The following is a 72089-nucleotide window of genomic DNA, read 5'->3' as shown; positions in this document are numbered from 1 at the left end:
TATCATATTTATGTATTAGAATAGACAATCTTAGTAATAAACAATTATTAATACTAAATCATTAATAATAGTACTCTTATTTTAAACGCTTCAGAAGAAATTTAGTTTATTGTCGTTTAGTAAAAGATTTTGCTTAAGTTTAGTTTTAAATTGATTAAGCGAAGAAAGTGGTTTAAGATCATTATTTAAAAGTGTATTACAGAGTTTAGGTCCTCGGTTTGTGATTGAGTATTTAGTGGCAGAATAGTAGGTTTTGGATTGAGTATAGTTATTATTTGAAAATCTTGTGCTGTATATGTGATTTATTTTTTTAAATAAAGAGTTGAATAAATATGGTGCCATTTTTTTTATCAAGTTTAAACATAAATATGAGAACATGATAGAGATTTAAATTATAAACATTTAGAATATTAAGTTTACTAAAAAGTATTTTTGAATGAGAGAAGCGATTTTCATTTGTAATAATCCTAATGGCGTGTTTTTGTTTACATAGAAGTTTACTTAGCTTTGTAACATTGGTGCTGCACCAAGCAATGTTAGCATAGTTTAGGTAACAGTGTATAAATGAAAAGTATATGTATTTAAGACAAGATTGGTTTAAGACCTGTTTAGCTTTATACAGTATACCAATATTTTTAGAAACCTTATTCTCAACAACACTTATATGTTCTCTCCATGTAACATTTTCATCGAGTATTACGTCCAAAAACTTTGACGATATTTCCCTTTTTATTATATTTTTATCAATAAAAAGATTTGGAAGTTTAAGTGGAATATTTTCTTTTTTATGAACACGATGGAATATTGTGTATTTAGTTTTAGTAATGTTTAAAGATAATTTATTGGCTTTAAACCATTGGGTTAGGTTATCAAGTTCTTTGTTAACTGTTAAAAATAAAATATTAATGTCTTCATGAGAATAAAACAAATTCGTATCATCGGCGAATAAAGTTGTGTTTAAAATATTAGAAAATTTATATAAGTCATTGACATAAATTAGAAACAAAAGGGGCCCTAGAACTGATCCCTGGGGAACACCGCATGTAATAATAATATTATCCGTTTTACCACCATCGTAAGAAATATATTGCTTCCTATTAGACAAGTAACTTTCAAACCAAGCCAAGTTAGAATTTTTGATGCCATAGAACTCGAGTTTGGACAAAAGAGTTAAATGATCGACAGTATCAAAGGCTTTACTTAGATCTATGAAAACACCTAAAGTATATTTTTTTTCATTGAAACCTTTAAATATATCGTGGACAAGATGTAAGATTGCGTGATCAGTAGAATGACCAGATTTAAAACCAAATTGTTTATTGTACAAAATTTTGGATTAAGAAAGAATAGAGTCTATTATACATAATTCGTTCAAGAACTTTTGAAATACATGTAAGAACAGAGATCGGCCTATAATTAGTAACGTCACTAGGATCGCCTGATTTGAAAATAGGGACCACCCTAGCAATTTTTATTTTTTCTGGAAAAACTCCTTCTTTTGAAGATAAGTTGAAGATACACAAAAGCGGGATTGTAATCAGTTTTATTGAATTTATAATGATGTTACCACTTATATTGTCGACGCCTATACTATTTTTTTGGCAGTCACTTTTATTATATTTTTGAACAACGATGAATATGGGAAAATGATCAGAAATATTTGTTTTAAATATTCCTGTTTTTATCTTTATATTTATGAAGTCATTGGTGATAATTTGATCTATCGAAGTTTCACTTTTGTTCGTTATGCGAGTAGGTTTGTTGATGACAGGAATGTAGCTATTTTCAAAAATGACGTTAAAAAATTGTTTAATGTTTTTATTTGAGTCATAATCCAAAATATTGAGGTCACCAACCATGTAAACAGTTTTTTTTTTAATATAATTATTTCTAATGACGTTTCTAATGTGGTCTTCAAACACTTTAATAGAACCTGAAGGTGGTCTGTATAAAGCATGGATTATTATATTTTTGGAGGTTTTATTAACGAGTTCAATGCACAATGACTCTTAATCATTAGTGGTTGAACTTAAATCTGACTTAACTTTGTACAATAGTGAGTTTTTAATAAAAATACACAAACCCCCGCCTACATTGCCCGAGGTCCTAATTTGGTGAATCACTTTATAATTTGGTAAATGGAAATTATAATTGTTCTCGATATTTTTATCATCACACCATGTCTCGCTGAGACAAATAATTTGAAAATTCATATTAACTTTATACAAAAATTGTTTTAATGAATCAAAATTTTTTTGTAGACTTCTAATATTAACATGAAGAATAGAGAACGAGTCGTTCTCCATTCCTTCAATTATATTTTTTGAATTTACGTTATAATATAATGGGTTAATATTTTTTATTAAATCGTTGTTAAAAAAATTAATATCCGGATCAGAATGTTTTTTTAAAAGTATTGATTTTTTAGTTAGTAATGAATTAAGTTCAAAGTTTTTTAAAGGAGGATCGTCAGCCATTTTAAATAAGAGTAATATTAAAATAAAGAATATAGTTTTTAATAGCTGGGTTGCTTATTTTTAAATTCTTTAACAATAAGTTTGTCATAAATAATAATTGAATATTTACCATTCTTTCGGTGTAACTTCATTTCATCCACTAATTTTTTTCTTATTTCATTTGTTTCAAAGGAGAAATCTTCATTGATGTACATTCCGGAACCTTTAAGCTTATTAGCAGCATGCAACGCTTTAACTTTGTCCTTATAATGAAGTAATTTAACGACTATTGTCCTTGATTTGTTACCATCCTTTCTACCAGTTCTATGAGCTCTTTCTATATTTATATTACTTAGAGAAAGATTGTTTTCAAATAAACTTATTACTTTTTTTTCAGTGTCGTCCCAATTTTCATTTTCGTTTTCGGTAATTCCATCAATTCGCAGATTGTTTCTCCTAAGCCTGTTCTCCAATTGCCTTAACTTTATATTTTCACCTCCACTAAGGCTATTTTTATTATTAATTTTTTTTTCCAGCTCCGTTACTTTTTTTTCTTGAATGTCCTGTGTGACCGTTAAACTTTCTTCTATATCTTTATTTACATTTTCCAAGATTTTCATTCGTTCACATAATATTTTAAATTCGGCTTTTAACTTTCCATTTTCCTTTTCTAACAAATCGCATTTTTCTTTTGAATTATTTGCTTCTTTTAATAATATGTCAATTCTGTCATTTGTTAACTTTAGGTTTCCAGATATAATTTTTAAAATGTCATTTTGTTGTTTTATAAACATTTCTAGAAAGATTTTACGAACCATATTTATTGATATAACTAATTCATCTGTTTCGATATTAGAGTCGTTATTTTTCTTAAAATCACTATTATTTTTCTTATCCATTGTAATAGATTATTATTAATAGATAAATATATATTATAATATATATATTGATAACTTACTTTTTGAATGAAAACTTTTGATGCGGATAATGAGAAATGTTAAAATTTAATACTAAAAACTTAAAAATACTAAGTAGTTTTTTCGTTTAAATTTTACGCTGATTTTTGAATTTAGATTTTTGAATTTAGTTTTACCAATAATTTCGTTCATAATATCCCATGTTTTTTTAATACTACCACTATATTCTTGTAATTGTTTGGAAAAATACAACTTTTTAGATTTTTTTAAAAGTTTTTCAAAAAGATTTTTATATTTTTTTATAGATCGTGAGATTTTTTTGATTCCTATTTTTTAAATACCTGTAGTATAATTCTTGTTTTCTTAGAGGATTTTTTTATTCCTTTTGTAATCCATGGACATTCAAATACCTAATTTTTATTTCTTTTTCTGTAAGTGGAAAATGCTTACTGTATTGTTCGAGGAAAATGCTGTATTTTTTTTTTTGCTGGATTTAAAAACAAATTGCTATATTCTAAATCAGGCATGTCAAAGTGGCGGCCCGCGGGCCACATGCGGCCCGCAAGACCTTTTATGGCGGCCCCCAACATTTTAATCATCTTATTACATATGGCGGCCCGCAGATATGCATTTCAAAAATGTTTTATTAAAAACAACAATAAATAGTTTTCTGAACTCCTTTATTAAAAAAGGACATGAATACTAAATTAATTTTCTAATTTTTTATTAAAATTGAAACTCTGAAATTAAAACCATAAAAAATTATTAAAAAATTATGACGATATATTTTAATTTTAACAATCGATATGAGAAAATAAGGCGGGTGAATATAAAAAACCAATTGCTTTTACTCAGCGTTTTTGGAGTAGTTGTTCAGCTTTACGTGAATAAAGATTTAATATAAATCTTTTTTTTTTATAAATTTCAAACTTTTGCTTACGTAAAGCTGAACAATTACTCGAAAAACGCTAAGGAAAAGCGATTGCTATTTTTTATTCACCCGGCCTAATAGATTAGTTGTTATCTTGTTGTTGTTGTTGTTGTTGTTGTTGTTGTTTACCATTGAGCTATTTTTGTTTTTTGGTTATTGTCACTAAAAATAAAATGTCTCATTCAAAACCAAGTGCAAGCAGAAAACGTAAAATTGAAGATGAAAAAAGAATTTTTCAATCAAAATGGGAAGTGCTATACTTTTTTACAAACATTAATGAAAGTATTATTTGTCTGATTTGTCAACAAAAAGTTAGTGTGCCGAAAGAATTCAATATCAAAAGGCACTATAAAACCCATCAGTAAAAATTTGAAATTTATCAAAAAGATAAAAGGATAGACAAATTAAATGAACTAAAAGTCAAACTAAAAAAGCAACAAAATATCTTTTTCATTTTGTGAACAAATCAAATGAACTCGTAGTCAAAGCAAGTTATAGTCTGGCACATTTAATTGCATTTCATTCCAGACCTTTCACTGACGGTGAATTTATCAAAAACTGCCTAATTAAAACTGCAAAGATTCTTTGCCCTGAAAAAATAAAAGATTTTAACAACATAAGCCTTTCAAGAAATACAGTTGCTGAGCGTGTTAATGACATAGCAACAGATTTGAGAAGTCAGTTAACAAAAATCTGCAAGGATATTGAGGCCTTTTCAATTGCTGTTGATGAAAGTACAGATGTCAAAGATGTTGCTCAGTTGTCTGTTTTTATCAGAGGTTGCAATTTCAAATATGAAATTACAGAGGAACTTCTTGAGTTGATTCCAATGCATGGTACAACAACAGGTGCAGACATTTTTTTGGAGATTGAAAAAACACTGGACAAGTATGAACTTCCAATTACTAAACTTGTGTCTATAGTTACTGATGGAGCACCCGCTATGATTGGTTTAAAGAAAGGTCTTGTTGGTAAATTAAATGAGAAAATTAGCAAAAAGAATAATACAATTTTCATTGTATCATTCACCAAGAAGTATTATGCGGAAAAACAATTGATCTGGGTTATGTGATTAAAAGAATAGCATCTGTTATCAACTTTATAAGAGCAAAAGGACTAAATCATCGTCAGTTTGCTTCATTGTTGAATGAAAATGACAGCGAATATGAGGATTTACCATATTACACTGAAGTTCGATGGTTATCATGTCACAAAGTACTCAAAGCATTCAATCATCTGAAAACTGAAATACTTTTGGAAACAAAAGGGCAAGATATTTCAGATATAAAAAATACCAAGTTTCTTCAAGATTTAGCTTTTCTAGTTGATATCACAAAACACCTGAATGATCTGAACATTATTTTGCAAGGAAAGAACAAATTGGTCACCACAATGTTTGATAATGTCAGAGCTTTTCAAACTAAACTTTTACTCTGGGAACGCCAAATTGAACAAGAAAATTTGGTACATTTTGAGACGTGCAAGTCTATAAAGCTGCAAGACCCAAATTTTATGTTCAGCAGCTACTCAAAAAATATAAACAATATAAAACAAGATTTTGAAGTAAGGTTTCAAGATTTCAAAAAATGTGAACCAAAGTTTGCTTTGTTCACCTCACCATTCAACTTTGATATTGAAAAAGTGGAAGAAGATCTGCAAATGGAATTAATTGAACTTCAGTGTGATTCTGTTCTCAAACAACAATTTACTGATGTTGGTGTACCCAAATTTTATTCATTTTTACCGCCACATCAATTTCCAAAGATGATTCAATTTGCTTGTCAAATATGTGTAATGTTTGGCAGTACTTATCTTTGTGAACAACTTTTTTCGCACATGAAACAAAATAAAACCCCTGAGAGGTCCAGGCTTACTGATGAACATTTGTCTTCCATAATGAAAGTGGTAGCTAGCCAAAACATAAAACCAGACCTTATTAAGCTTTCAGCGAATAAAAGATGTCAAATTTCTGGAAAATCTAAAATTTTATGTTTGTTATTATTATTACAAAATACTCCTTGTTTATTTTTATTGAGTTCTTATTGTGTGAAATAAATAATGCAAAATTAAACTTCTGTACTTTTTTTAATAATATTGCAGTGATTTGGTAGATTTTAAATATAATTATAGTCTTGTTTACTTCAAACCTTAGCAAAAGGACAGTTTGGGTTGAAGAGTTACACTTCATTCATAAGAAAAATAAGTATTAGCTTGAGCGGCCATTATAATATTTCCTTAGGCTAAAGAGGCCCCCATACCAAATTGAGTTTGACATGCCTGTTCTAAATATAGCGGAAAAAAAATACCATTATATAAATCCGGAAAAAATACTAACAATTCTTATCTAGATATCTTTTAATTCAATTCTAATCTAGAAGTTTACTAACAGTCGCTTAAAAAGCGTGACTTAAAAAAATAACAATAAACTAGCTCTAAATATTGTTAACGAATTTTTTAAACTTCCATCTTAAAATTTGATTTAATAATGAAACTACTAAGATATAAAGATAAAATTAAAATTTAAAAGAAACTCATCGTCTAATGGGACTATCTACATCATTGAAGATTATTCTTAAGAGACCAAAATTTTAAGAAAGAAAAGGGAGAAAACGTTGGAACGACAGACTTATTTAACTAAAAACGTATCTACTAAGAAAGATATAATTAAGTAAAGAGATAGAGAAATTTAATAACAAAAATGACTGACAAAATAATCAAAATAAAAACTTTTGAGATTTTTGATAAGAAAAATGCACTACTTTTGAATAAAAATAATGATCCTTATATAAATCTTTTTGAGGATATTGATTTTGAGTCTTGTTACTGTAATGATGAGGAAGTATCTTGTTATATCGGCTCTACGCAAACATCATTTACGTCATTAACTTTAAACATTAGAAGTCTGAAAAAATTTTTGAATATTTTAAACCTATGTTGCAAAACATAAACTATAAGTTTATGGTAATATGCTTTTATAGAAACTTGGTGTCAAAATGAAGATTCCAATAATTCGAATCTTCAATTAACAGGGTACAAATCAATTTATCAAACCAGAGGTAAAGGAATGGGCGGCGGTTTTTATCTACAATACACTGCAATTTAAAAAGCAGAAAATCTTATCCATTGTAGTGAAGAGTGTGAGTCATTAACCTTAGAACTGATTAATAATAAGAAAAACATACACAACGTATTTTTAACAGAAAAATATAGACCACCTAGTGGTAGGGTAGAGCGGGGCATATAGAGACACTTTTAGTTTTCTAAAATTCATTGATAAAAGATAACTAAAAAACAAAACAAAAAAATTATAAAAATGAGTTATGACAACCAAGATAACGAAACTTTAGACTAGCAAAATTTACACATTTTGCAAGTGGGTGGGCCAGAGCGGGACAGTTAAAAAGCAGCAGTTATTTGTTAATTGTAAACCTTTAAAAGGGATAAAAAATAAAGAGATTTTATCATTAAAATCTCAAAAAAGTAACACACCTTTACAAATTACACGCCCATATACCCACACCACAAAAAAGAAATAACAACTTAAATAATTAAAACCTTTTTGTTTCATTATAAAATACTCTAAACAAACTAACTTAAGAAATTGTTTTAAAATTTAAGCAGGGCAAAACTAGTATGTATTGTTAAATTGGTAGCTACTACTAAATTTAAAATTAAACAAAAAATATTATGGATCAAATTAATCATACAAAAAGTATCCTGAAACTATTTGGTAACATTTTTGATGAGCTGGGTTATTAGCAATATGCCAATGTAAAGCAAATTTAAATATGCCATTTGTATCAGCAGCTTTTCAAAAATGTATAAACCGTGAATAAAAAGTTCCTTTTTATTCACAGCTAAAACTACATTTCATCACGTTTTGGTTAGTTAATCTTTCTTATATAACTTTTTGCCATCCTTGTTAACATTAAACACTTACCATCGTTATTATTTTTTTTTTCTTCTCTGTTTTAATATAATATAAGGTTTTACAACTTCGTAATATAAAATTTCAATAAATAAAATAAGTAAAACAGATAGGGGCTCAAAGAAGATGAGGATGACAGTACGTTATCGCAATCTTTTCATAGAGCCCCTATAACAAGATTTCAAAAAAATATCGTAATATGTTACAATATGCGTAATAAAATTTCAATAAAATATCGTAATAAAACGCGTAATTCGCTAATAAAATTGATAAGTAACCAACAAAAGTAGAAATAAAACAAAAACAGATTTATGAGAAATTATTCAAAGTATCATTAACCAAAAACGTTTCTTATATTTTAAAAATTTCCTTTTTTGTTAAAAACTTGAATGAACTTAACGAATTTACCGTACCTTTGAATCCTTTTTGAAAAGTATTCCATACTTTTGGACCTCGATATAGAATGCTGTACTCTGAATATTTGTTTATTATCCGAGGCAGTTTATATGTGTTGGACATATTCGCTCTAAGATTATAGCTATTATTTTTATTTATTTTAAACTTGTTATTAAAGCTTATAGGAGAGATATTGTGATTATAACGATACATGAAAATTAAATGCTGGTAGATATTTATTTCAAACACATTCATCATTTTCATATCTTTCATTAAGGGCTTAGCGTGTTCACGCCTTTTTTTTGAGTAAATGATTCTGCAGGCATGTTTTTGTAGAAATTTTTTTTTAAAAATTAAATTTTTTTAATCTTTGCCGCTTGAGTACTTGCCCATGAAATGTTTGCATAGCTGATGAAGCTATGAATTAGCCCAAAGTAGATTAATTTAAGACTATTTTTATTGACGTAGGAGCGAACTCGATACATCAAACCTATTATTTTGGTGATTTTTGACTGGGTATATATTATATGTGGAAGCCAGGATAATTTTTCATCAACAATGATTCCTAAGAATCTTATATTGGATTGCTTATTTACTAGTATATCATTTAGAGATAGGTTAGGCAACTTGAGAGGAAGATTTTCTTCTTGTGTTTTTTTGTGAAATAGTATATACTTTGTTTTTTCAGCGTTAAGTGAGAGTTTGTTTGCCTTAAACCAGTTGTTTACTTTACACAGTTCAATATTCATGTCTGCATATAATTTCTTGATATCATTGTAGGTGAGAAATAAGCTTATGTCATCTGCAAACATGACCGAGTTCATTTTTAAAGATGCATTACAAAAGTCATTTATATATATTAGAAATAGAAGTGGACCAAGATTCGATCCTTGCGGGACTCCACATATGACATTTAATACTCCAGATTGGACATTATTTACATATTGTTTTCTGTTTGTAAGATAGCTTTTAATCCAATAATAAGTTTTATTTATTATTCCGTAATGCCTTAATTTATCTAAGAGAATGCAATGTATTTAAGAGAATCCACTGTATCGAATGCTTTTGATAAATCAAGAAACACTCCTAAAGTAAATTTATTATTTTCAAAACCATTAGTTATTTGATTTACTATTTCAATGATTGCATGCTCTGTAGAGAGATTTTTTTGAAAGCCAAACTGATTTGGGTAAAAAAAATTGTTTTTAATGAAGTAATCATAGATTCTATTAAAAACTACACGTTCGAAGAGTTTTAAAAATACAGAAAGTATTGATATAGGCCTGTAGTTTGTAATGTCAGAATGATCATTACATTTGTATAATGGAATTACTTTTGCCAATGTAAGTACATCCGGAAATATCCCAGAACTTAATGAGAGCTTAAGTATATGAAACAGGGGTCTATTAGAGACTGTGTTTGATTGCAACAGCTATATCACTAGATATCTCATCAAATCCTTGGGGGCTTATTTTTTTTTAGAGGAGGCAAAGGCCGCCTCTAAGTTCTTCATAGCCTAATTCAAAATCATGCATGGTAGCGTTATTTACGAGGTTTTAGGTAGGTTTTAAATGATACAGATGTTGGTACAATTTTATTGACAAGATTCGGACCAATATTTGTAAAGTATTTGTAGAATTCTTCCGACAATTAGTTTTTGCCAAAATATTTCATTGTTTTCAATAACAATTCGTTTACGTAGAGAAGATGAGTTCAATTTTTCTCTTCCCATTATGTCATTAATAATGGATCAATTTTTTTGCTGTCAAAGTTGCATTTGTTGATTTGATTATTGTAATGCATTTTAATGAGATCGTGGTAAAAATATTTGTAATTTTTGTAATTGGTTTCATTATCATTGATTCATTTTTCAGAAATTTATTATAAAGATTTTGCTTCTTTTTTGAGCACTACACATATCGATTTATCCATCCATGGATGAGCAATTGCTTTTGACTTAGTTGTTATTATCTCTTTTGGACAGGTTTCATTAAAGTACTCCAAAAATGTACTTAAAAAGGCATTGTAAGCTTCATTAGTATCTTTACATTTATATACGTTGTTCCATGTTTCTTGTTTTAGTCTACTTGTTAATTTATTAGTGTTACTCAATTTTAAATTTCGTTTTTTTAAATGTATAATTTTTGAATGACAATCAGACATAGATTTAAAGTTTTTTATTTTTATGAATATCGGGAAATGATCGCTAATATCTGTCAAAAATATACCGGTTTCAAATGTCGTTTCTAAATAATTATTGATAAAAATATTGTCTATTGCTGTTACAGAGGTTTTTGTTACTCGCGTTGGTTTATTAATAGTTGACAAGACATTAAATTTAAAAAGCATATCAAAAAAAGATTTTGTTTTTGGAAATTTTGTGTTAGAAAGAGCATCAAGATATATGTCACCAGTTATATATAATGTCTTATTTTCTTTATTTATTTTCATAATCATATTTTTGATAAAAGTTTCGAAATTTTTTTGTTTTTCCACTCGGTGGACGATAAACACATCCAACTAAAATGTTTCGGTATTTTTTATTAATAATTTCAATGAAAAGGCTTTCATAATTATCATTTGAAAAGCATAGTATATTTTTTATCTTGAAAGCATAATTTTCTAAGACATAAATTCTTAATCCTCCTCCTTTTTTCCCATTTCCTCTTGATTGACTTATTAGTTTATAAAATGGTAATATATAATAAGAATTTAATTCAAGAGAACTTTCTGTATCATGCCAAGTCTCTGAAATAGATATGATGTCGAACCTGTAGTTTAAAATATTTAAAAATTCTTTAAGTTTATCAAAATTTTGCTGCATGCTTCTAATGTTTATGTGTAATACAGAAAATGAGCCATCATCTGCTATTACTTTAAATTCAAAAGGATCAATATACGGTGTGTTAATTAAGTTCATTTGAGTTTCTTGAAAAATATTTATATTTTCTTCGTATAAGTTATTTATAAAGTTGTCCTCAAAAAAGTCTAAATTTAAATTGTAAAAATCTAATTTCTGTGGAAAAAGCGCTGCCATTTTTTAAAAATGTAAAATTTAAAAATATTTAATATAATTAAAAACTAAAATACTCAAAACGCTTACTCGTTTACCCATGTCGGAATAACATCTGTGTTGCGGGTGTTTTCTCGAAATTCGTGAACAATAAGTTTGTTGTAAACAACTTTTGCAAAATAGCCATTTTGACGATGTATCTTCGCCTGATCAAAAAGTTCCTTTCGAATTTTTCGCGTGGTAAAACTAAAATCTTCGTTTAGAAAGATATTAGTTCCTTTTAATTTTGTTGCTCTTTCCAAAATTGTTTTTTTGTCCTCGTAATCCCGGAGCTTCAAGACAATTGTTCGCTCTCGTTTATCATTAGCTACTCCCACTCGATGAGCCCGATCAATTATAATATCTTTTTCAATACCAAGATTATCTTTAAATAGTTGCTTTACCTTTTTTTTTGTGATTTCCCAATTCTTTTCTTCGTTATTTTCAACGACCCCGTCAATTCTTAAAATATTTCTTCTGTTACGGTCTTCAATAACAACGCTTTTTAATTTTAACTCAATATTGTCAGAAGATATTTTACCCTGCATTTTTCGTACATTTGATAAATCGTCGTGAACTTTATTAATTTTTTCCTCAACTGCTCCAGCTTTATCGTTGAATACATCGCCAACAAAATTTAATTCAGATTTCATTTCGTCGAGTTCTCGCCGAACTTCTTTAAAACTAGATTGTTGAAGTTATCAAACCTCTCATTTATGTTCGATAATGCTTCATGAAAAAAAGACAAAATTGTTTCTTTTTGAATATTTAGTAGCTCTCTCATCATAGCAATCGAAACTAACTCTTCTGATTTAGACATATCAATTTTTATTTAACGAATTAAAAAATTCCAAAAAATATTTAACTGTAAGAAAACGCGTCTGTTCACCACGATGTTCGCCACGCAAAAAAATTAACGCTATTAATAATTAAAGTTAATAAAATAACAGTTTCTTTGAATTTATTACTAATTTTAATTTTTAATAATTTCAAAACTTTGATATGGCAGAGGTGTATTTGATTCAAGGTTTTTTGGTAAATTTTTAAATGATAACTTTTTTCAAACAAGAATTAAATTTAAAAAAAAACTTTATGAAAAAAAAATTTTATGTAAAAATTTTAAGACTATATTAAAAGCAAACAAAATTTGTTCGTATGTAAGATAGCCTTATGTAAGACTATCTTTTCATCAAACAATTTTGATTTATTTTATATAGAATCTGTTATAACAACAATGACAATTAATGTTGTGTGTATTAATATATTTGCCAAACAATATTTCATATATAGGTTTGTAATTAATTCATTAACAGCTAAAAAGGTTCACTCTCTTATAGCCTGGCTACGAGGAGATTATAGTATATAATAAACAGAAATCAATTAGCTTTGAAAACAAAAAAACAAAAAAAACAAAAAAAACAAAAAAAAAAAAAAATATTCAAACACAACCCATATATATATATATATATATATATATATATATATATATATATATATATATATATATATATATATATCGAAAGAAGCAAGAGTCTTTGTTTCTTTAATAAACAGGTTCATATAGAAATATATATCCATACAACAGATTTCATATACTAATATAATAAACAGAAATCAAAAACTTAAAAATTAGAATTACAGAAACTGCAAACATGCGCATGCAAGAACTTTTTTTTTATCGCAAATACGGCTTAATATTAGCTCTAGATTGACACAGTTGGCCGATGGTAAAACAACCAAACATTGGTACGCGAGCGGCATCACCGGTGCGGTGGTGCCGGTCATATGCCAATGAATCCCATGCATGGACCAAGCATGGAGACATTGCAGGGCTGTTATTAATGATCAAAAAAAGATTGCTGAAAGCTTCAACAATTATTTTATAAACATTAGAGAGACACAAGCTAATAAAATAAATCAAAGCAAAAAAATTTTAAATCATGTTTAAAAGAAGTAGGGCCGACAACACCGGGGAGGGGGGCCGGTGTTACCCTCTTCCCCTTCCCAATATTTTTGGCACCAAATTAAAAAATAATTTGGTGCCAAAAATATTGCATAATTACTTATTGATCCAACTTATTGATCATAATTACTTATTGATCCAACTTATTGATCATAAATACAAAACAAAACTGTCCTAAAGAAGTTTAATGAATAATAGCAAAAACTAAAAAATAATAGTAACTATAAATGTTTCTAAACTTTATCTAAACTTTAGATAACATGTCTGAAGTCATACTGAAATAGCTGCCGGAGGCTTCAGCACAAACACCAACTCAACGAATTCATTTGCAACACTATTCTTTTTTTTGTTTTATACACTATTCATTATTTTTTTGTTTTATACACTAATCATTGTGGAACATAATATTAAATAATGAAATGAAAACTAATTATTCTCTAAACCAATTCAAAACAAAACTTAAGCAATTACTTTTGTTAACTGAAAATGAATTAAATTTTTTCTAATAAAACTTCTTTATATTATAAATCAATAATTAATAGTTAATTAATTAATTACTTTAGATTATTAATACATAATTAATCAATAATTGTACAAATATTTTTATCATTTTAAATGATAATCTTCTTTTTGAGAAATTTATTTTTTATTTTTGCGTTATTTATTAATCTTTTACTTTTATTTTATACTGTTTATTTGCTTTTACTTAATTGGCAATGAAAAGTATTATAAATATAATTAAATAAGTTAAACTATAAAATGCTCTACCAATAAAATGTTTTTATATAAAATCATATCTTCTTATTTTTCAAACCAATTCTTAAATGTTATTTTTGTCATTTAATATTTTAATAAATTTTGTTTCTTTTTATTTTACAAAGCAATTGTTATATCTTATTTTTTGAAAAACTATAAATTTCTTTTATAATATATATCAGAGATATATACATTGAAACTATATTTTATTGTCAAACTATATTTTGTCTAGTAATGACGCATTTTTTGGGGCTTAATGATAAGACAAAATTTGTCTTCTTCTAGCCCCGGTCATGTAATTATTTTTTTATAAGTTACGACTGTAAATTTTTTTTTTATCGGCAAAGTGTAAATAAATGTTATTAAATTCATTTGCAACATAATTCCTTATCCTGTTATTCGACAATCAATAATGCGATAATTTGCGACATTATTCCTTTTTTACATTTTCCACAATAAAATTTGCGACTGTAAAAATTTGTGACAATCAAAATTTTGCGACAGTATTCCGCCTCACCATTATAGTCAAGTAAATGTATATTTATAAATATAAGTTCAAGTAAAAATGCATTTACTTGTATTTATATTTATAAAAATACATTTTCTTGGCTATAATGGTGAGGCGGAATAGTGTCACAAAATTTTGATTGTCGCAAATTTTTACTGTCGCAAATTAATTATACGAATTTTTAAATTCGCATCTATATTTATATTTATGTGCTACAAATATCTAAAAATTTCTGTTTACTTTATATATTTTATTGATGTTGATTGTAAAATATAACTGTAATTAACGAGGCAAGATGATAAGACCATCGTCTTTTTTTTGAAGAAAAAGATCATTTTTATGTAAAAAGTTGTTTTAATATTCACATAACAGAAGTTATCAGCGCTATTTTTATAATGATTTTAATCTGTATAAATGACTTTTGTAAAATATTTGCTTGTGGGTTACTTTGAAGGTAGAAAATATTGCGAAACTTGGTGGTACCACAAAGATACACACTTGCTTAATTTTGTAAATATTAGGAATAAAACTTGTATTAAGGTATTTTATAAAGAAACTTATGAAACAGAATTTATGAAATATAAAGCATACCCTTTAAAGAAAGGAAAATTCATTCATTTTTTTACTTGACAGCCATGTATCAATAATCTTGAGAGTCATATATCAATAGCAAAAATCGGCTAACAAAATATAATGAGGTTACAACGGCAACATTTCATCCACCCAGGAGTAAAAAAAAACGGTCCGAAGGCAAAACCGAATTCGGCCCATTTAAATAATAAATGAATGATTGGATCTTGAAAACCGGCAATGTTGGGAAACTAGCAACAATTCACGATGTGTCTTAAATTGTTGACAAGCTTTTTTCTTAGTATTTACACCAACTAAGAAGACACACAGTTTTCAAGTGACTTTCATCAACCAAAAGAAACATTTTCAAAGATTACAAGTTTTATATATATATATATATATATATATACATATATATATATATATATATATATATATATATATATATATATATATATATATATATATATATATATATATATATATATATATATATATATATATATATATATATATATATATATAAAGAAGCATCTAGAATCTTCCAGAACAGGTTCACACAGGTTCATTTTACTATATAAGAGACATGTAAATCGACATGTAATTCAGTCAGTATATGGAAGTCAATCAGTCAGTATTATCAAGACAGTTTATCGAAGTGAGTTTTATCAAAGTGTTTTATCGAAGAACATCAATACAAGAAGTGAAATACAACAAGTGTTTTATTACATCAATACAGTCCACATCCAACCAAGACGTTATGTTCCACAGAGCATTATTGTATCATCGCAAGGTAAATGTAACACGGTAAGCCTTGAGAAGCGTGATTATTTATCTTTATTATTTTTATGACTTCAAGTGCAAAAATGGCTCCTGACAGTCTTGGATTGGAACTAAGAAAGAAAATTATTGGCGATTACGTAAGTGGAATGTCACAAAAAAGTATTTGTGATAAATATCGCGTGAAAAAATGGACTGTATCTAGACTATGTTCCAAATATCGTTCTACGGGGAAGTTGGCAGCAGATAACAAAGGTGGAAGACCGCGTTCCACCACTTCTAGAGAGGATTCTATGATCGTCAGATCCGTCAAGAAGGATCTCTGGATATCATCAGTCGAGATACAAAAGCAATTAGAGCTGCCAGTATAGGACCGAACTATCAGACGACGTGCTGTTGAAGCTGGATTGTTTTCTCGACGCCCTGCAAAGAAACTGCTGATTTCACTAAAAAACCAGAAGAAAAGACTCCTGTTTTGCTACATCTCATATTGACTGGAATGTGCAGAAATGGCGAACTGTCCTGTTTAGTGATGAATCGAAGTTCAACATCATTGGGAGCGATGGCATTTGCCGTGTACGTCGACCGGCCGGAAAACGCCTCGATTTACGTTACTGCCATAAGACCGTGAAGCATGGTGGAGGCAGTGTAATGGTCTGGGGTGTTTTTCTGCTAACGGTCTAGGTCCAATACATCGAAACGATGGAATAATGGACCGTTTCATGTGTAAAAATATCCTGAAAGATGTTATGTTACCTCATGCTGAATGGAATATGCCAATAAAATGGGTTTTTCAGCAAGACAACGATCCGAAACACACTGCAAAAGTAGTCATGCAGTGGTTTCAAGACAACCACCTATCGGTGATGGATTGGTCGCCTCAATCTCCGGATCTCAACCCTATCGAGAACCTGTGGGAGAACGTCAACCGCAGAATTAATCGTGAAAGTGTTCGTAATAAGGATCAACTGTTTGAACAAATCCAAAAGGCCTGGGCAGCGATTCCACAAAGTTTTATTGATCACCTGATCGAATCTATGCCTCGATGATGCATATATATATATATATATATATATATATATATATATATATATATATATATATATATATATATATATATATATATATATATATATATATATATATATATATATATATACAATATCGGACAATACGAGTGCAACCAAATAATGCTAATTTAGTTTCTTTATATAAAAGTGCTGCATTTTTTCAATTTAGAGAAATAACTATGTAACCGTTTAGAGACAAAGTTCTTCAAGTTTTATTCATCACAAAGTTCATTATTTGTACACGAAAATTAATAAATTAATCAAAAGTATTAAAAAAAGTTAATTTCCTTCTGGACAAAACAAGTGCAACTCGACAAAATGTTGACCAAACTGTATTTCGTTATCAATATTTCGTGGCGAATCTTTTGTTGTCGACCACAGCCTTGCATCTTCGAGGCATAGATTCGATCAGGTGATCAATAAAACTTTGTGGAATCGCTGCCCAGGCCTTTTGGATTTGTTCAAACAGTTGATACTTATTACGAACACTTTCACGATTAATTCTGCGGTTGACGTTCTCCCACAGGTTCTCGATAGGGTTGAGATCCGGAGATTGAGGCGACCAATCCATCACCGATAGGTGGTTGTCTTGAAACCACTGCATGACTACTTTTGCAGTGTGTTTCGGATCGTTGTCTTGCTGAAAAACCCATTTTATTGGCATATTCCATTCAGCATGAGGTAACATAACATCTTTCAGGATATTTTTACACATGAAACGGTCCATTATTCCATCGTTTCGATGTATTGGACCTAGACCGTTAGCAGAAAAACACCCCAGACCATTACACTGCCTCCACCATGCTTCACGGTCTTATGGCAGTAACGTAAATCGAGGCGTTTTCCGGCCGGTCGACGTACACGGCAAATGCCATCGCTCCCAATGATGTTGAACTTCGATTCATCACTAAACAGGACAGTTCGCCATTTCTGCACATTCCAGTCAATATGAGATGTAGCAAAACAGGAGTCTTTTCTTCTGGTTTTTTGGTGAAATCAGCAGTTTCTTTGCAGGGCGTCGAGAAAACAATCCAGCTTCAACAGCACGTCGTCTGATAGTTCGGTCCTATACTGGCAGCTCTAATTGCTTTTGTATCTCGACTGATGATATCCAGAGATCCTTCTTGACGGATCTGACGATCATAGAATCCTCTCTAGAAGTGGTGGAACGCGGTCTTCCACCTTTGTTATCTGCTGCCAACTTCCCCGTAGAACGATATTTGGAACATAGTCTAGATACAGTCCATTTTTTCACGCGATATTTATCACAAATACTTTTTTGTGACATTCCACTTACGTAATCGCCAATAATTTTCTTTCTTAGTTCCAATCCAAGACTGTCAGGAGCCATTTTTGCACTTGAAGTCATAAAAATAATAAAGATAAATAATCACGCTTCTCAAGGCTTACCGTGTTACATTTACCTTGCGATGATACAATAATGCTCTGTGGAACATAACGTCTTGGTTGGATGTGGACTGTATTGATGTAATAAAACACTTGTTGTATTTCACTTCTTGTATTGATGTTCTTCGATAAAACACTTTGATAAAACTCACTTCGATAAACTGTCTTGATAATACTGACTGATTGACTTCCATATACTGACTGAATTACATGTCGATTTACATGTCTCTTATATAGTAAAATGAACCTGTGTGAACCTGTTCTGGAAGATTCTAGATGATTCTTTTCGATGCTTCTGGAAGCTTCTGGATGCGTCTGGATGCTTCTGAATGTTTCTAGATATTTCTGGATGCTACTGGATGCTTCAGATGCTTCTTCTGGAAACTTCTGGAAGCTTCTGCATACTTCTTGAAACTTCTGGAAACTTCTGGATACTTTCTTTAATTATTAAAAATCTTCTGTGACGTTGACACGACCAGACTTAAGAAAATGAAACAAACCAAAAATTTGCACTTGTTTTGTCCGGTGCAAAATGGCACTTGTCAACGAAATTCTGCCTGTGTGCTGTCACCTGTCAGCTGATTGCTCATGTCATGGCATGCTATGACTCCAGACTCCTGAACTGTTTGCTGTGGTAGTATAACGGGTGATGCAAAAGTTATCGGACAAATCCTAATTTCATTATTTGAGCATAATAATTAGTTTTTGTGGCTTTATGCGTAGGCATAAACGTTCTATAAAATATAAACTTTATTAATTGAAACACAAGTATTTAAAATGAGGTTAAATGCAGCTGAACGAGAATCTTTTCGAAAGCGACTAAAAATGGTTTTTGTAAATAAACCTAATATATAAAAAAAAAAAAATCGTAAATCATTTTGAAAAGGAAGGTTTTGCTCGAAGTACAATATATGATAACCTAAAAAGACTTGAAACTGTTCAATTGTTTTCTGATAAAAGCACCCTGGTCGTCCGACATCTTGGACGAGAAAAGAAAGCCGAATCAACGAGACTTGTCAACAATCGAAAAGGGGTCAGTCAGAGAAAAATTAGTATTAAATTCGGTGTAAATCAATCAAAAATTGGTCGTCAGTTAAAAAAAATGAATATTAAATATAGAAAACGTGAAAAGACTCCAGAATACACTATAGAACAACAAATAAAGGCAAAGAAAAGAAGCAGGAAACTAGTTAACTAACTCTATAACACAAAATCGCTTCTAGTCATCGATGACGAAAAATACTTTTGTTTTGCAGGGGACAACATGCCTGGAAATTCTGGATACTACACAAACAACAAAACGACATGCTCAGAAAGTGTTCGTTTTATAGGAAAAGAGAAATTTCCAAAAAAAAAAATTAATGTGGATAGCCATATCTGACCGTGGTATGTCCGAGCCATTGCTTCGCACTTCCAAGGCTGTAGCGATCAATTTTTTTTTTTTTTTTTTTTTTAAGATTGTTCACCTCCCCAAGGCCCGAAGGAGGCCACTACAGTCGAGGAGGCTACTTATTTTTTTGTGTTTTTTTTTTTTTTAGTTATTATTCGTGGTACAACCCTCTCTCAATTCTTTAACTCCGAAACACGAACCTTGCCGAGCAAGGCCGCTGCGCGGAGAAACTAAGTTGAGCGCGGTACTTCCAGGGACGTGGTGGGAGTCGAACTCTGAACCTCTCGCTTAAAAAGCGAGCGCTCTTACCACTACACCACTACCGCATATTCATCAATCTATATTAATGAATGTTTAGAAAAACGACTTCTTCCATTTATTTACAAGTATCATGGAGACTTTAACTATTTCTTTTGGCCAGATTTAGTAAGTTCTCATTATTCTAAAGATTCTTTAAATTGGATGGACCAATATGTCTATTACGTTGATAAAGAATCCAATCCCCCAAATGTGCCTCAAGCACGACCAATTGAAAATTTTTGGGGACACTTGGCACAGAAGGTTTACGAGGGAGACTGGCAAGCTTCAACACAGCAAATTTTGATTGATCGCATTAAACTAAAACTACAAAAAATTGATTTAAACTTTTTACAGTCGCATATGAAAGGCGTCAGAGCAAAATTGAGATTAATTGCAGATAGTGGTGTTTTTTCATATAAAAAGTAATATATTTTTATTAAAAGATAGATGCTTTATTTAAAAAAAATATAATAGTAGTTTGTTTTTTTTATTTATAAATAAGTTATTGACGTTTTTATTTTGTCCGATAACTTCCGCATCACCCGTTAGTTCGTTTCGTTTTTAAGACATGTAAAATTAGGAACACTTTTTAGCATTGTTCGATGTTGGTTGCAAATGTTTTGTCCAATACTGTATATATATATATATATATATATATATATATATATATATATATATATATATATATATATATATATATATATATATATATATATATATATATATATATATATATATATATATATATATATATATATATATATATATATATAATATATATATATATATTTTATATATATATATTTTATATATAAATACTTTGTATATATATGCATTATATATATACTTTATATATATATTATATATATATATGTATATATATATATGTATATATATATATATATATAAATATATATATATATATATATATATATATATATATATATATATATATATATATATATATATATATATATATATTATATATTATATATATATACCACAAACAACGAACTTTTTGATAAGTAAGCTACATATCTTAATAATATTCATGTTTGACTGCTGTCAAAAAATTTTCTTTAAGTGCTTTCTTTTATTAATTTAAAATCTGTTTTAGAGTGCCAGGGAAAACTATTTTTATCGAATATCCATAAACTTTTACAGCATATTTTTATCTACTAACTTTTACAGCATATTTTACAGTATATTTTTATCATATAATTATCTATGGATAATTTAATAAAATTTTTATAAAAACTTAATAGAAATTGTTCCTAATAAATTTCTTTTTATATACTCGATTTTTTTTGTATACATATTTATATAGAAAAAAACATTTTCTGTAGCAATTAATAAAGTTTCTTAGAAATTAAAGGAAAACTTTTATGCCCCATATATTTCATAAGCTTATAAAAATTCTATAAACTTTTTTTTCCTGGACTATGTAAAATTGGGAAAGCATTTAAGTTTTATTTACTTGTGTGCGGAGTATTTGGTTTGGCTAGAGACCGAACAGCAGTTCAAAAACAAACTCTAGAAATGGCATAGTGAAAGCACGAGACCAGTGGCGTAGCATAATGTGAAGGTGTTTTATTGGCCAATTTTTATGATAAAATTCTAAAACCTATTTTGTTTCTTTTTTGTATTCTTATACAAGTACCATAACACAGTACTTAAAGTTTTGTTTCACATTTCACAACCAACTGCAGTACTCTTGAAGAACCGCAAAAAAAAAAACACTTAACTTGATCCTAACCAAGAAACCAGATTGGTTAATCGACAAAAAAGAAGCTAGTTCGCTTGGCTACAAAGCTAAAGATCAGGCACACTGCTTAATTGAGGGAATTATAGCTCTCTCTGACCTAAAAACTAGAGAAACTGAAATAACCGCTTCCTCTAATCTCTATAAAAAAATTTTGATTTGAAGCTAAGCAGACTATAATTCAATCTCTACGCATGTCAAAACGTTTGACTGGCATTTGGCTCTTGACGACTTAACCATTTACAAAAAATATCAAACATTTATTGATAAATATAACAAAGCAGCTTAATTACACGTCCCGTCAACGACTACTTCTTACGCTAATAAGCACAAAACATGGGTGACCAAAGATATGGCAAACGCTGTCAAATAGAAAAGCGAATTCTAGAGCAAATTTATCGCAACTAGGTGAACAAACAAGCCAGTTCCACGCCAACAGCATAAACATGCAAAACAGTATCATCAACTCGTTCTTAAAAGCGAACAAGAAACACACGATCGTATCCGGCAACTTGAAACAAGTAACAATTAACATCGATAATAAAGTAATCTGCATCACACTAAATGAGTATTTTCAATCAGTTTTCAAAATTTAGACACTAGGATCTCTTCTAACATTCAATTGTCGTTCCACAAGCATGCACTAACCGACCACACTCGCATCATACGAATCCGTTAAAGAAAAACTTTTAAACTTGTACAAAACCAAATTAATGGGCTTTGATGGCACTCACCCATGCATCTTGAAATATTGTATTATTTGCCAGACAAAATACTACATCATTTTAAAATGTATGCAGATGGCTTTGAAATAATTAGAGTTATTAAATTGAACCATGACATCATAAAATTCCAAGCCGACATCAGCGAAGCAGTGAAGAGTTAGTATCAATAAGTGTAAATTTATGCACACTGGGTGCAGCAACATCAAAAAATTGACTGTAATTTACACTAAGAAAAATTTGGCCGGCACAAATCCATCAGCTGTCATGCATAACATCTGAACAAGACCTTTGTGTTGTTATGACTAACAATCTGAAGGTTAAAAAACAAGTCTTCTTGGCTGCACTAGCAGGCAACCGAATGCTTGGTAGGTTCAAGAAGGCTTTTTGAGGTCAAAATTCAGTATTATGGCGCACAATTTGCATTACAAGCAAGTGGTCAACATTCTAGCTCAACACATAGCCAAACTTGAGCAAGTTCAACACTGAGCTGCAAAATATATTGTTAATTTGAAACACTTGTCCTATATTCAGAGACTACTAAAACTTTATAAATTGACAACGCTAACCAAACAACGAGAAAGAGAAGACCTTATTAAGCAATACACAATCATCAGCAAAATCAACAAAGTTATCTTCTTAGTGCCTCAGCTTCAATCAAACACCGAGTCTTTAAAGTACAGTATTCGACCGCGTGGACACACAAAACAACTGAAAGTACAACTTGTACGAAACTGCGCAGAAAGAAATAACTTCCTCACCGACCGGGTAGTCAAACCATGAAATACTTTAACCCAAAATGCGATGGACTCAACAAACCCGAAAAATTTCAAATACGAACTTTTTTTGCTTCAACGTCTTAACTTAGGCTGAAATCTAAAAACTGTATTTTTATCGTAGAGTGGCTTGGTGTGCTGCTCTTTGTTAATAACTAGTAAGTTTTGTTAACCATGAATAAACCAAACAAACAAAAATACATAACCTTAAATCAATACCGACATTGGAAAATTATATTTTCAACTTATGCAACTTTGTAATTACTTCAAAAATGAAGATCGATTTTCACTTGAACAACAATAAAAAACTTGAAAAAAAAAATTTTCCGTTTAAGATTTATGATCATGTGAAGTTAAAAATTCCCCTCATTTACCCCCTGAAATAACTTTAAGTTGTCGTAACTTTTACACGAGAAGTTTTTTTGAAGTCAATTAGCTTTGATCTAGTTTAACATATAAAATAGAATATAATAATATTCTTATATATCATCCAAAAAACTGAACATTATTTAAGCTCAAAATTATTTTAAAGGTTACTTTATTGTTTAAAAATATATCCAAAATGTATTTTTAAGGTTAAAAAATAATTGGTGAGGTTAAATGAGAGTTTTATAGTAGCTTGAGCAAAATTTAAATTAATCAAGCCAGGTGAAAAAAAGCATAAAAAAATAATCTAGTTATGTATAAGAAGGATTAAAAATTATTTAGTTATGTTTAAGACAAAATGTTTATGTAAAATGTATCTGCTATGGTAAAGAATAAAGTATTTATCATTTTATAGTAGTTAATATGACGTCAACAATATGATGTCAACAATATGATGTCAACAATATGATGTCAACAATATGACGTCAACGATAATCTAGTTAAGAGTAAAAAAGGTAAAAATTAAACTTAATTTCTAAAAAAGAAGTGTTTTTTACTTTACATAAGTGTGGTATTAATAAATCCCTATATTTAAACTTGCATTTATTTAATACATATTCAAAAGAGTGTTCACACTAGCTAGGGGCAATTTTAGGAATAAAATTAGGGAAAAAAATCTTAAAAAGTGGCGACTGCTTTCTTAATAAAAAAGGTTCTCATAACCTAAAATCTGCCGACTGCAATGTGTCAAATGCAGACTAGCCGACTATATTCCTGAAAAAACGGAATATAAGTTCAAAATCATTTTATTTGGAAGTGGGTGGGGAGCTTCTTTTTCCATAGAATATCGTTTTTAACTTATAGTTGGGAGGGTGTTGACCCCTGCACTCTTAAAACCGCCCTCACTCTAAATGTATATCGGCGTAATTTACCCTAAATATCCTTTTATATTTTCTATAGAAAATTAATATGGAGTTTTCTATCGAAGTAGCTCAAGCGAATATTTCCGCACCATTATGTGCATAAACAACATAATGTGAGATACACAACTGGGAATAATATTCCAGTATTCACTATCGTGCATACATATGGTGTATATATATGTATATATATATATATATATATATATATATATATATATATATATATATATATATATATATATATATATATATATATATATATATATATATATATATATATATATATATATATATATATATATATATATATATATGTGCAAACATATATATACCATATAGTTAATTCCCGGTCAGTCGAACATTGATATACTTGAACTTTTGTTATCTTGAACTGTTTCATTAGGTCTCTTGAAATCGTCTGATTGATTACTATTAAATTCTCCGGTTAAGTCAAACAGAGACTTACAACAAATTACTTCGCTTAACTTAAACTTTTTGAATGGAAAATCAAGAAATCAAAATATCTTGATTAAATATTTTTTATTCCATAGTTATTTCATATGAAACATAAATAACAGTACCGTAAACCGGGGTGACTTTGAATTGCGGGATAACTTTGAATATAAATCTTTTTTTTTCTGGCTGTAATTATGACAATTATTTATATAAAACTGTTCGATCCTGAAGCATAAAAATATCAAAAATAGTTTATATTTTCACTTTGTTTAGTGATTGAAATTGTTCCTTTAAAATCATTTAAATATTTCGGAAATTTTTTCGTAAAAAAGTGAACCAAAATACTTTGTACACTGCCTCAGCTTGTGTTGCAGCTTGTTGTATAAGTTTAATATTTTTTGTTTATAAAATTATTATTATTAAGTCTTCAATCTTATAAAATAAGTTAAATAAAAAATATGTCTTATCATTTGTGTAACATTCTGAAATTGTGCTGCGTTTAATCATTTTTAAATTTTTTATTTAGCATTACATAATAGTATAATGCCACGCTTACACCAAAATAAAATTTATGCCAGGCAGTATATAAATTATACTGAACGACAAATTTCAAATCCTATGCCATTGATAATGGTTTATCATACAAAAAAAGCATCATGTGCTCACGGAATACCCGTTGGTACTTTGTATAATAAGATTAAAAAAATTAATCTAAAAAAACCTGGAAAGTACACAGTTTTTTCAAATATACAAGAATTAGCAATTGTACAACATGCTATTGCTGTTGCTGCTTGGGGTTTTCCTTTTGAAATAACAGATCTTTGTGTATTAGGAAAGTTGATTTTGGATATTAAAGGCAGAATTATTCCTTAGTTTTAAAACAACAACTTTCCTGAAAGAGAGTGGGCCCATAGTTTTTTTAAACGTCACAATTCTGCTCTTACTCGGCTAATTAGTTAGAATATCAAAAAGTGTCGTGCATCAGTATCATCTTCTGAAATAATAAAGTTCTTTGGTAATTTAAAAATTACATTAAAGTATGGTGAAGAAATACAAGTTCCTTCTTTTATGATGAACTATGATGAAACAAATTCATCAGATAATCTTGGAACTAAGCGGTGTATCTTCAAAAGAGGGGTGAAATATCCAGAACGTATTAAAAACAGTAGTAAGATTGCGACGTCAATAATGTTTTTTGGTTCAGCCACAGGTCAAATAATGCCTGCTTATGCTGTTTATAAAGCTGAATATATATGGACAACATGGACTGAAGGTGGACCACCTAATGTACGACATAATCAAAGTAAATCAGTATGGTTTGATTCTGTTTGCTTTTCTGATTGGTTTGAGATCGTTTTTGTTCAATTTGTAAAAAATCTTCCAGGAACTAAAGTTCTTATTGGTGATAATCTAAGCAATCACTTCAGTGAAAAGGTACTTAAGTTAGCCTTAGAAAATAATGTCTTTTTTGTTTGTTTAATAGCAAACTCTACCCATTTATTGCAACCACTTGATGTTGCATTGTATGGACCTCGTAAAAGACATTGGAGGAAAATACTGGATCAATGGAAAATCTCAGGTTCCAAAAAAGCACAGACCATCACAAAGGATCAATATTCTTATTTATAAAAAACTTTTTATACTTGTATATGTTCATCAGGTCAAGAGGTAAGCAGCAATTTAGTAGCTGGTTTCAGAAAATGTGGTATTTACCCATTAAATTTGAATATTGTCCTCAATCGTTTGCCAGATGCTGATAAGATAATTGAAACTGTTAAAACTAACGTTAGCGAAGCATTAGTTAATGTACTTAAGAGACTGCGTTGTGTTGATGGTGTGGAAAAATAAAAGCCTAAGCGAAAAAAACAAATTACTGTTGACCCTGGGAAAAGTATTTCTTTAGAGGATTTTCAGGCAACATTTAAAGATGTTCCACATGCATCATCTTCTGTAAATGAAACTGCTATTGTTTCATCTGAGTTGTCTTATACTCATATACATAAAAGACAAAGCAATGAAGACTCTTTTTATGCAGCTCCAGTTAAAACATACCCATTAAGAAAAAAAAACCAAGTCTTCATTATAAAATGATATTATATTATTTTAATAACAATAAATATATTTTAAGCCAGGCTGTTGTTTTTATTGAATTTTAAAACAAAACAATATGTTTTTGAGTAAGTTTTACTGTAAAAGCAAAACATACTCAAAGTTACCCCGTTTGCGGGGTAACTTTAAATGACTAGTTAAATCAATTTATATCGAATCCTTTCATTTTATTATTTTTGTGAAATTGTATTATGATGAGCCAAACACAACACCTATTAACATTTTATTAAATTTCGATTATTGTCAATAATGAAGGAAGGGCATATAAAAATATCTCAAAAACGTTCAAAGTAACCCCAGTTTACGGTAGCCAAATTATTTTTATACTTTTTTGTTGTATTTGAATAGAATAGATCGTTATCAGACGTAAAATAATGCTACAAATATTATTTAATGTTACAAAATAAATCATAATAAAAATACCGTTAAAATAAGCAATTATGTTTTGGTTTTAATAAATTTTTAAATAAAAGATTGCTAGCTTTTAGATGCTATTTTATTACCAAATTATATTGAAGTCATTATGCTATTAAACTTTTTTAAATGTTTTGAGTATACAGCGTGAATTTAATACGTAACATCTTTTACTGAAATACTTTTTACACTTTTATTAGTATACTAATAAAAGTGTAAAAATATTTCATTACATATATATATATATGTAATGGCTTATCTTTAATGTTTATACTTTGAATAAAGTTAGGTTGAATTTGAAAAAAAAGCATTGAATAAAAATAAATCTTAACTCGAACTAATATCTCATATCAGTCAAAGTTTGACTTAACTTGCTTTAGTCGAACATTCATTTTTTTAACATTTGTTGACGGGGGGAGGGGGAGGTTAAGATACGTTGACGTCAACATTTTACTTTTTTTAATAAATTTAGTTACTTAAAAAAAGGAAAACTAGGCAGTGTTTGCAGTCCTGTGTTACATACTCACTAAACCTTTAGTATTTTAATAAAGCTATTTGTATTCCTACTTTTTCAAAACCGTGTTGTGCTTTAAAAAGACCCGACACATACCGAACTAAATAAGCACATACGAGATGTTTACTCATAACACTATTATTTTTTCAAAGTTGTTCTTGGTTAGTCTGCTATGCAAACAAAAAAGATTTATGTAAGCACTTGGTCTACATATAATATTTAAACGTTTATACCAGGGAGTCCGCAACCAGCGGTTTACAAGCCTAGTGTGGTTCTTTCGATGTCAAGATGCGCCTGATTAGCTTTATGCACAAATATTAATATAACATTGAAATAAAGATTTGGTAGATAATTTAAAATGGTAATGTTGATAGCTCTTTAGAAATTCTGTTGTAAAGTGCTACCAAGAGAAGAGTCAAAAAGTGAAATTTACAAAGTTTTTGTCTGCTGTGCAAACAAAATAGATTTATGTAAGTACTTGGTCAATATTATATTATTTAAACGTTTATACCAGGGGTCAGCAACCTGCGGTTAATGGGGCTCATTAGCTCTATGCACAAATATTGATATAATATTGAAATAAAGATTTGGTAGATGATTTAAAAGGAAGATGTTGGTAGCTCTTTAAAAATTCCGTTTTAAAGTACCAACATCTTTATTTTAATATTGTATTAATATTTATGCACGGAATTAAAGAGGTGCATCTTGACATCGAAAGAACCACACGAGGCTTGCAAACCGCAGGTTGCCAACCCCTCGTATAAACGTTTAATAATGTAGATCATGAGCTTACATAAATTTTTTTTGTTTGAACTACAGACAAAAACTTTGTAAATTGCAACTTTTGGCTCTTCTGTCTCGATAGGCTACCGACTCCTGGTTTATATATTTTGTCAAATGCCTTATTTCGTTAAACTCAATTCTGTTAGAAATAATTAGCTTTTACTGTGAGATTAAATTAGTTCTAACCTTAAATTAAGGAGGATTGGCACATAATGAAGTGTTGCATTAATTTGAAAATATTCATAATTTAAATTTGCAAGGTGTATACATTTTTTTGAACCCTCTAATCTTTATTTTTTTGTTCGGAGTAAGTATTTGTAGTTTTAACAAGAAATATGTTCCTAAGTTAAAAGTTTAATAACTTTTTTTATATACCTTTTACTTTTATTCACTTTTTGTTCAGAGTAAGCATTTGTCTTTTTAAATGGTTTTGTGAATAATTTTTTTTGGGGGGGAAGAAGGGGGGGAGGGTAATTTAATATTGACGTATTTTTTTAGGGGGGTCTCAGGAAGTTTGACAAGTTGTTGACTAAAGGGCAAGGGGGGTGGTGGTAGGTGAAAATTGCCAGAAAATTGTTGACGTAAATAATGGGCAGCCCCTATTCTACGAAACGAATTCGGTAAAAGCAGAATTCTATTATTGACATACAAATGCATTATAGCGTTTGTATGTCAATAATATGAAAATATACTCGATTGGTTTTGGATGAACTCCCGTTAGGTATTATAAAAAATGTAATTATTGCAAAAATAAATTTAGCAATAATTTATTATCAAGGTTAAAAATTTTGTCTCAAAAAGATTGTAATGTTCTATTGTATTGCAGTATATATTAAAAAAAAATTACAGACTCTACCTGGGAGGGGACCCGTTACATACGTAAAGGCTAAAATACTTTCAATTCATAAGACCTGCTCTACCCTACTGCTTTTTTTCTTATTTCTGAATATAGGTCTTCCTAAATTAGTTTAGGAGATTTTGAGTATAACTAAATTTGAAATTGTTGATAGAGAATTTATTACATTTGTTTAGAATATTAAAACATTCAAAAAAAAGCATGCCTTCTTGGTTCAAAAAACAACAATTGAAAAATCATTAAATAATTTATTATTGCAAACTTTTTCCGATTTACACAATGATTCTTATATATTTCGTTTGATAATAACAGTTTGTTTTTATAAAAAAAACTTTTTTCTTAATTTAACAACTCCACTTGAGCAATTCAAACAAAACAATAAAATCTGATAAAATGAATCAAAATTTAAATTGTAAATAATAAACATATCATAATGTGTTTCCGCAAAATACATTATACGTATTAAAAAAAATAACAAGATAAAAATGGATAAAAGATAAATTCAGAAACGATAACCTTCTAAAGCAAACGTTAAGAAAAATGTTCTGTTAATTATTTAACTGCTTTCTTAAGTTAACATAGTTAACATTCAATATCCTAAATTATAAAATGAAAAAAAGCATATATTTTTATTTACGTGGAGCAAAAATAATCAGCATTGTTCTAATTGTTTTTGTAACTGCGTCCATCTTCTTCATTTTCATCGAAATTCAAAAACTAAAAATAAAAAGTGAAGCTCATTTAAAAATCAACAGAAATTTGGCATTAGTGACGACCGTTACAAGTTTAATCTCTACCGTAAATAAAATAGGAAAAGATAAGTCTGAAGAGAAAGATACGCTTTTACACATTATAATTGATTCTGTTGAAAAAGATAATTCAACACTGTATACAACACTGATATTAATTTCTTCGTTTGTTAACCACAAAAGCAGAAGGAACACGATTCGGAAATCATGGGGTAATTCTTCGAATTGGAATACAGAAGAAAAGTATTTAATAGTATTTGTTGTAGGAAGGGTAATGAACACAAACTCAATGATCGAAATAGCAGAAGAAGCAAAACTACAAAAAGATATACTATACTTAGATGTCTTTGAAGATTTCTACTTACTAACTAAAAAAGTTATCATTGGACTCATCTGGGCTAAACATAACATAAACTTTAAAGCTCTTCTAAAAGGCGACGATGATACCTTTATGAACTTGGACAACATCATGAAATTTGTTAAACATAATGAGGTAACAGACGGTTACTTTGGAAACAAAATAGATCGTGCATACGTAAAGCGAAGTGGTCGATACCAAGTAACAAAAGATGAACGAAACGAAAGCAACTACAATCCATACTGTTCCGGAGGAGGTTTTATATTAACAAATTCTAGCGTTTACAAAATGATTCCAATATTCGATTTAAAAAAAATATTTCGAATAGATGACGTTTTTATAGGAGAAGTTGCCTATAAAGTTGGTAATATTATCATAGGATGAATTTTTTAATTTTCTTTTTTTTTATTAATAATATTATTTTTATTGATTTTTATTTTGATTTTTCTAAATAAAAAATATACAATAAACCTTAAAAAAAAAATTCCTATTGTCTATAAATAATTTTAAATTATTTAGGAATAAAAGTACGGGGTGCGAAAGGTTTTTACATGTACAATTCTTGGTGTGAGTATAAAAAAGATATCATGGTCTCACATCCTTCAATAGATTCCGAATGTAATAGTTTCCTACTGAAAAGATCTATGATTGACAATAAAAAACTGCCAAGGAATATAGAATTGGAAAGCACGAGATGTTACAAAAATATTAAAGAATGTATAAACTCGTAAACTTAAGTCAAAAAAATACACTTCAAGATACAGATCAAAATAGACTTTGTAACTTTTCTTACTATTTAAATATATACATAACTCAGAGTTTCATAATTTGCGCGAAACTCTTAGTTATGTTGAAAATAAATTAAATTTTATAATTATTTCATTTTTACTATATTTATTCTCCTTTTGTATTGAGCACTTTTTACGAAGAAATATTTACACTATTACTATATTGTGTAATATATTTATATATATATATATATATATATATATATATATATATATATATATATATATATATATATATATATATACCCACAAAACATTTAAACTTACTTTATTGTTCTTGCGCACGTTTTATTGCCAGCAGGCATTTTTTGATTTTCTTATTACATTTGGCACTGGTCCAATATATGTCAAACTTTCAGAAATAATTTTACGTTACATACTGTATAGGCCAAGTACATAGTTTACTTCTAGCAAATCATGTCAATTTAGTGATGGCATTTAGTATTGGCCCGACATATGAAAAGCTTAAAGTTGAGAATTTATTTGACTACAAAACAGTTGAGAATATATTAGACCAATACCAATGCCATCAGTAAAACAGAATTTATAAACCGAAAGCATTATTCTCAAACGGTTTCTGTGAACTTTTCACAAAAAACACAATAAAATATAAAAAATGTAAAATGTGAAATAATGATGGCTAAAAGCTTTGCTTTAACAACTTTAAAAAGTTTTTTTTTTAATTAAGTCAGAAATCTTTCATGCTGCAAATACCAAAGAAACACAATTTCCGATGAGTCTTTATTAATGAAAAATTGTGTAAAATGAAACAAATTTGATAAGTGATTTTCTACTGATTTACACACTTGAATATGTCACGCCAAATTCTGAAATGTCCTATTAAAATGTTTAAATCTCACACCAGTTTTAAACATCTACAAAAAAATGCTAAAAGTTGCGTGACTAATAAAGGTTTAGCAGCACTTATAAATGTGACGGAGGGTATACTGCTAAAATTTCACGCCATAACATAGTGGGCTAAAATTCACTTTTACTGAAAAACAATAATAACTCGTCATATAAATAAGATTTAATTTTTGCTGTGTTTAATAATTTAAGGATTGCAGTTTCAATAGTGACATTAGTTTTAACTTTAGGTTGCTATGGATACCTAAATACAAACTATTTAAGTTTGGCGAGTCAAAACCAGGGATGCGGAGTCTCAAAAAGAACTCCTGATTTGAAAGTCACAAAAATATTACTTCTTTCTAGTTTTTGGTATCCAGGAGCTTTAAAAATATATAAAAACTTATGGGCTACTAATGGGGAAAAAATTAAGACTTCTTGGTCAGAAGAACAATCATTTTTTGAACTCGGAATCCTTCGAGACTCCAGGACTCCGGGCTTAAAAACAATAAGTTCCAAGTCATTAAATATCATAATTTTTTTTCTTATTGCATATCATTAATCAACAAACATTTTTAGAGCGTCTGGACACCAGAGATCATTAAAAAAAATAAAGCTATAAAGCCGGAGTCCTTTTGGGACTCCGTATCCCTGGTCAAAACTACATAGTGTTGACTATAACAGCCTTTAAATGAAAGGTTTTGTTAAAATACGTTGGTAAACCTAATATTTCTTCTACTTTTTTCATAACAGAAGCCTTTCAGTGTTTCAACCTTATGTGGTACATTTTCCAGTCTGTTAATATCTTTAATACGATATGGGGTACATACTGATGCTGCATATTCAAGCTGCGGCCTAATAGTTGACTTGTATAACAAATTTAGTATGACAACATCAAGATATTATATAACAGTATCAAGATATAAATGCATGCTTTGTAAAACCTTGTATTCGATTAGCTTTATTTACAACACTGATAACATGATTTTCCCATTACGGTCATTTGATACTATCACACCTAAATCTCATTCAATTTCTGTCTTTTGTAAAACATTATCTTCAAATTTGTAGTTAAATTGAAGATTCAATTTACAAATACGCATAACTTTGCACTTATCTCCATTGAACTTAATAAACCACTTATTTGGCCAGTCTAACAACTTATTTAAGTCTTCTTGAAAAGCATTGCTGTTACTTTCATTGGTAATTGTGGACATAACTTTAGCACCATCTGCAAATAGTTCTGATTTATTTAGTATATTAATATTTAAGCCATTTATATAAACTACAATTAGTAGTGAGTCAAAAAATGAACCCTGAGGTACTCCACTTGTAACTTCCGCCCAGCTTGAAACAAACTCACCCAGAACAACTCTTTGTTTTCTGTTACAATGAAATGTTTTACACCGTTGTAAAATATATGGGTGAAAACCATAGCCATAAAGCTTGCAACATAATTTAAATAAAGAAACCAAATCAAAAGCTTTTGCAAAAAATTATTATATTGATGTTATGACCAGCTTCAATTTCTCTTGTAATAAAATCAAAAGTCTCTGACAAATTTAAACAACAACTTTTACTATTATTACTATTTATATTATTTTTTAATTATTATTATTTTTTGCTATTAATTTATTAAAAACTTGCTATTGATTTATTAAAAGTCAAATGGTTCATCATCACATTGCAAATAATTTTTTCCATTATTTTGCAAACTATTGATATAATGATATTGGCTGATAATTTAAAGGATCTAATTTGTTTCTTTTTTTGAACAGTGGAGTTATGTTTGCAATTAACCATCCATTTGGTATAACACCACTATAATATGATATGAATTATAAATGAATAAATATCAACATATTTCAAATTTTAATTATACTATCTGAAAATATAAATTACATGTACATATTTAAACAACCTTATAAATAAGTATTTTAAGATGTATCAATATTTAAAAAGTTTGTAACACTCGTCTAGTCTCACTGAGACCCAATTATTACATAACCATTTAGAATAAAATACATTTAATGTTTTTGCTACATAACATATGATGCATCATTTAACTTGTTAAAAATTATTATTAGAGACCGTGCGGACAACTGTGAATAATAAATCAAATTTAAATTGATAATGTACAAATTACTGGGCCAACTTGGACTGCAAAGTTATTTAAATATTACAAATGATATTTTAACTAAAAAAGTACTTCAAAGTCGTTATCATTTGAAATCAATTTACGTGACATAACTTAGTTGCAGTAGTTGCAATAAAATAGTGTTGCAATAGTTTCTCATTTGAAAGATAATACTTGATTTTATTTAATTGCGCAATAAAAGAAGAAAAAGTTTTAAAATTAACAGTTATTTAAAACCGTAATTTTGGGTAACTTTGCACAACCGTGGGTAACATTGCACAACTAAAGTCAAAGATATTTTATTCTTTAGCAGTTAAAAATTTTAACCATAACTGCAAAGCACTTTTGAAGTCAGCTGTTTATTCTAATTTTAATACAAAAATAGTGTAAAAAAGTCATTTTAACGAGTTTTCTTTCTACGCAAGTAATTTTACTTAAACATAGAAAAAAGTCACGCAAATAATTTCTTGCAACTTTTATCTGTTAAGCAGATCAGAATTAGACCCTAAGGTAAGTAAACAGCATAACATGCTCATCATACCATTAATTTGAATTATTTTATGTTTTAATGCGATTGTCAGTATAGGTGAAAAAAAATTACTAAATTTTGTAAATAAATTACTATTTCGGACTAAATTGGGGTAACTTTGCACAATGTGCAAAATTACCACAACTGTTTTTAATCATCTAAAAACAATACTTTTTAAAACTTGAAGTAAATTTTATATATAAGCATAATTATTACATATATTTTTATTGTTTTTATTAACATTTTTAGCTTATTCCTAAATAACACTCATGTTTTTTCCAGATATCAAGTTGTTACAAAGTCAGAAAATATAAAGACTATACAAATAATAACCTATCCAAATGTCTTGAAGAGGTAAAATGTAAAAAACTGACACAAAAGCAAGCTGCTGCTATATATGGCATCAGTTGAAGAACAATTTGTTATAAATTAAAAGGAAAACACAACTTAAAACCTGGTAAGCCATACTTCTTTTCCAAATTCGAGGAGGCTGCTTTTTTGAAGTGTACTGTTCAATTGAGTGATTTTGGATTTCCAATTGGTAAAAAAGATTTACGTCATATTATGAATAATTATCTAATTAGTCCAGGGAAAAAAGTAAAAGAGTTTATAATCTTTCCCGGGCCTGATTTACAAAGACATCCACAACTTACAAGTAAGTTTGTACCAAACTTAAAAAAATCTTGAGCAATGGTTAATGAAGAAATTTTAAAGGATTATATTCAGCAATTATCAAAAATTGTACAAAATGTACCTCCAAGCAACATATATAATTACGATGAAACAAATTTGAGTGATGATCCAGGTTTAAAAAATGCTTGGTAAAGAGAGGTAATAAATACCCAGCAAATATAAGAAACACTTCTAAGACAAGTATTTCTATTATGATATCAGGTAATTCTGCAGGTGAAGTTCTACCACCGTTTGTAGTTTATAAAGCTGTAAATCTGTGGTCAACTTGGTGTGAAGGAGGTCCTAAAGGAGTCAGATACTTTAACACTAAAAGTGGTTGGTTTGACGGAGCAGCTTTTGAAGAGTGGTTTTTTTCTATAGTTTTACCTTCTTTAAAAAAAAATCAGGAGTTAAAGTTTTGTTAGGCGATAACTTATCCTCTCATATCTCTCCAAAAGTAATTAATGCCTGTGAAAAAAATGAAATACTATTTTGCCTGCCACCTAATAGCACGCATATAACTCAACCTCCAGATGTGGCTTTCTTTAAACCTTTAAAAACAGCTTGGCGTAGAATTATTACAGAATACAAAGATTCTCCTGCTGGTTGCACAAAAACAGCTCTTGAAAAACAAAAGTGTTGGCACAGAAGATTTAGAAAAGTTTAGTAACAGTTTTGATATTGGCTCAAAGCATGCAAAGAAAAAAAAACTGAATAAAAACACGAAGAGCATAAAGTCAAAAGTTCAATCTGAAGAAGATCCGAAAGAGTGCCATGATCACAGTTCTAGCTCAAAATCATTGAGTAGCATTGAAAATAAACTTGTAAACAGATATAATAAGAATGAGAAATCAAGTTCAGAAATTTTGAAACATGTGAACTTTTTCCTTGACAAATTACAAATGCCAAGGAAACAGTGCTTATGTGAAGCCAATGGTAATAATATTAAATGCATGTTTGACACACAAGAAAATTTTTATGAATAGGACAATACTTGTTTCACATTAAGAAGCCTCAAAAGATAACCTAAACCAGAGAACTTTACAAAGTACCTCTATAAGACTTTCATTTCTGTTGAAGTTTGTTTATTTAGCTTTTATTTTTTATGTTAAAGATATATAATTGTCTACATTAAAAGAAATTTTATGTATTTAGTTTTTAATGTGGCTATCTTTCTTTTATCATGTTAAACTTTTTATTAAGCAAAACAATGGTAAATCTGATTTTTTTTATTTTTTATTTTTATTTGTCATTAAACTCTTGATAAAATTTCCTTTACACAGTATAATAAAAAGACTTTAAATAGCAAAATTCATATAAACGGTAAAGTTTTTTTCAAATTTTATAAGGCTGTGCAAAGTTATCCAAAACCCCGGTTAACTTAAAACATAATTTAGACACCCATAAAAAATCCTTCTTAAATGGTTAAAAAAATAAATTCTAATAATAACAGTTTTTGAATAGTCCAAAGAAAATTTTTGGCAAGTTTTTATAAATATTAGAGATGTTTTAACCCAATTTTTAGAAACACAAAGCAAAAAATTTCAACTTTTTGCGCAAAGTTACCCAAAGTTACGGTACTTGTTAGTAACACAAGAATTTTTTTTTTTTACTTTTGTCCACCAACTTTTAAAACTTTTAAAACTTTTTTTTTTTTTAAAACTTCCACCAACTTTTTTTCAGTTTTTTCTGTTACTAATAAGCATCAAATAGTTGCTGACAATTTAAATGATTTAAACTAAATATAAATTAATTAAATACCACACCCTAACCCTGACAACTGTGCGTTTCGGCTATTCCTCACTCACTTATTCGGTTTAACTTCTATGATAATATTGTTAACTCGCATTTTTGGCATTATTCCTTTTTTTCCATCTTTGTAATTGTTTCAAACTTGTCTCGTTAATTCCTTTTCAAAGTTTTTCTCAAAAAAAGTTTTGATCAGTTTTCGAAATAATTATACTTTTGGATCGCTCTTTTTTTTTAAATACAAGTATGCTTTCTCGCTCGACAACAAAATTCACTTTTTGTTTAATAATATTGATGGTTTAAATTTTCTTTTTTTTTTGTTGCAAATGTGTTCCAAAAAAATTGGAACGTTTTTGGTAAAAAAAAGTTTTAAATACCTTTTTTAAATGTAGTTCATTATTTTTAAAATTTGAGCGATTCAAATTTTTTTTATTTTTTATTAACTTGTTTTACACGACAACATTGCCTTTAATTTGAGCACATACAAATATCACCTTTAATCAATTTAATAAAATGTAATTTATGAGTGATTATTTTTCAGCGATGTCCGTTTAAGCAAAAAAATATTTTTTCAACTTCGATGTTTATTTATACTATTTAGAAAGTATAAAAATAACAATATTTAAAATGGGTAAAAATTTTATTATATGATCAATAGTAAAGAGTTTAAAATAATTTTTCTTTTTTAGGTAAAACATTACAAATTGTGGAGAATTTATGTAAATAGCTTTATTTAAAGCTATTTAAATAAAAGCTTTAAAAAGCTTTATTTAAATACACTTATTAAAAATAAAAATAAATTATTTGCGAAGAAACTTGATAAAAAAAAAAAGAATAAAATCAATAAAAAAGTAAATAAAAAACTAAAAAATATATATATATATATCAAAAATAGATAAAATTTGGTATTTCTGAGGGGGATTACACCTTTAGAAACGTAATTTGTTAGAAATAAGAACTATTACGTTTGGGGAAAAAATTGAAGTCAATTAGTAAATAGAAGAATGCATGACAAACAACATTAAGCTTTATTAATACCTGATTGGTTGAATTCGCTTTGAGTGTGTTGAGACATTTTACTATTTTTTCTTGCATGTAAGTAGCAGCTCTAAATGATAAAGTATTGAAGTTAATCTTATTCGACAATAGCTGAATAAAATGAAAATAATTTGCTAATTGAATTAAGATAAATATTTAAAATTCAAACAAAGGATTGAAAAAGATATTTATAAATTGAAACGCAATAATAAATAAAAGCCCCACTTACCAAGTTAGAAAGTTTGCTTAGTCAGCGTAAAGTTAGCGTATTTCATTCGATCCCATGGTTAACCGTTTCTGTTTTTGATATAATTTTTAACCGGAAAAAGCAAACTTTATTTCAAAAATTCGTTAACTGTTTCTGTTTTTGACATAACTTTTAACCGGAAAAAGCAAACTTTATTTCAAAAAAAAAAGATTCGTGACCGGGGTAAAAAATGAATAATGATTTTCATTCTATACTCTTTTACTCTAATGTATTTATTAAACATTATCTTAGTAATATCAGCCTAAATTTATAAAAAATCTAGCAAATAGTTTTTTTTTATTTCTCATGCATTATTTAACTAAAGCTAGACGGAAAAGTGACTCTTTGACCTAAGGATATCACCCTACGGACGCTACTTAGGGTAAAAAATAAAGATTGTAAAATGCTTTTAGATCCAAAAGAGGATCCATAAGGTGATGCAATTGTGACAATCCCCCCCCCTCCCTCCTTAGATATTTTGAACAGAATTTGTTTTATAAATTTATATATTTAACTGAACAATTGTCTGAAAACTGTAGTAAATTAGGGAGGCTGTTAAAATAGGATAAAAACTTTAATAAGTTTGTGTGGCGCAAAAAAAAAAAAATCGGACTGACGGGATATTGATATATAACGTAGTTTCATAGTTACATAGATTAAGACAGTGACATTACTTGGTAAATGGGCTTTTTAATTAAGACTAAAGCTCTAAAAAAAAAACTATAAACCTGAAAATCTCTCTACCTCCCCCTACTTTACAAAATAATTTGGATCAATCAAACCTACCCCTTCGCCCCCCTTTCCCCACCATTTTTTCCTAAATGATCTGGATGCACCGAATCAAAAAAATTTAAAAGTCGTCCTCCCTTACTAGATAGTCTGGAAATGCCCCTGTTTAGGTTCTAACTTTTTTTTTCCATCTCAAAAAATAACCTCAAAAAACAACACATATACAGACTAGTTGGTTAAGATAAAAATCACCTCTAACTGATTGAAAATTAAACTATCTAATATGGGTCGAATTTCTAAATGTCTTAAATCAGTTAGAAAAAGTCGGTCGTAAATGAAAACATCATAAAATCGGTCAAAAATTAAAATTTAAAGCCTATAATCAGTTGAAAACGCTTTAGTCCTCGGTAATTGCACTACATGGTATTTTTATTTTTTTATTTTTTTATTATTGTAAATCGAATTTCTAGGTTCAAGTTTTTATTAAACTCGCTATGAGACACGAATCAAAAATGCGCTTTAAAGTATTTCCAAAACTATATTATTTTTTTCAGTTTTTTTTTTGTCAGCAATTTACGCAAGTTTCTAGTATACGTCACTGTGCAATAAAGCGTTTGCTGTCGGACAGGTTACCATCAACTGCTTTATTATAACCCCTTCATCAATAAACATAATTACTGTTAGATATCTTTGTTAAAGCTTTTTTTTATAGGGCTGTCGACCTTATAAGGTTTAGTGATAAAATGTTTATTAAACTAATTTCTAAACTTAATGGTATAAAAAACCGAATATGTTCACAATATAATCAGAATATTCGAATAACGGTTGAGGATAAGGAATCCTAAGATTGTTAATCTAAATGGCTTTGATTTTGTGGAGTGGAATTATATATTTTTTACTGTTTATGATAGTTTTTTTTATGACTGTCTAGGTTCTAGTTTTTAGTCAAAAAAATAAATAAATAAAAACACAAAAAAGTTTGAGAAACACTACTGAGCTAATAATTATAAAATTAGTTATTAAACAGGTTAATTATCAAACAAGCGTTTTATTTGTCGTTTTTATTATTATTATATCTAATGTTATGTCATTATTTATAAATTAGTAATAAAAAATAATATTATTCATTTTGTTGTCATTATTGTCATCTATCTATGCATCTGCTATCATCGTTGTCATTAATTTTATGCTTCCACTAACTGTAAAATAGACCAAATTTTAACTTCTCGACATAATTGTAGCTTTCAGTGTAATTTGTTTTATCTTTTGTGATTATTTTTCTATAGTGTATAATACTGGTTTTAGTTTAATTTAGGCATTTTTTTAAATTTTTATTCAAAAAAAAAAAATTTGTAAATATTTTTAAATGATTATTATAGATTTCAAAATAAATTTTTTTTGGTTAAAATTTTTTTGTTACTTTTTTTTCCAGGTCTAAATAATGGGTAACTACTTTCTGAAAGGTTTCCAGCGTTTGTTTGGTGGTCCAGAAGTTCGAATTTTAATGGTTGGGTTGGACAATGCTGGAAAAACAACAATTCTGTATAAGTTTCGTTTAAATGAGACTGTATCTACAGTTCCTACTATAGGTTTTAATGTAGAAACTGTGAAGTATAAAAACATTGCGTTTACTGTTTGGGATATTGGTGGTCAGGTATACATATTTTTTTAAATATTTAACAACTGTTGTGTATAAATATTATATTAATCATATGTTAATAATATTTAAAATAATTAAGTTATTTTCTTATTATGGTGAGGGTTTTAATTAATATGTCCAAACAGTAATGTGGCAACAAGTAATTCCCCCCCCCCCCCTTTTTTTTTTTTTTTTTTTCTGCAAATTTTTTATACAAAATTTATCCTTCACTGCTCTACTAGAATATATTATATATAAAAATAAAAACTTTATTCTAAATTTTTTTTTGAATTTAATAATATAAAAACCAGCTTAAAATACTGTTTGTTGGAAATCTAAAAAATTTTGTCGTCATTTGCTACAAATTAGTCTACTGAATCTTTTAAATTTTATTGTTTCTTCTGCTTCAACACCTTATGAACAATGTATATTATTTATTTACAATGGTGTCAAATATATTATGCCATGCTAATTGGCAATGTCAAATATAGCATAAATATTTTACTTCAGCAAAGATACTTCATTTAAACATTACTTCAGCAAAATAGCATCATATATTACAATATGTTATTGTTAACAATTTGAGCACATCAAAAATATTCTCCACATCTTCAATCTCTATTTTGTTGGTTTTTGAAACAAAATTATTTGGTTAAGGAAAACATAGGATATATCTCTATCTTTTTTGTAAGTTTTTGGCATGTTTAGACATTTTTTTGGAATCTAATGTGATAGAATTTTTAGTATTGAAAAATAAAAAATAGCTATTTACTGTTTGAATGTATTTAAAGCAAGTGTTGATTAGTAACAAGATAACTGTGTTAAATACATAAATTTTAAATAGTTGTTCATCTGTTTCAAAATGATAATCTAAGCACAGGTCGCGAAACAGTTTTTTGTTCTTTTCATTTGTTTTTGTTTAAATGTTAGAACTATATTCTATTTTATATTAAGAGATATTGATTCCAACCGAATATTATTTTGATATTGATTTCATTTTTTTAGCTGACTTATTACAATGAACTTTATCAAAATCAATGTTTTTATATAATAGTAATAATTTTAAAACAGTATTTAATATGGCTTAAGTTTAAACAACAAACAAGACAAAAAATGAAAATAAAATTGAATACAAATATATTATTATATATTTATAATTGCTGATCAGACCCCTAAAAATACGGGTCTTTGTAAGTCTATTCCAAACCGAACTTTTCTATACTTTTTTTTCTATTAATTTTTTAATATTAGTTTAATGAAGTAGTTAATGTTTTAAAAACTGCACACAGTTGTTACATAAGTTTAAATAATAAATATAAAAAATATATTCATTATTTACAAATATAATAAATTCAGATTAAAAAAAAAAAGTTGATTTTTTATAAAACTAACTTTTTTATTGAAATATTGAAATAATCAAATTATTCAGCAACAAAAGAAAATCTTGTCTAAAAAATATCATTGCCATTCATAAATATAGAAAGATCTAGACTGTTGCGATAACAATTAGCTGAAAAAAATTGAGTTTTATCTAAGTTTAAATATACCAGTCACTAAGAGCACCATGCTGTAGCAGAAATGAGATCTTTTTAAGCTCAAATACCCCCTCCAAGCAATCAGAGAATGTTGACTTCTTATCAAGACAAGAATAAATGGTAGTATCATCAGCGAACGATGCCACTTTAGATGTGAGAATTTCTGGAAGATCGTTAATGTAAATTAAAAAAAGTATAGGGCAAAGGATAAAGAACTCCCGAAGTTAGAGGAAATGAAGAAGAGTGCTGTCCATTGAGGACAACCTTAATATATGATTGGTAGGGAAGGATCCAATAATCTTAAAGATGTTACCTGATACTCTAAAAGAAGTGAGCTTATGGAGAAGACCAGCATGCCAAATTTTATCAAAGACTTTAGAAATGTTGAGAGCAATAGCCTTAATCCCTATCCACATCTATCTAATGCATGATAAAACCTATCAGCTATTACTGTTATCAAATTAGCAGTAGATTTGATAATAGTAGTAGAACCAGAAGATTGAAAATTTATCTAACTTTTCCCACCACCCCAAGCTTATTAAGACCCCCTCAATTATTAATTTTTACTTTTTATCAACAAAAAAAAACAGTATCTCAAAACTTAAAAAACTGATAAGAATTGTCACTGATAGAAATAAAAACTTTCAGTGTAATCAATGCGGTAGTAGTGTAGTGGTAGAGCCCTCGCCTCATAAGCGTGACGTTTCAAGTTTGATCCCCACCATGTCCCTGATAGTACTGCGCTCAACTTGTTTCTCCGCGCAGCGGTCTTGTTTGTTGAGGTTCATGTTTCAGAGTTATAGAGTTGAGAGAGGGTTGTAACCACAAAAAGTAGCCTCCTCGACTGTAGTGGCCCTCTCAGCCTTGGGGAGGTGAATAATTAAAATAAAAAAAAATCAGCCTTTAAAAATCGTCAACCTTTAAAAAATCTCGTAAATTTTGATTGATGAGGTTTTTGCTTATTTCTTACCATAGCATAAAACTTATATAAGCAGTTACATAGGAAGATCAAGAAAGTTGTGGAGGAGGGGGAGGGCTGAAATTGAAACTAAGGGGGCATAGGCAGCCAAAATCAGAATTTGAATGAAAAAAGCAGAAATTTTTAAAAGTTGGGGATTATAGCTCCTTTCCAAAATCTTTAAGAATTATAGAATTAATAAAAAATAAATATATTTTGTAAAAATCCTGATTTTTAAAGTATTTTTTTTATAAATTGATTGTCTTCTTTATATTAAGTATTCAGTTTAAATAGTACCTGAACACAAGAATTATTAACATAAATAACATTAGCAGTTTTTAAATAGGTTTTAGTGTGCAGATAAGAGAGATATGAAATGTACAATCATTTTTCTTCTTTAAAGTCGTTAACTTTAAAGTTTGATGTGCTTATTTTATTATTTTTTGAAATTGTTTTATGTAACTGAGAACATTTTTCTTCCAACTGTACTTTGTTTTTTATTTTTTATTCAATCAATATTTTTCTTATAAATGCAAAGCATTTTAGTGAAGCTGCACCAAGCAGTGAATGCCTTAGGGATGAATAATAAGTTAAAAAGAGTTTAGCAGAGTGAGATAAAAGTACAAAAGGACAGATGTCCAGTGGAAAATGTAGATCCTCAAAGTAGAAAAATACTAAAAAACTGATAAGTAAAATGTTGTAAAAATAAACAATAATAATTAACAATAGTTGAGATACATAAGAGTCATTTACTGTTGTTCTACTAAATTGTCGTTAGTGTCCAGAGTAAGTATGATGTAAAGACAATATCAGTGATGGAGCAGAATTATTCATTTTATAATTAGTTATCACGTGGTCTGTATTATTATGGTGGTAAACATATTTTATCGACATAGGTGTGTCATAAGCGTCTCGAGTACAGTATGGATTCGCGTCTTGTGGTACAGTATGAACACAAAAAGACCTCCAACTTTCGCCTGAGACTGGCATCCCAAAAGAAGTTCCACTCTGGGTCTACACCAGGGTATCTTGTCAAGGTATCCCATTGTGTTATTCCAAAAGGACTATTCTCAGAGTATCCTGTCAGGACAATTGCCGCAGACTTCTGAATTGACACTGGGACCAGAGGACACTTAGTGGGGCTCAGTCCAACTTACATACAATTGTAAGTCACTTTTTTGACATGAGTGTCGATAATTGCCGTGCTCTGTTGCTGTATAACGAGGGTCAGTTAGAGTTGTGAACTGTTTTGAGTCTTATAAATGTGTATGTAATGTAGGCAATCAATGCAGTGTACTTGTGTGTGTCTACTGTAATAAAATATCTTGATGGTATGAGTTGTTAGTATAAAATTGGTTGAAAATAATTAAAACTGGTGTAACGTAAGCTAGATGTGAATACTAGATGTCCAATAACATGTATTTTAAAAATAACAGACTATTGGAACTAGATAATCTGGAAAATTTAAACAGAATTGCACCAATATAGTAACATGAACTTGTATATATATTTTACGACTAATAATCTGTATATATATTTTACAACTAATAATCTAAGATTATATGGAATTTTGTATAAGTTATAAGAGTAACTGTGAATATGTCATGTGACTGTAATGATTATTTGTTTTATAAAACAGGTAGCAGGTAGCCTCTTGTCAATTAAACAAACTGTATGTATAGTATGGTTGAGATAATGTTTACTTATATTCATGGTGACTTGTGTCTTTAGTATGAGTTTTTAGTATCAAAACAATATTAGTGGTTATCAGCTGGTTATCAAAATTAAGTTATGTGGTAACTAGTAATAATGTGAATTTGTGTTTTTTTATTCCTCATTAGCTTAATAACTCTTTATTAGCTTTATTATATTTTAACAGTGTGAGAATGATACATTAACAATAACATATGTGTATATTTAAATATAATTTAAGTTATAGTTTAAGTGTTATTACTTATCTTTTATAAAGGGATGTGTATGGGTGTATGTCACAGAGTTGGAGTAAAATTATTCGTTTTTTAAGTAGTTATCAGATGGTGTATGTAACAGAGCTGGAGTAGAATATTTGGAGTGGAATGATTTGTTTTATATATAGTTAGTGTAGTGTGGCTTGAATTATAGGTATGATAAATATATATATAGTAAAAAGATGTGACTATAAAAAGAATATTAGATGTAGTACCTTTAGTGTATTTGACAATAATTATGTATTAAATATGATGTATATCTATAGTAATATTAGACATATTATTTTTAGCCTGATATGCACAAGCACATTATGTAGTACTGGACACCTAATGTGAAACTAGGTAGTACTGGGCAGTGTTTATACATTCTGGCTATACACATACACCCACTAAATGTATATATATACATACCCTTATACATATATATACACCCATAAACATACATACATATACATAAAAATAGGTATGTATCTGTCTACAAATATATACATAAATACATATATATGCACATACACCCACTGATAAAACATAGTTACGTATATATTCATACAAACACATATGAGTATATATGTGCTCACACATATGTATGCACACACATATACCCCATGGACATACATATATATTCCAAGACATCCATAAATTATTTATATGTATTATATACATTACACTGGCTATTTCACACATTTATTGTTTAAATAGGTGTTAGAGTAATGTTTTAATGACCTAATTTGGGTTAAGTATAACTCTATAGGCATAAATCAGCAAATATAAATTCTAGAAATATTAGTATAAATCTTAGAATGACAAGCATCAGTCTATTGAGTGATATATGATTAAAATATAGGTGTTTTATTATCCAATTTCCCATGTAGTGTCAAGATGACATTCTCATCAGGATCATTAGTTGTCATCAGGGAGTTTCGAAGGTCTGGTGCCTGACCAATGTTATTTGCTTCTGAAATGTTATTTATGTTAATAATTTTTGTGTTCAGGTACTATTTAAACTGAATACTTAATATAAAGAAGACAATCAATTTATAAAAAAAATACTTTAAAAATCAGGATTTTTACAAAATATATTTATTTTTTATTAATTCTATAATTCTTAAAGATTTTGGAAAGGAGCTATAATCCCCAACTTTTAAAAATTTCTGCTTTTTTCATTCAAATTCTGATTCTGGTTGCCTATGCCCCCTTAGTTTCAATTTCAGTCCCCCCTCCCCCACAGCTTTCTTGATCTTCCTATGTAACTGCTTATATAAGTTTTATGCTATGGTAAGAAATAAGCGAAAACCTCATCAATCAAAATTTACTAGATTTTTTAAAGGTTGACGATTTTTAAAGGCTGATTTTTTTTAATTTTAATTATTCACCTCCCCAAGGCTGAGAGGGCCACTACAGTCGAGGAGGCTACTTTTTGTGGTTACAACCCTCTCTCAACTCTATAACTCTGAAACATGAACCTCAACAAACAAGACCGCTGCGCGGAGAAATGAGTTGAGCGCGGTACTACCAGGGACATGGTGGGGATCAAACTCAGAACATCTCGCTTACAAGGCAAAGGCTCTACCACTACACCACTACCGCATTGATTACACTGAAAGTTTTTATTTCTATCAGTGACAATTCTTATCAGTTTTTTAAGTTTTGAGATACTGTTTTTTTTTGTTGATAAAAAGTAAAAATTAGTAATTGAGGGGGTCTTAATAAGCTTGGGGTGGTGGGAAATTGTTTTATGTAACTGAGAACATTTTTCTTCCAACTGTACTTTGTTTTTTATTTTTCTTAAAGCTTTTATTGCCATTTAAAAAAAAAACTTTATCGCCAAATTAATTTTAAAATAATAATTTGTACATTTTTTGTTTTATTTACATTGTTTATAGAATGCAAACAGGCATTTTCAAAAAAATTTCAGTCGCCCTTGGAGAAAATGGGTTGTCCCATACCACCGGACTACCAAAAGGGTACACCCCTGCTTTAGCAGTAAGCAATTTTGGTTAAATGATATTTTATCCTTTTTTAACTTTTAAATTATTCTATAAGCGGTAAGATAAGAGAAGTAATTAATTTTTAAAAAAACCACATTAACTTTTGAACGACAATTATGTAAAAATATTTGTTGCAAAAGTTTGAATGACAATTATGTTAAATTATGTTTTGAATGACAGTTGTTAGATAGAAGCGCAATTTATTAATGAAAAAAACTCAAATAAAATTAAAAATTTATTTTTAATTTGGATTTTATTTTGGATTTTTTTTTTATTTTGCTTGAAAAACGCTAACATTTTAAGCTTGAAGCAAAGTTCACAATAATATAATTTAATTCTGATAAAAAATAATATAATTTAAATTTTTAAAATATATAATTTAATTTTTGTTTAAAAAACATATTTAAGTTTATTAAAATTAATGTTAATGCTTGGGTTTAACTTAACTGTCAAGTTTATTTAAAAATATTACTAAATTTTGTTCAATATTTAAATTTTAATTATTCTTTAAAAAATTTGCTCATTTTTATCGTGATCCTATTTTCGGTTTTCCTTCCTAAACATTTTTTTTTTTCATAATTAAATTTAAAATAAATGGCTACATCAAAAAGTTGCATGAAATGTAAGTTAAACTTTTTTTTTTTAAATGCAAATTAAGTTGCAATGATTATTTTTTAATAAATGATACAGTGATTTAATTTTATTAAATGATGTTTGGAAAAAAAAATCTTTGCTTTTGCAACAAAATCTTTAATAAAATAATAAACTTTTTATAAATAAAGTAAATAAATTAACGTAGTTTTTTTTTTATTTGTTACTCGCTCATTTTTTTTTAATTAAAAAATCATTTGTAGTTCCAAAGCCGCAATTAGAAATTTAAGAAATAATCATTTAAAAATTCAAAAATGTAACATATTTTAATTATTATGCAAATATTGAGAAAAGATAGAAGTTTGTTAATATCAAACATTTAAAAAAGTTTAATATAAAAAGATAAAGGAAATTTCTTTTTTATTATTACATTCCTAATTTCAAACATCAAAAAACTTTTTTGTTTCTAATTACTTAATTTTAAAATTTTTTGCATTTAAAAGTCTTTTTAGAACAAAATTAATTTTTTTTAACAAATTAGCAATAAAATAAAATAAAAAAGCGCTTAAATATATAGAAAATTTTTTAATATTTTATTTAACAAATCAATTTTTTAAAATAAAACAAGAAAAATAAAATAATCTTTTGTTAGTTGATCACAATTTATTAATTTTCTTATTTTTGTAATAATAAGATATTTGTAAACATAATTTATGTTCATGAACGTATTACGTCAAAAGAACTTTACACGATATTGAATTAATAAGAAACAAAAAATTTTAAATACATTTGTGAAAAGAGTTCTCTGAAACCAAAGCACTTCTCCTTTTTTATCAGAAAAAAAGTTTATTTGCTTTTGCATATTATATATCTATGATGGAAAGACATGTTTTACCTAATGAATTAATTAGTAGATGATAAGAAAAAAATTTCTTTAATAAAAATTGCAAAACTGTTTTACATTCCTTTGAAACAAAATTTTGCATTCAAAAATTTACTTCTTCAAAAAATTCACAGTTGCGGTTAAATGCTTTTTTTACAACCCAATATTTCCTGAATAAACATCACATGAACGATATTAAAAGATAATTTAATTATTTCAAAATAAAAATATTTTCACTTAAGGTAAATTTTAGTATGTAATGTAATACATATTTAATACCTAATATAGTATGTATGCTTTAGTACATAAAACACGAGCTACATAACGCTTCTTAACAAGGCCTGGCCAAAATACAAAGGCCAAAGTTTTTTTTTTTTTGACAAATTAGTTCTATTACTTCATCTCTAAATATTTAAATAAAATTTGTTAAAAAAATAAATAAAATAGTATTTCTTTTTAAACAATAAAACTTTTTAGTTTTTTTTTAATAATAGAGAATGCAGAAAACAAATTTTGTGAGTTTTAAAAGTTTTATTATCACTTTAGTTACTTTTCTTTTTATAGTATTCTTGAATTTAAAAAACGAAAAAAAAAAACTAGAACTGCCAATAAAAATCAAAAGTAACTCTTTTGGGCAACTTTATTGCATCAAAGCAATTTTTTTAGTTGCCCTTTACAAAATTTGGTTTCTTGGTACCGTCATGCAACCATAATTCTATATATGTATATATATATATATATATATATATATATATATATATATATATATATATATATATATATATATATATATGTATATATATATATATATGTATATATATATATATATATATATATATATATATATATATATATATATATATATATATATATATACATATATATATACATATATATATATATATATATATATATATATATATATATATATATAATATATATATACATATATATATACATATATATATACATATATATATATATATATATATATATATATATATATATATATATTATATACAGCACTGAAAATAATTATTTAAAGGTTGCCAATCAACACTGATTTTAAAAAAATCATTTATGAATAATCTTTTAACAAAATAAAATTTTTATGTTTTGCTTTTAATTCTCAATAAATCTTTTCTCTTCTTCGTCTTTTTTAGTCTTTTTAGCATATTAGTTTGAATTGGTCAAAACTTTATTTTCCAAACAAAAAATTCACAATGGCGGAAAATTTTTTAGTTATGACTTTTAAAAATAATGTTTTTAAAGCATAGCTTAATAAAACAAAAGCAAATTTGAAAATTATTTTGCACATATGAGTTACATTATATTATACTCCAGATGACCGATGAGAGTAATTTTACTCTAAGTGTTATTGAATTTTTTGTGAAATACTGCCTGAACTAAATATATAAATATATTAGGGCTGGGCAAATTAATGCGTTTTTATCACGGTGAAGCATTAATTAACTTCGAAAATTAGTTTATTGCACATTAACACTTTTTATTTCTAAAGTCAGAAAGTAAAAAATAAACTTTTATTTTAATTCAATAATTCATTAAACTAAAGATTGCACAACAATTATTTCAAAATAAACCTGTCAATCTTAAGTTTACAGAACTATTAAATTTAGATTGAAAAGTTAATCTCCTCTTTTTAGTATAGTGAAAAATTATGTTTTTTACCATAATAAAATTCTTCAATAAGGAGTTGATAGATCTAAAGCTATTTGTAAACACTGTATAAAAAACATTTGTAAAGCTGATTTTTCTTATCATCAGAGTTCTTCAGTATTGTATTGCTTAAATGCAATGCACACCGTTGATGCTAGTAAATGATCCAAACTAAAATTAAACTAAGGAAGGCTTGAGCAGACTACATTAGATGCAACACATAGGAGAACTATAGAGAATTAAGAGAAAGACAAGGTAACAATTGGCATTGCAAAATAAATAGCTACAAATTGCAGGCCATTTAATTTTGTGGAAGATGTTGGTCTGAAGAATGTTATTTGGATTGCAATGAATGACTGCATGTATGAGCCTCTGCAAAGGCGCACCATTTCAAGAGAAATACATGAATTCTATGAAAAGGAGAAAACTATAATAGCGACAACGTTACAATGTGCACAAAATAAGTTAACTGTGGAGTTATGGTGCATTACATTAATGAATAATGGGAACTGCATTCACATGCTCTGACAGTAATGAAGACATAAGAATGGAATTTTGCTGAACCATCCACAGAATATTTTATTCATGTTGCATAGTAATGCGATGTTTCAAATAAAGTCAGCATACTTAGCACAATATATATATATATATATATATATATATATATATATATATATATATATATATATATATATAATTTTTTTTTTTTTTTTTTTTAAGTTTAACGTTAATAAAAAATATTTAAAAAAAATGTTCAGTAAATTTTTGTTTATTGCTGCTAATTGCTATTTTAAGGTTAAATGAGAAAGGTTGAGGAGACATTTTATTAGAAACTGAACAAAGATTTTTCTATAACTTCTAACTTTAAACCCTTTAAACACAGTTAAAGTTTTAAAAATCTCTCTTTATATGCAATTAAGCCTAAGCTAAAAAAAATGAAGTAAAGGTCAGCAATGAAAACTTTGCGGGCGCATGCCATGCTTGACCATGCATACACCATTTTATTTTGACAACTTGACTGCAGCTATTTGCATGTTTTGGCAATATAAGTGTTTTAAATTACATTGAAAAACAAAATTGAAGAGGAAATTTAAAATAAAATAGCCATAGAATAAAAACATAAAATAAATCTTAACTAATGAGAAAATTAAATAAAAGGTAAACTTGAAAAAAATACAACTAGAAATATAGCATATATGTTTTATATATATATATATATATATATATATATATATATATATATATATATATATATATATATATATATATATATGTTTTTTTTTAATTAATCTTTTTAAAGAGCATTTCACTTGATAGACTTTAGAAAAGATCAAAGTTTCAAGTTTATTTAAAATAAACTTAATTACTTAAAAACTTTGAAACTTTGGTACTTTCTAATATCTGCTAAGTAAATATAACATCAAAAAAAAAATTGTTTTATTTAAAGTATTTTAACCTACACTAGATATTGAGCTGACAGCCTAAAATGTTGAACTATTTTTTGCATGCAAATTATATTTTCACTTTTAAATTAAAAGATATTATTTTTGTGACATTTTTTCTTGGTTAATTATTTATTTTCTAATTCTTTTTTGTATCATTTTTCAGTTGTTTTTCTTAAAAAAAAAATTTTTCAATTTGGTTTGATTTTTTCGATGCATTTTTAAAACATGCAACATTATCAAAACATGTAAAGAAAAAACAGGCAATGCCTTCAGCAGCAAGCGTTTTCTCAGAAGATCTGAATTGTTATTTTTTGCACATTTTATAAAATAAGTTTTTAGTTTTTGCACACAAAACTTTTGTGCCCTTTCTCCCTCTTTCTTCAATTTTTTAAGGAGGTGGAAAAAGTGTGGCAGAGGCATACTGCTGCTTAAATTGTTTTTCTAGATTAGGGAACATCCCCCCCCCCCTCTTTATATACTGTGACATAATTTGTGGACAACCCCTTACAAGTCCATAACTATTTATGTTAGTATCAAAAAGTTTAAATATTTTTTTGTATACTAATATCTGCCACACCATTCATAGCATTATTTATACCTTGCACAATTGCTACGTACTGGTAGTACCGCGCTCAACTTGTTTCTCTCTAGAGCAACCTTGTTCATCAAGATTTGTGTTTCGAAGTTATAGAGTTGAAAGAGGGTTGTAACCACAACTAAAGTAACTTCCTCGACTGTAGTGGCCTCTTTGGCCTTGAGGAGGTAAATTAATATTAAAAAATTTTTTAAAAAGTCTCTGTGCAGAGAAACAGGTTGAGCGCAATACCTCCAGAGGCATTGGATAGGTTTGAACTCTGAAAATTGAATACTATTCTACCACTAGCTTACTACTTTGTCAGTTTCTATTAATTGTATATGATGTAACTGAAAGGAGAATCAGTCTTATTGAAAATTACAGTAACACACTGACAAATAATGAGGAACAGAAACAGTTTACAATCTAAAGAATTTGCTAGCTCCATCAAAGACTTATGTCTTAGATTATTGATTGCGGAGTAATTTATCTAAAAACTGTCAAATTTTAAAACTAAATTTTTAATTACATTATTACTGTTACAATGTCACCCTGAAATAGGGACTAGTGTCTTGTAATATATTAGGTCTATATTAGAATATCACACCCCAGTTTGTGTTTCAAATCATATCAAGCTAATAAATGCAAATTTTGCACAAAAATCCTGCACCTAAGCATTTTAACCTACTATAGTCAATTACTTTACTTGGCATTGCTTGAGACAAGACAATTAAAACTTTTCAAGTTGCTTTGAAGTACTACATAACTTGATATTGATCTGTTTGTTTATTGATAATAAGTACAACCTGCGTGGTCATAAATATAAGGTCTGCAAAACAATCATGTTGAGTAGATATTTGTAGATATAGTTTCCAGTATAGAGTTGTTAACATTTTTGAAATCAGTTGGCTTCTGGTGTTGTTAATGCTAATGGTACCAACATCTTTAAGAGTAAAATTAATTCATACAATTTTGAAAAATTATATTTGCCTTGACCTTACCTTAAAATATGAAATCCTTTGTTTAATGCAATTCTTGTATGTTCTAAATAATAGTTTGGTGAGCAACACTAAAATAATTTAAAAAAATTAAGTATGAACTTTTTGTTTTAATTTTTAGGATAAAATACGAAACCTCTGGCGTGTTTACCTAAAGGGATCTACTGGTCTTATATTTGTTGTGGACAGCTCTGATAAGCATCGAATGAACGAAGCCAAAAATGAACTTCATAGGTTGCTGCAAGAAGAAGACTTAAAAAATGCTTATGTATTAGTATTTGCAAACAAACAAGACGTTATTGGAGCAAGCAATGTGAACGATGTAAAAACTTTATTAGGACTTGCAGATATTGCAACACATAAATGGTTTATTCAACCTACTGTTGCAACTAAAGGTGAAGGTCTATTTGAAGGCTTTGATTGGCTGGCAGCGCAAATAAATGATAGCTTTTTTAACCGCAAAATGTTTTAAATTGTCAAAGGTTCTTAGTTACCTATTTATTTAGTATCTTCATACCGTCGTTTTTTTGTTGGTTTTTGTTTTTGTTTTTTTTTACCATTATAAAAGTAGTAGGGTTGTAATTTTATGTGCTTTTATATCCCATGCATACATATTAGGCTATATATATGATTTAAGATGTGAATAAGGTGCCATATTTAATAATTACATATTTATAATTTATGTTGCAAATCAATTTATATAGAAATATATTAAAATGTTGCTAGTCTGCTCAAATAAGAATATTATAAATTTGGTTTATATTTTTTTATATACGATTTCTTCCTGTTTTATAAAGTTTTGTTATAATCTTCACCTATATAATAATAGTGGTAAAATGGCTGGACATTTATGTTTAAATTTTAATGATATTTTTCTTGGTTTTTTCAAACTAAATATATTTTGGTTATCAAAGTTTATATTCATATAACTTAAAATTCTCTAAAGACAAAAAAATATTTTTTTAAGTTGATGAGTTGTATTTCATATAGTAATATTTTTTAACGGAACAGAGATTACTCTCTAAAATTGATGAAGATGCTAGAAATAAGATAATAAGAAAAACAACAAATAATTTTTGTAAACAGTGACATGATAACATTTAATTCATATTTATTTTTGGTTATAACATTTGTTAGCAGTAATGAGTGAAACCAATAATTTGACTCCAAAGCCAGCACCAAAATCTAGATATGGTCCGAGTTTTGATGAAATAGAACGGCGGGATCCTTTACAATGGCATGCAGCACACAGAGCTTGGGTAAGTTCTAAGAGTTCCTTTGTTATTATAAAAAGTTTTTATTTAAAATTTTAAAAATAAAATAGTAGGCCTTGTTATGAGATTTTATTGCATAACAAAAACTCTTAACGCCAATAAATGTAACTTTAACACAGCTTTTAATATTTACATTGTTAAAAGTTAAATTGTGTCAGCAGCTTATTTTAAAATACAGTGTTGTAAATAAATTTGATTTTAAACCATGTTAGAAATCATTAAAACTAATATTATGAAAATGTTCTTTTTTTTTTTTACATATTAAATGTACTTAAAATGTAAAAAAAACCTATAAAATGTAAAAAAGTTTTAATAAAGTTTTAATTTTTTTTTTTTTTATACATATTTAATGTAACATTTTTAATAAAGATTATAAACAATTTATAGATAGATTTTAGTTACCAATAAGATATTTGTAAACAAAACTTATGTTTATAAATAATGTCAAAAGAACTTTACACGATAATGCTTTTTACACTTTTGTATAGAGTTTTTCATTTGTTTCACACAAGATTTGCCAAACAGAATAAATGTTATGACTGTTATATACTCAGTAAAAGTTTAAAGCACTGAACGCACCATTACTCCTATCATTGAAATGAATAATAGCAGAGTAATTTCCCATTTCAACTATTTCTCTACTGACAAAAGTGCTCTTTGGAACTCTGGACCATATGATGGCATTCAAGGACTCATTCAGATTTTGTGTCCTACCATGGATACCAGTAGTTATTTGTCTTTTATTTAAAATTGGCACTAGCAGATTTTTAATCCGTATTGATATTGATTTTGATGGTATATATTGATTTGTTTATAAAGAAGCCACTTTAGCATAGACTTAAAGGGTTAAATAAGGGTTTTTGCTTTGTTGCTAAGGCAATTTTTAGTAATAGAATTTTTAAATGTTTTATGTTATCAAACAATACAAGATTGTTGGTTCAAATAATACAAGATGATTCTCAAATGAAAGAGATGGAAAAGAGGAAATTTTGTAGTACAAAATAAAATTTTGACATTTTACTCCAAAGTTACTTTTTTTTTTTATTAGTGTTAACTTAACCCCTTAACAAAAAAATTCACAGTTGGGGTTAAATGTTTTTTTTTATGACTTGATATTTTCTGAATAAACGCACATAAACAATATTAGATAAAAAATAAATAAAAATTTTAAATCTTTTTTTGCATTTTAAATTTAATCCTATTTACCAAACATTTTTGAAAATAAAATATCAAAATGCTGACTTATTATATTGACAAATAAGACTATCTATCATATAAAGAACATTCATTACAGCAAAATTTTTTGTTTTTTGTATTTTATTTTTTTTAATTTTAAAATCTGATTTGGGAGTTCTTCATCTTTTCTATAATGTTGCATTACAGAGAAGATGGTTGTTCAACACCCAGAATATGTTTGCTTGCCAAGGAGAAAGCAACTGCAGATCAAAATAATTTCAATAAACAGCAGCATAGTGGTGATACTAGTGATTGGTTGCTCTTTTCAGAAAGTCTTTCAGAAAGTTATGATGCTGTCTGGGCAATATAGTCTATGGTTTAGCCTAAATTTTTTGTTTTTTGTTATTTTATTTAACATAAGTTGTCCAACATTTTATTTGTTTCTAATGTCATGCTAGCTTGCATTCCTGCACTTGGGCGAAATTAACTTCAAACACCTATTTAGTTGTCGTTTTCTTTGCAGACTGTAATTTCTTATGAGATATTATCAAGCTTTATAGATGTTTGAAATTAAAAACAGTGTCCTAATAAAAAGTTTTTGGAACTATTTTCTATGAGTTAAATATTTCTGATCCTCTAAACTCGTTCATTTTAAAACTAATCCCACCGAAGAAACTTCATCTACTTTTTGGGGTTGTAAACCATTTGTTAAAACTGTCAAAAAATAATTGACAGATGTTGAATATTGACCCTGAGATAATTTACATGACACAAGAACCTTACTATTTATTTAATGATATATATTTTCTGATAATATATTTATTTGAACAGTTGAAACTTCTTTTTAGAACACTTTTTAATTAAACTTTACTTTGAATATATATAATAGATCAAAAATTCAAGGAATAACTTGAGTTGTCTTTTTTGAATTTTGAATTGACTTCATTTTTAATGCCCTGTAAAGAAATAAGAATTTTAATAAAATTTACAATGTCTGTTTTTCTTCACAGGTTTTAGAGCGCATAGTGGAACAGCAAATGGTCGTTATTTACAAAAGTCGTTTGGCAACCTGTTATTTAAAAGAACAAGAAAACTTTCGTGTAAACTGTAAAAAGCAAGTTCTTGATTATTGGAACGCTTTCCAAGCGTGGAAGAAAAAAGGTAAAAACTGAATGGTGTATAATTACTAAGCTTGCATAGGGTAAAACACCCAGTGTTTGCCATGCGACCTAGTCTTCGCCACTTGATCTTTAAATGAATCCTGTAGCTTTAATTTTAAAGTTAGGATATTCAAACATTTGTCAGAGACAAAGCAATCATCACTTTGTAACAGGCGAAAGTTTGAAAATCATATCTTTAAAATAAAAGACACAAGATTTATTTAAAGATCAAGTGGCAAAGACGAGGTCGCATGGCAAAAACTGGGTAAATAACTTTCGCAGTAAGTCAATTTAGTTTAGTAAAAATCAACTTTAAACATAATTAAATAATTTACTACCATTTAAGTTATTTTATTGTCAAATTTCTAAAGCAAAAACTTTACTTTGTTTACAGAGTTATGCGGAATTATATATTAAGTTATGCGGAAATATAAACTACATTAGGCGGAAGTATAAACTCAAAAAATGAAAATTTAAATTAAAACAACGTTTTAAAAGTCAAAATAGGAAAATATAAATAAGGAAATCTGAAATTAAAATAAAAAATTTAAAAAAACTTTTTAATTTAAAATTACAGGTTTTTTTTTAATTTCTTATTTTAATTTTATACTTTCTTTTTTTATATTTATAGTTTTGATTTTCTTGTTTTAATTTTTATTTCCACATTTTTTAGTTTATATTTCCGCATAATTAAGTTTATACTTCCGCATAACCCTGTATTGTTTTTTATTTTACGTTTAGATTGGGGTGTAGCCGAAGAAGGATCTGTCTATAGGTTCAAAGTACCTCTTGAAGAATATTACAAGGAAGTAGAGCAACTTTATGAAAACAAAAAAAATCAAGAAAATTTGAGCTAATTTTTTTATATTGTCGCATAAAAATAATCTTGGTTATTTTATGTTTGTCTTTTTTACTATTAACATAAATTGTTTTCAACAATTATTTTGGTTTGACACAAAAGCAGTTGTTGAAAACGTTGTGCGGAAACTAATTAGGATTTTTTTAAAGTATTTAAAAATAAAGTGCTCTACTCAAGATCTAACGAACTTATATCTTATAGTGTTTTGTGGTAAGATAAATTGATCTGTGGTATGTGGTAAGATAAATTGATCTGTGGTATCGTTGAATTGAAATAAATTTGAATAAAATATTGGATGATTTTATTTTATAAATAATTTGACCGTTTTTAACAACGTTTTTAATGAGCATTTACATTATGTATGGTGTTTTTGTGTGCATATATAGCATATATATATATGTATGTATATATATATATATATATATATATATATATATATATATATATATATATATATATATATATATATATATATATATGTATGTATATATATGTATATATATTATATACATATACACACGCACACAAAGCTTTAGTTTAAACCTACGCAAATTTTTTAGAAGTTATTGAGGCCTGAAGTTGGTTTCTTTTATATGTAAATTTTTATATGTAACTTTATAAAAAAAATAAAAGTGAAAAGTTCTCTTCGTGCGAACGGACTTTAATATAAATATATGTATGTGTAAATTTTCGTTTAAATATATAATATATGTGCGGACTCTTTCGATTTTAGTAACATGTAAGTACAAACTAAAATTATTTTTTCAAATGTCGAATGTTTTGCCGAAATATTACAAAATAATCGCAATTGTTTTTAAAATGTTTTACTAAAATTTATATAAGGTGGTAGTTTACCTCGAAATTCTAGAATGTTTTTATCAATAAACTAATTATTTGGCTGCTTTATAAAAACCCATAGATTTACTATCTACTAAGAAGTTTAAATTGGCTGAATTATGAATTAAAAATTTTTTGTTTTTTAAAAAGTTGTTTGAAAGATAACTCAAATTGGTAGAAAAATTTTGTCTCAAAGTATAGATTTTGAGCCCAAATAACTAAAGAACCAAAATAATAAAATTAAAATCTTAATTCAGCCGATAGAATATATATAATAGAATCATTGTACCAATATTAGTTACCAATTTACCAAACCGGGTTATTGCCTCTATTTGAAAAAAGTTACTTATTGCACCGTTTTCAAAAACTTTACTTTAAGAAAACAAAAGCTATTAAGAATAAAACTTGAACCAATTAATCACAAATTGTATTACCAACCAATCACAAATTGTATTACCAACAATCACAAATTACCGCGGTATTATTTTTTGCAAAACAGACAATTTTAAATATATATTGGCTTTAAAAATGTTTATGACTTAAAAATTAAAAAACTACTTAATAGTTAAAGGTCATAAAACGAACCAAATCAATTAATTAGTGAATTATCAAAGGCAGTATAAAATAATGTAAAAAAAAAAAATTTAAAACATCAGTTTCATATACTACATACATTATCAAATACTATAATAACTTCTAGATAAGAATTTTAAATTTCGACATCTCTTTAAGCGTAACGAAAGTTTCTGTCTCACTATGATTGGTTGAAATTTGAACGATTTTAAATTGAGTTTTCTCAAAAATCACTTAATCAATTGTCATGATTTTTTTTATAATGTTGCTAACATAATTAGTTTTCTTGTGCGTGAGTGAAATTTTGTTTACCCCTCGTTAGTTTCTGCAATGTTGAGTAAAGAAACAGAAAATAAAAAATAATTTGAAATTTTACGTAGAAAATCCATCGTTCTCATTTTCCATGATTTCGAAAGCATGTAAAGTTCCAAAATCAACTGTTGGAACTATTATAAAATATTAAAAGGGAAAAAAACTGTAAAAATAAAATCGTGAAGTGGTGTAAAAACAAGATTTATTTCCAAAAAGAAGGCAAAATCAATAGTCGACTTAATTCATCAAAATCCGACTCAGTCACAAAAAGATTTAGCTACGAAGTTTAAATGCAATAAATCTTTCATTCAAAGAATATTCAAAAAAAGAAAATCTGAAAGCATATTACAAGAAAAAAGTATCAAAAGAGACGCTTGATAGAGAAATCGAGGCAATTATATGAGCTAAAAATTTGTTTAAATTAATTACGAAACAAAATTTATGCATATTAGAGGGCGATTAAACTTACTGTAAAAAAGATCACTCTATGCTTCCAGGTAATCAATACTATTATCAGCCAAAACGTTATTAAGTTACCGACAAATTTAAGTACATTTAAAAAAAGAAAACCACTTTCAAGTTCCGTGTATGTCATGCTATTTGCAGTTAAGTTTTCAAAAGCTCTCCTTTCAAAACAAATCTTTGACACTAGATCTATATGTGAGTGAATGCTTAAAAAAACTTCTTTCTCTAATTAAAAAGCGCAAATAATCAACCTTGTTTTAGCCTAATCTGGCATCGATGCATTATTCCAAAAAAGTAATTCAATGGCATACGAAAAATAGAGTCAATTTTGTTTGGTGGATTAGTTATCCAAAGGATGCTAATCCACCAAACTGTCCGGAGCAGCGAATTATCGAATCTTACTGGGCAATTGTAAAGGAAATGTTGAGGAAGAGGCAAATGTGAAAATAGTGTTAAAATTTCCGAGATTTATGGATTAATGCTACATAAAAAGTGACGCAAAGTAAACTTGTGGAAATGATGGCGGGTACTTTCCAAAAACCTAAATTTCTTGCACGTCATAAAGTTAAGGCTAAATTTATTTTTATTGAAAAAAAAATTAATCATGTAAGCATCATTATAAAAAAAAACCCGTTAGAATTGGTTAAATTGAGAAAATTCAATTTAAAATTGTCCATATTTCAATCGATCATAGTGATAATGAAAAACATTGAGCAACTCCAGCTGTCTCCATTGGGCTTGACGAACCATTATGGTTAGTGCTACAATTAAGTGTATAAAGAAACTCAAAGTATTCGTTTGTGTGTGTGTTTTTTTCTTCCCATTGATCACATTGGTAGCATACTTTAGATTTGATGTGGTACTCAATACATTTTTTAATATCACTAAAAACTATATTTACGACATCCTTAAAAGAAGAGCATCCTTGCTTTTCTCAGGCATTGTCTCAAGAAACTGTATTATCTGACGTGCTCACACCAAAATCGTTATTCTCAGCAGCTAATTTATTTATAAAGTTTAGAGCAACTTTTATGTTTCTAAGCAACTTTTATGTTTCTAAGCAACTTTTATGTTTCTAAACAACTTATCACTTTAATTTTTATGTGTGTAATAAATTTTATGTTTAAACAACTATTATGTTTCCTTAAATGTCATGTAATGTTTTATGGATTTGTGGAGATAAATTCATAAAGTTGTTTGAGCAGCATGTCTCTTTCCTATTTCTACCATGGCAATAATGGATCTGATATTAACATCCGATTGATATTGCCCATTATAGTGTGCAATATCAATCGAATGGAGTAAAAAGGTTTACTCCATTTTCTCACGGAGTAAACCTTTTTACTCCATGTGCAGACAGAGACTGTGCAACTAAACTCAAAAAAAAAAAAAAGTCCTTCCTTTCGTGACAAACCTATAACAAGTTCAATACCCCTTGATTAACATTAAGAACAAATAACAGTATCCTCTATGATATTGTTTTAAAACCAAGCTACCCAACATGGTGTAACAGTGGAAACTTTGATTCGTTATAAGATAACACGGTGATCTGTTTTCTGATATTTAACAGTAGGTAGTGGAAATGACTTTTTTCAGTTTTTATTCTGCCTTGCTTACTAAAAAAAATGAACTCTTTACAGTATTTTTAGTTTTTTTTTTTAATGGTTTTCTCTTTTATATTTTTTAACAGTGTACGTAGTAGCTGAAAAATTGCATCTTAATATCATATTTTAACTTCAAGTGATAAAGCATCGAAGTTGTGTATTGTTGGGGTATTTTATTTTTGAACATTTATTTCAATTTCTAGCTTAAATTATCTAATCTTAACTTTAGATCAAATCAAAACCCTTATTATGATTAAATATATAAGTATTTATTTATGTATTTTATCTAAACACACATATTTGTTAAATTTTTTAAATAATTGTTTTCTTTCTTATTTCTTTTCTGTGTTATACTTCGGTCTTGGCAAGAAACGTGTTAACTACCCTAATAAAAATACTATTACTGCAATAAAAAAATTTTGTTAATGTTTTTCTATTTACTATTTTAACATGGAATGGGTAGGAATAGTAAACTTAGATGAAAATTTTTCAAAAACCTACATGTCAGTTTTTTTATTTTAAATCTCAATTAAAACCAAATGCTAAAACCATAGATTGAGCAGCCGTGGCGCGAGTTCTGGCTCAGAATGTGTCAGAAGGTTTCAGAAGGTTCGTGAAGGTTTCAGAAGGTCCGTGATTTGACACTAATTGTAGCTCAATAAGCAACATTGGTTAGGAAGGAGGCAGTTAAAAATTTGATTTAAATAGTTATAATCCTAAAAGGGAATTGTGGTGGTCATTGAAAAGGAAGCCCGTTTCGGGTATTTTAAACCAGTGTAGGACGATGTACCTTTGATCGATGCAAATTGCGATTCAATTTTTGCAAATTTTGAGTGACAAGATTTGTAAAAATTAAGTGATATTTAAATACTAAATTGCTTAGGAGGTTAAAAGGAAAAATTAGTTTTAGTAAAATTGGCACACTGCAAGTATGCATTACGCGTATACATTAATGCAAACAAGCTTATTTGCATAAGAGTATGCTTTGGCAAATCATTAAAAAATGAAACTTCATGGATAAAGTAAAATAAAATAATGTGCTAGTAAACAATGGCTACAAGATTTTTTCAAAAGAAATAGTTATAAGTTATATTTTAAGTTATATTTTAAGAAAAACCACCAAAAAGAAAAAAAAAATTTCATACTTAGATAAAATAAAAAAACTTCTTTAAGGTACTTCTATACAATTTGACAACTTTTTTCTTAAAATATATTAACTGTTAGTATAGTTAACATAAATTACTAATATTGGTCAAATGAAGAAACAATAAAATTTTTTTTTTTTTTATTCAATCCTAATAAAAAAGTGTAGTTTGGTCCCAAAAAGGGGCTAAACCCTTGACTGTTAAACTTTGAAATTTGCATAATTGATTAATAACAATGTAAACTGCAATCTGTGCCACTTTCACGTTCAAACTATCAAAACTTTTAAAAATATTCATTTTCATCAGAATTGGTGATTTTCACAGTTTTCTCGTCTATTCAAAATTTTATAAGTATAAATCTGAATAAGCGAGACTCTTAATTGAAAGTCATTTTGTAGCTGTATTAGTAACGAAATTTTTGCAAAATTTCAAAAATTTTCATAAAGTATTAGTAAAGATATTATGTAAACGGTAACCGAAACAATAAAAAACATGTTCTGTGAAAAAACGGTTTTAAAAATCAGATAATATTTATTAACATAAAACAAAACAGAACTAACTCAATGGGATCCAGAATTTAGGGTTGGCATTCTTTAATGTCTTTTTTTTTTAATATAAACTCTTTTCTTAGACTTTTTTACTTTTCTCTGTGTTTTTAAAATATTAGAAGAGTATTTACAATGAATAAAAGCTCTATTATGGCCACTTTTTAATGCATTTTTTTCAAAAAACTTTCGCGTGGAATATTAAAACAACTAAAAACATTTCCAATACAATTAATACCATCATTGAAACTTATGATGGCAGAATACACATCAGTTGTAAATACTTTTCTACAATAAATAATTTCTACAATAAATACTTTTCTACAATAAATAATAAATTGTAAATACTTTGCTACAATAAGTAGATTTGGGACAGCGCACAGTGGGCCAGAATGCACTTTTACTGGACAAAATTCATAACTAATTTAATATTAGAGCTATATTCACTAAAATTAGTATGAGTACTAATATGATGTCTGCGCTTTTTATGAAGGTTATATTTTTTTATTTCGTTGCTATGGATACCTTTATTTTGCTTAGCAACAACCTACTTTTGTTATCTGCAGATATTTTATAAGTGCTATATTCACTAAATTTGGCATGAGTACCAATATGAGATCACACTTCTTACAAAAGTGATAGTTTTTTAAATTTAGTTGTTATGGATACTTATATTGCTTAGTTACCGGATACTTTCCTTAGTTACAAAGTGGTAAATTGATATTTGAATATCTTATCGGATTTTTGACCCACCTATATTGAATAAAAATTGAGTATTTAGGTAAATAATGTTTTAGGAATAATAAAAGCAAAAAATAGTGCAAGAAAACGTTATCAATTTTAAATTACATCAAAAAATTATAAAACAATAATATCGTTTGAAGATTGTTTAAGTAATTGTAAAACATCTGAAGGAAATGCTTTATGATTTGTTTGGTGTGATGTTGATTTACGCAATGATGAAATAACAGGATCACTGGAAACTAGGAGTCTATTAATAAGATCAGTATTTGTTGCTTTTCTGGATGTTTTTCGGCTGAAATTTTCGCGATAAGATTTAAAGTCTTTATTTCTAGCCTCTTGAGCTTCCTCTGACATAAGTCCGATGGGTAATGTAAGGCTTTTAATTATGTCATGTCCATGTATCAATACTTTGTGAACTGATTGAGCCATGTAATACCATGGATAAAGGGACACATATAGTCTAAAAGTGTCAAAACAATAATCCTTGAACTTTAAGCAGTCTATTTCATATCCTAAAGAGAGCGTTACCAAGATAATGTAAAATCTGAATATAAGGTTTTGCTTGCCACTTTCTTGTTTCTTTTTTATATGCAATGTGCAATAACATCTCAAAAAATCGAATCCATGCATGAAGACTGGAAAGACCATATTTGAACTCTCTGTTAGTATAATCTATATTAAGGATATCAAGACTATTCATATTTTTTGGAGAGACACCACACACTGAACAGCATTGGTATGAGTTATTTTTTTCAGATAATACTGTTTGAACCTTCCCATCAATCATTGTAAGTTCAATAATACAATTCACTTCAATAGAAGATCCGCAAACCTCTAATAAAATCATACCCAAGCTTTCTATCTCACTTTTAATGTACTGATCTTCTTCAATCACTGATTCCTTGGATTCCATTTTGTATGCAAATCTTATGGGTCTACAATAGGCTGTGGAGGACGACTTTTGATTTCTCCAAATAGGCACCTTTTCGTTGCTGTTGTTAAATCCAGTCAAATCCAATGGGACAAGACAAGTAATAAATAATGATTCTTCACGCTTTAAATCTCTGTTAATGTCGGGTTCTGATAAAACTTCTTTATAAATGCTTTGGCCAGTAGCACCATCAAAACCAGCCTTACACGTTAGTATCATTGTTTTTATTGCTTTGTCGTTCAATATCAAGTGCCTTAGCACAGGTTCCTGAACTGCACAGATTCTTTGCAAAGTATGAGCCATTAAATCTTTTAAAGGAACTGAAGCTGAATAGTCCTCCACTGTTATGTTTGCAGGATAACATTTCAATTTTGCATCTCTGACATCATTGTAAGCGGGGTAGATGTTATATTTTTTCTCCAAGGCTCCGCTTCTAATCAATTGATAGGAAGCTTTTGTCAGACTTGCATCAATTATTAAAGCCAGTGCTTCGTCTGCTGAATATTTATTTGCTTTATCTGTATTTGATATATTTAAAACATTCTTGGCAGCAATAACAACAGATTCATCTCTAAATTTTTTATTAGCAGCAAAAAATAATTCATTGGATGAATGAGATTCAATTAAACAAGATACACGCCGTTTTTTAGTTTTATTAGAACTATTATCAAATGCAACTGGTTTTCGACCACGTCTACTTGCAGTTGGTTCATTGTCTTTTTTTCTGACAATTAAATATTCATTAAGCCAGTTCACAAACTTCTTTTCAAAATTTTTCACAGTATAGTTTGCAGATTTCCACTTTTTTTTATACAAGTAAACCAATCGTTGAACAGCATGTCTAAAATCAACGTCTTTAAAATCAGCAAATTTTGGCTGAATAAATTTTAATATATCTTCAGTAATATTTTGTTTTGAAATACTAAAATTGCTTTTTTGGAGAAAATTATGAATGTCTAAGTTTAACAAAACCATATCTAAATAATTATTGTAACAAGTATTTTGTATTTACAAGTAAAATGTTATAATATATATGCCGCCTGGACTACTAATACTTGTTAGTAATTAAGTTACTACAAGTGTTAGTAATTAAAATTAAAAGTAATTAAATTACTGTCAGTGTTAGTAATTAAATTACTAACAACTACCGAAAATATGTTGTTGCTATGTTATGCAAAGTAAAGTATCCATAGTAACCAAAAAAAGTTAACCTCATAAGAATTCTGAATCTCATTTTAATACATACCCCCAATATTGTGTATTTAGCGCAAGTAAAATACTGTTAAAACAACGTTAATGTAAAAATAAGTTGTTGCTATGCAAAATTTAGTACCATAGCAACCAAGTTAAAACATACATAAAATCTGAACGGGGATTTAAGGGGACGAGTAATCAATTAAAACTCGATTGAAGCATCATATAACTCAAATAAATATAAGACAACACATGGCAAATTGTGGTAATTATTAGTTATTGTGCGGCAAAAAATAAGTTTCTTAAGAATTTTTTTTTTTTAATCTGTGATTTTCAAAGTATAACTGAGATAACATGCTATGACAAATTTATTTCACACATTGGTTTTTCTTATCTCTAAATACTCTAGAATAACATGTACTAATTTTTTGTTTCAAAAACGTAGATGTAATTGAAATATAACACAACGTTGATGTCACCGTTAATTACTTATTTATAATTTTTTTTATTTTTTATTTTATCTCAATATTCAAATGCTTAGAGTCCTGGTAACTAAGGGATTTAATATAAATAAATTATCAATAGATTTCTCCTAATATATGTAGATACTAAAATTAAATAGGTTTTCAAGATTAGACAACTAAAATTTTTCCCATTTTGTCCACCTACTGGCCCACTGTGCAACGATACTCTGACTTTATCATTCAATAAAAGATTTGACAAACATTCTATCATCATTTCTTTTTCGCAACAAATTTTCTGGACGTAGTAGCTTCACTGAAACTGTGTTGACATGCTTTTTTCATTCATAAGTGTTTCCACGTCGTGGTAAAAGACGAAGATACTAACCACTTCTACTCAAGTTGAAGCCAATCTTCGTCAGCTCTTTCTGAAGATCATCCAAAGCGGAGACACTACGAAGACATTCTGTCCTTCGACGCTCGTCTGCTGCTGACGAATTTTGCACAATTATTATTAGGTTTGTTGATAAAAGTTCTGGTTAATCAATTTCGAGCCGTGGTTGTCCAGTATGGTTTCGTATAAACTGTCTCAATGCACTTGATACTTCAGGGTTGTTTTGACAAACTGTTCGATGCCCTCTTTAAGTTTTTGTCTCCGTTTTCTTTGTCGTGCCGATTCATGAATCAATCTGAAAACAAAATATTACACAAATATTTGATTCCGTTATAAAACCTTCCATACTTAAGGTTTTCTGGATTCTGCGAACTTTGTAAATCCTCAATTAAAAATTCTTACTGACAATAAAAGTTTGAAAGTTTATGCCTGTTTAAAAGTTTGGTTCTTATGGGCAAGACATCTTTTTATATTCTTAAATACGCTCTATTTGATATATCTCTTAACATTTACCTGTCCAAGTTTTTTTTTTCTCTTTTTATGTCTTGTTTCAAATTATCTAATTGTTTCCTTGTTACAGTAGACAAACCACAATCGCGTACGATGAAATCTGTGATTCAAGATTGAGATTTTCTTCCGATTTTTAACTTGCACCGGATTTGGTCCTTCCTTCTCGTTTGATGTTAAATCTAAATAAGGAAATACCCAAAAATGAACTATTATAAATTCTTGACAATTATAGAGATTTGATGGAGAGAAATTGGTCGAGTTGTCCAATTATGATGAATAAAACTATGCGATTGCGATATAGTCGTACAATGTAGTTTAATTACCAATTCGGTTGAATTCAATATATAGAAAATCACGAGAGAAAAAGTTTGTAAATTATTACAAAAAATGGCTTACTAAGTTCAATCCTTTCAGGTTCTGTCGTAGTTGCGTTCGGAAAACTTTGTATTTTATTTGACGATGACGGCACTGGATGGATATCTTTTTTCTTTTTGCTAGGCGGTGATAAAGCATTTCCCCAGAATGACATGATTGATCCTTTTGACTTTGTTGCTTTCACTTTTAACTCGTTTACTTTTTTTCATACAAAGACGGATCATATTTTACTATTTTCCACAACTCCTGTGCGTGCTGATACTGCTTTTGTTTTTCAAGTGTTGAATACGCTTTCTTACATAACTCAAGGAGTTGAAGATACTTTTTCTCGTTCCCAACAGATTCGTTCGACATCTTGGAAATAAACAGTTTTTTTGTTGTTGTAAAGCATCCAGTTATTCGAATAGAAAAATAAAAGTTTTTGTTTATTTGAAAATAAACGACTTAATAATAAGATTCAGTGTCGTTAAAGCAAAAAACGTAAAAATTATTGTTTTTTATAATCAGAAAAAAATACATTTTAACTAAAAAAATTTAAAGTAGTACATCGTTTATTAAAAGTTAATAATAAAATATTGAGATGATAAAAATTAATTTGTTGTAACGTTTTCATTGAAAAGATAAAAACTAGGTTGCGTAATTAAAAAAAAAACAATTCAAAAAAAAATTTGCTTTCAATGTCCAATCGACTTTACTGAAGATAAAAAAAAATTTGATCAGCGATCGCTCGCTTCCTATTTTCTTTCAGTGACCGAAGTCAGAAAAAAATATGATTTTTTACATTCGAGAAATTCATTGTTTTTTGTTAATATACAGATCAAGTTTTGCGAATAATTTTTGAGAAAGATGGTCAAACCGCGTAGGTACTCGCTGTCTTGAACACCCCCCTTCCCTTGTACGTTTTTTGGAAACCTTCACTCCCCCCATATCTGCGTACGTACCTTATGGATGCACCCTAAGCCGACTGTCATAAAGTTTTAATTTTAACAACAGTTTATTATATACTGGTTTGTAATTAATTTGTAAATGAAAGAAAATTTGTATATTAATTCTTTGGAAAATAAAGTAATTACTATAAATATCTATTAAACTTTGTTTTGCAATAATTTTTTTTTACGTAAGGGGCCATTTATAAAGTACGTTCGCAGGTATGGGAGAGGGGGGTTTCCCAAAAACGAACGAACACGTACAAGGGGCGGGGGGGGGGGAGGAGGATGGGGTGTTCAAGACAGAGTATGTACGCGATTTGACCATCACTCATTTTTTCATTGCTTCATTCAAAAAATTTGATAAACGTGTTTATAAAACGTTTTTTTTTAGCGGTTTTTGGTGATTAGATCATAAAATAAAAAATGACTAAAAAATTATGATTTTGAATATAAAACTTGACTTTTAATCAATTTTTCGAACCTTTCAAACTATCTGATATGGTCTACTTAATATAACGAGACTGTAACGAGTCGTGAAGAGATTAACATGACCAGATTTCACTGTATACCTAAATCTAATTTATATAAACTTTTTTTTCGAGTTAAACTGTTTTTTTAAGAAAACTTAAATATAACAATAAAAAACGGTTTTTAAACAAATGACTTTAAATGATTTTAAAATCAAGCAATTTAAAAACAAATCAATAGAGTTAAAAACTAATTAATAAAGTTAAACATAAATTTTTAAAACTTAAGAAGAAAAAATCATTTACAACTTATAAAATATTCGATACAACTTCCAACTAATCGTTGCTAAAATGCAACACGATAATATATTGTGTAATCGTTTCCTATACTTGTCATCCTTATACACCAATATCAACGGTGTTGCAGATGAAAGAGTTTGTGATTGCAACTGTTCGATTTTTCTTGCATTTAATTCAATTTGGTATTTACAGCAGGGATCAAACTGCCAACTAAGATCGTATAAAGTTGTACAAAGGATGTTGACGCTGGATAATGGAATAAGAACATAAGGTTGTAATCTCACAGAAAAGACTAGTGGAGTTATAAGAAAACTGATGCCTGTTAAAACAGAGGTTTTATGTAGAAAATTCCCTACTTGAATCCATTTAGTTGTTTCATCACCAATAGATACCGGTTCAATAATAATATGTTGGACTTTAGATTCAAGAGCTCTTTCTAGCTGTTCTTCTAGAAACTCTGACGTATTGTAATCTTTCTCATATATCTCTCGTATTACTGTAAACTTTGGCTTTGAAATACTTAACTCGCTAAAGACAATTAAAATAATTATTATATAATAATATGTAAAAAGATTAGTACATTTGTCCAACAATATCTATAGAGTAGTCCGTGATTATCTGTACACTTTTATCCAAGATCATCTGTATTTTTTTTTACTCCAACAACATCTGTCAAATATCATCTGAAAATTCAATGACCCCTAACAACATCTTTTGGAAGATATGATAGGAAGATACATTTGGTAATTTTTCTCTAAAACTAATAATATCTGTAACAATTTTTTCCGGATGTAACTACATCTGAAAAAAACCATATATGAAACTACATCTGGTTAAAATAATGCATTAATATTTAATTTTTTTTTTCAGATGTAACTACATCTGAAAAAACCCATATATATGAAACTACATCTAGTTAATACCTAGTTAAATGCATTATAATTTAATATTTTCATAAAATTCTGTAGTTATATTTAATATAATTGAAAAGATGTAACTACATCTGTAAAATCTCCAGATGTAGTTGTACAGATGTTATTATACTTAGAAAATTGAAAAGATATAACTACATCTGTAGTAACCATATAGATTTTAAACAGATGTTATTAGACATCAATGAAATTTCAGATGTTGTTGGACAGATGTTATTTTACCACAGTGTTTTTACAAATGTTGTTGGACAGATGTAGTTATCCATCATTATATTTACAGATGTTGTTGGACAGATATTATTAGACAGCAAATACTGATGTTGTTACCCTGACCCAATATTATGATATATTATATATAGCAGCTATTGGAATTAGGGTCAGCAATGCCAACCTAAAAGTGTTTGTAACCCCTCTATGTCAATTTTTTTTTTTGCCGACCTCTAACAGTTTAAGCTCGACAATTTATTGCAGACATCATTTTTTCTAATTCCGAGGGCTGATATAGTAATATTTAAAACCAGATGTTATGATTGTAATAAAAGAATATGTACATAAGGGTTAGGTTTATTATCATAGAAAAATTTTAAAAGTATAAAAAAGTTTAAAAGTTTTTTCCCACCTAATATTTTGATAATTCACAAAGAAATTTCCAAACTGTATTACTTACACAGACACTAAAACTGATGAACTATCAAGAATA

The 72089-nt window shown here is 28.1% G+C and overlaps 7 protein-coding genes and 1 long non-coding RNA gene across 9 annotated transcripts in view; 4 read left to right on the top strand and 4 right to left on the bottom strand.

Annotated features, from left to right (window-relative positions):
- Positions 1–4477: 4477 nt before the first annotated feature.
- On the top strand, positions 4478–6514 carry LOC136083501 (general transcription factor II-I repeat domain-containing protein 2-like). Its single transcript, XM_065802903.1, has 4 exons — positions 4478–4586; positions 4787–5275; positions 5338–6294; positions 6435–6514. Exons 1-4 carry the CDS (start codon positions 4478–4480, stop codon positions 6512–6514), a joined length of 1635 nt encoding a protein of 544 aa, XP_065658975.1.
- Positions 6515–8981: 2467 nt separating this feature from the next.
- On the bottom strand, positions 8982–9452 carry LOC136083500 (uncharacterized). Its single transcript, XM_065802902.1, has one exon. It carries the CDS (start codon positions 9450–9452, stop codon positions 8982–8984), a length of 471 nt encoding a protein of 156 aa, XP_065658974.1.
- A 2275-nt stretch (positions 9453–11727) lies between these two features.
- LOC136083499 (uncharacterized) lies at positions 11728–12333 on the bottom strand. Its single transcript, XM_065802901.1, has one exon. It carries the CDS (start codon positions 12331–12333, stop codon positions 11728–11730), a length of 606 nt encoding a protein of 201 aa, XP_065658973.1.
- Positions 12334–30338: 18005 nt separating this feature from the next.
- Positions 30339–39288, bottom strand: LOC136084022 (uncharacterized). The gene is made up of 3 exons (XR_010640283.1): positions 39201–39288; positions 38972–39041; positions 30339–30822 (listed from the first exon to the last, which is right to left on the bottom strand). It is a non-coding gene; the product is annotated as an uncharacterized LOC136084022 (long non-coding RNA).
- On the top strand, positions 30715–32156 carry LOC100214887 (N-acetyllactosaminide beta-1,3-N-acetylglucosaminyltransferase 4). 2 transcript variants are annotated; one of them, XM_065804048.1, is made up of 2 exons: positions 30715–31572; positions 31732–32156. In XM_065804048.1, the coding sequence occupies exons 1-2, from the start codon at positions 30715–30717 to the stop codon at positions 31735–31737; spliced, it is 864 nt and encodes a 287-aa protein (XP_065660120.1). In that variant the 3' UTR covers positions 31738–32156. The 2 variants fall into 2 exon arrangements, with proteins under 2 accessions (XP_065660120.1, XP_065660119.1); XM_065804047.1 differs by having other exon boundaries at positions 30715–31576.
- Positions 39289–41363: 2075 nt separating the features above from the next.
- LOC100210085 (ADP-ribosylation factor 2) lies at positions 41364–54716 on the top strand. Its single transcript, XM_065804045.1, has 2 exons — positions 41364–41601; positions 54324–54716. The coding sequence occupies exons 1-2, from the start codon at positions 41389–41391 to the stop codon at positions 54672–54674; spliced, it is 564 nt and encodes a 187-aa protein (XP_065660117.1). The 5' UTR covers positions 41364–41388; the 3' UTR covers positions 54675–54716.
- A 586-nt stretch (positions 54717–55302) lies between these two features.
- LOC100206530 (uncharacterized) lies at positions 55303–58710 on the top strand. Its single transcript, XM_065804046.1, has 3 exons — positions 55303–55461; positions 57663–57813; positions 58554–58710. Exons 1-3 carry the CDS (start codon positions 55345–55347, stop codon positions 58667–58669), a joined length of 384 nt encoding a protein of 127 aa, XP_065660118.1. The 5' UTR covers positions 55303–55344; the 3' UTR covers positions 58670–58710.
- Positions 58711–70415: 11705 nt separating this feature from the next.
- LOC100200486 (transmembrane protein 11, mitochondrial) overlaps positions 70416–72089 on the bottom strand; it is a 6102-nt gene continuing 4428 nt past the window's right edge. Inside the window, exon 2 of the mRNA XM_065804044.1 lies at positions 70416–70985. Coding sequence (XP_065660116.1) covers positions 70460–70985 — 526 coding nt within the window. The 3' untranslated portion in view covers positions 70416–70459. The remainder of the gene's footprint in view (positions 70986–72089) is intronic.

This window comes from Hydra vulgaris, chromosome 08 (genome assembly GCF_038396675.1).
Source record: "Hydra vulgaris chromosome 08, alternate assembly HydraT2T_AEP".
NCBI lineage: Eukaryota > Metazoa > Cnidaria > Hydrozoa > Anthoathecata > Hydridae > Hydra > Hydra vulgaris.
The sequence above is the reverse complement of the archived record's forward strand: the minus strand, read 5'-3'. Positions and strand labels throughout refer to the sequence as shown.

Bases quoted from the DNA above. Each gene is read 5' to 3' on its own strand.
- LOC136083501 (XM_065802903.1), top strand. From the start codon at position 4,478: ATGTCTCATTCAAAACCAAGTGCAAGCAGAAAACGTAAAATTGAAGAT. The intron at 5,276-5,337 runs GTAAATTAAATG...TCATTCACCAAG, and splicing joins TTTAAAGAAAGGTCTTGTTG to AAGTATTATGCGGAAAAACA. The intron at 6,295-6,434 runs GTTTGTTATTAT...ATATAATTATAG, and splicing joins TGGAAAATCTAAAATTTTAT to TCTTGTTTACTTCAAACCTT.
- LOC100210085 (XM_065804045.1), top strand. From the start codon at position 41,389: ATGGGTAACTACTTTCTGAAAGGTTTCCAGCGTTTGTTTGGTGGTCCA. The intron at 41,602-54,323 runs GTATACATATTT...TTTAATTTTTAG, and splicing joins TTTGGGATATTGGTGGTCAG to GATAAAATACGAAACCTCTG.
- LOC136083499 (XM_065802901.1), bottom strand. From the start codon at position 12,333: ATGAAATCTGAATTAAATTTTGTTGGCGATGTATTCAACGATAAAGCT.
- LOC100206530 (XM_065804046.1), top strand. From the start codon at position 55,345: ATGAGTGAAACCAATAATTTGACTCCAAAGCCAGCACCAAAATCTAGA. The intron at 55,462-57,662 runs GTAAGTTCTAAG...TTTTCTTCACAG, and splicing joins ATGCAGCACACAGAGCTTGG to GTTTTAGAGCGCATAGTGGA. The intron at 57,814-58,553 runs GTAAAAACTGAA...TTTTACGTTTAG, and splicing joins CCAAGCGTGGAAGAAAAAAG to ATTGGGGTGTAGCCGAAGAA.
- LOC100214887 (XM_065804047.1), top strand. From the start codon at position 30,715: ATGAAAAAAAGCATATATTTTTATTTACGTGGAGCAAAAATAATCAGC. The intron at 31,577-31,731 runs GTAATATTATCA...TAAATTATTTAG, and splicing joins AGAAGTTGCCTATAAAGTTG to GAATAAAAGTACGGGGTGCG.
- LOC136083500 (XM_065802902.1), bottom strand. From the start codon at position 9,452: ATGAACTCGGTCATGTTTGCAGATGACATAAGCTTATTTCTCACCTAC.